Source organism: Triticum aestivum, chromosome 7D, assembly GCF_018294505.1.
Source record: "Triticum aestivum cultivar Chinese Spring chromosome 7D, IWGSC CS RefSeq v2.1, whole genome shotgun sequence".
NCBI lineage: Eukaryota > Viridiplantae > Streptophyta > Magnoliopsida > Poales > Poaceae > Triticum > Triticum aestivum.
In genome coordinates this window covers 211,267,553-211,339,641 of record NC_057814.1, presented here as the reverse complement: position 1 = coordinate 211,339,641, position 72,089 = coordinate 211,267,553, and positions in this window count along the sequence as shown.

Below are 72,089 nucleotides of genomic sequence, written 5' to 3'. Positions count from 1 at the left end.
CCGGCGCCATGAACAACGGCGGGGGTGAATCGGCTCCGGTACGGTTCACGCGGCCGTCGTCGAGGCAGCCTCGGCAGCACGGATTAAGAGGCACACGGCCCAGTGCATGACGACAAATGGACAGCGTCTCCGGGATTAGAGAGGAGGGCGGCTGTGAATTTGGTGCAGTGGGGGGCGCCATGGAGGAGGGGCTGAGTTTTCGCGGCTCGGGAGAAGGGAGCTTCTGAGGAGAAGGTGATTTGGCGCCCACGAGGTATGAATGGGGAATTGGGAGGGGGAACCATGTCTTACAGACGCATTTGTCTGAAATGTGGGGGGAAGTTACAGTTCTAGCCCTGCCTTTAAGCTTCTCGGCTTGGGTCTGTGTACTGAGGGTTGGGGATAGTAGAGTAACTTTGCTTCTCCCAAATAGTGGGCGCGAGCGATTTCGGGCGAGGAGGGCGTGTTTTGAAATATACTGGGCGCGAGCGATTTCAGGCGAGGAGGGCGTGTTTTGAAATATAGTGGGCGCGAGCGATTTTGGGCGAGGAGGTTGTGTTTTGAAATATAGTGGGCGCGAGCGATTTCGGGCGAGGAGAGCGTGTTTTGAAATAGTGGGCGCGAGCTATTTCGGGCGAGGAGAGGGTGTTTTGCCGACCATGGTTTATGAATTATTCGGCACATGTCATGTCGGCCGAGGAGCAGACGCGCTTGGATGAAGTTATGAACCTACCCTTGATGTATAACGGGCCAATTGATGCGTGTCCCACATAGGTCGGTAATTTCGCGTCTCCCATTTATTTGCTCAGTGAATTCCACCGAGCAGAGGGTGTTTAATGGTTCATTCAAATTTTGGGAGAACGAGCATCCGCGTCTACCTTACCAAGTCGATTCGAATCAAATTTTGAAATATTAGCTTGCCACTTCTTTTTTAGATGGAGAGATGATGCTCACGAGTAATGTGTTTTTACATGCTCGTTGCTAGCGATTTACTATATGACAAATAGTTGACCCACTCAAAAACGGGAATCAAACCCAAAATGAAATATCTCGATTCAATGAAATAGCTCGTTCACCAGGTCAAAATAGTGAACTAAATCCAAAATTTAACACCTGAATCGAGTAGGATGTTGTACAGTATTATAGTACTCCATGAAGATGTTGAGAGTCAAATTAATGAACTTGTTTTATATACGCATATCTCCGTTCATGTGTGGATTGCAGACAACATGTTCTCCAATTTAAATATTTGAATGCAAGTTTATATCGAAACATGGTTTATATCAGTCTTTGATGCATAAAACGCGACCTCCCCCTCTCCCGAACTCCTGCTCTCTCTCTCTCTCTCTCACCAACAATCTTCAATTCTGTCGCACGCATCCAACACACAAACCTTGTTGGTCCCTCTCCCTCTCTCCCCGTCTCTCTCTCTCTATCTCTCTCTCTCTTTGTGTGTGTGTGTGTGTGGGGGGATCTTTCTACTTCGCATGCATATATATATACTCCATCTATAGGTCTCTCTCGCACACTATGTATGATTCTCTAGTCCAAGCTAAATATCTTGGGTGCACTCATCGTACGCACACAAATTCCTTGGCTTGTTGCCCGTTACTCTCTCATGCACCAGTCTGTCGTCTCGGAGCTCTTCCCTCTCTCTCTCAGACTCTCCATCTACCTGGGGGACACATACACATGCATATCTCACTCGCACTCGATAGACCCATCTAAAAATTTATCTCTCTCCCTTGTTCTCTCTCCATCTCACACGCACACACACACAATCTCATGCCTAGCGAAGTAGGATGGTCTCTCACTCAAATGTAGGCACACGCAGTCCCCCCTATATGTATATGAATAGCTAATCTTAGTCTCCATCACAAACATGTGTATGGTCTATCTCGATTTCTCTCGGGGCATCTTTCTATCTCGCACGCACCTCCCTCGATCTCCCACCCATATAGTACCCTCACGATCTTGAGGGGATCTCTCTATCACAAACACACCCTCTCTCCCTCCCCATGCGTCCATGTTCTCCATGTGTCCCTCTCGACCTTCGTTCCTTGTTGGCCAGACCTATATTGGACATGTGTTATAGGGGTGTCTCTCTCCATTGCAAACAATCATGCACTAGCTATCTTCGTGTATCTCCTCACCTCGCTTTTCTATCTCGGAGATGCATGTGTGATATGTTTGCATAAGAAACGGAAAAACACACACACTCTCTAATTTATCGTTTGTTGTCCCTTTCTCTTTCACACACATACTCTTTTTGCACACTCACTCATTCTCCTTCACATGCACTTGATCTCTCTCGACTTAGGCGCACTCTTCGGTCCATAGCATATAGATTTATTGAAAAGTCAAACATCACAAAGTTTCACCATGTACGTGGAGAAAAACATTTACATCTAGAACGACAAATATATACCATTAGATTCATCATGAGATGTAGTTTTGTATGATGTATCTTTGGTATTGTAGATATAAGTAACATTTGCGTAAACCTGATCAAAGTTTCCAAAGTTCGACTTCTAAAAAATTTACATGCACTGCATTCTCGAGCGGATGGAATATCTCTTTCCCCCTCTCAGCTATCTGATGCACCACTCAGCCTTATTGGGGCTCCTCTATCTCTCTCAAACTTTATATCACCCTTGTTCACACATACACATGTCTCGCTCGTGCTACATATAGACCCATCCAACACTCTCTGCCCTTGTTTTCTCTCTATGTGGAACGCACCCCCCTAAGTACTGTAATCCCTCACTCCATTATAGGTGCACGCACTCCCCCCTAAGTATGATTACCTCTCACTAGCCATCAGGAACACACGTATTGTCTCCTTCCATCCATACGTCTATCTCGATATCTCTCGGGGTATCTTCTATCGCGCACACACCTTGTCACTCGATCTCCCACCCATGTAGTCCCATCACGATCTCCAGGGGATCTCTCTATGTCAAACATACACTCTCTCCTCCCCATGTCTGCATTTTCTCCGTATGTCTCTCTCGGCCTCTCTCCCTTGTTTGTCAGACCCCTCTTGGCCACGTGCTAGGGGTCTTTCTCTCTCGGTTGCAAACAACCACACACTATCTCCTCACCTTGCTTCTGTTGTCGAAGATGCATGTGTGATATGTTTGCATAAGACACACACACGCCTTTTCTCTAATTTTATCGTGTGTTGTCCATGTCTCTTTCACACACGCACACACACTTTTTTCACTCACTCTTTCTATTTCACTCTCTCTCTCTCTCTCTCGCTCTCTCTCTCTCTAGTTAGGGACTCTCTCGCGTCCATAAGCATATGGATGTTTTGAAAAGTCAAACCTCAGAAAAGTTTAACCAGGTATATGTGGAGAAAAACATTTACATCCGGAATGATCATTAGATTCATCACAACATGTACTTACTTCATACTATCATTTATCTTTGGTATTGTAGATATAAGTAATTTCTTTATAAACTTGGTCAAAGTTTCAAAAGTTTGACTTAAAAAAAATGTTGGCACTACATTATCGAACGGAGGGAGTAGCTCTTTCTCTCTCTCTGCTATCTCTCACGGGCCTCCCTCTCACTCGAACTCTCTATACCGACGGATTATACGCTCACTATGTCAGCGTATAGCTATAGCTCCGTATATTGTTTAGTTGACCAGTCAACCAGTCCACATGCTGCCTTGTCAGCTCGTGTTCTCTATCTTTGTGTGCTGGCCCATGTGGCAGTGGGTGAAAATAAGTAAACTAGAGGCCCATCTGACACGCGGTGAAGTAAACAAAGTTGAAACCACTCGGGGTAGCACCCCGCACGCTAGTAAATTGAGGGCGCATTGACGACACACTTCTTCCGCGTGAAGGACGCACTCGCGCACAATTCACCACTGCGCGGTGGCATGCACAGAAGGACGCACTCGCGCACACCCAGCAGGCCAACACACAACACAGACCAGCACACATGTACACCGGCGTCACCGCTGGTTGAGATGGACGGCGAGGCAGCCAACAAGCGGAGGCGGCTCGAGCCAAAACCGCATCCGGCGAGCCTGGACTTCATCAGCAGCCTCCCCGACGACATGCTGCTCGTCATCATCGGCCTCCTCCCCACCAAATCTGCCGTGCGGACCGCCCTGCTCTCCCGGCGGTGGTGCCCCCTCTGGCGTCGCGTCCCCCTCAACCTCACCGTCGACAGCTGCCTCTGCGGCGGGGATTGCAAACGCATGGCCGCAGTCTCCAAGATCATTTCATCGCACTCTAGGCCAGCCAGATGCCTTGACATCTGCATGTTCAGTACCAACTGCAAGGTCCAAGCCAAGTTTGACGAGTGGTTCTTATCCCCCACCCTAGATCAGCTCGAGGAGCTCAGCTTTCAAGCTGGACGATGTTGCTCTCTGCCACCGTCCGTGCTCTGCCTCACGCCAACGCTGCGCCGCGCCAGCTTCAGCTGCTGCTATCTTCCCCAGATTAATGCCGCGCCCGCCCTTCTTGTCCCTCAACTCAAGCAGCTCGACCTCTTCGACGTTGGCATCTCGAAGCAGGCAATGGAGCACCTGCTCTGCAGCTATAGTGGGCTCGAGTACCTTCGTCTTGAGCAGATCCACGGGTTCATTAGCCTCCACATCGCCTCGATGAATCTCCGATGGATTTTTGTGTCTTGCTGGCCCCGCAACAAGACATCAATTGGGATGAGATCACTCCAACTGTGCCACGTTATGGTCATTGAGAATGCGCCTTTCCTTGAGAGATTGCTTGTATCTGATCTAGAAGGTCCAACAAAAATCAGGGTCATTGACGCGCCGAAATTGACAGCGTTGGCGTACTCGTCTGCCAAATTCTCTGAACTCTTTATTGGATCCGTAATCGTTCAGGTACAGCACTCATCTTCTTCCCCGTCTTCTTGAAATTCACATTTTTAAATTTCTTCTTGATGTATTAACGACCGTCTTCCAGAAAATGATTCCCACAAGCTTGACCCAGTCTATGCGCACAGTGAAGATCTTGGCAATAAAATCTATCAGCCCCAATCTGGATCAAGTTGTTGGATTCCTTACATGCTTTCCGTGCACGGAGAAGCTACTCATCGAGGTGAAACTTCTTTCCTATTAGTAAATGGTAATCACAACGTAGCTCAATTTTTTCGTAATTTTCCCAAATTACAATGACAAGTGTAGTGTTCAAAACTGCATCTACGCACTGCACTGAAAGAAATGTTTTTAGTATTTTTTCTCACGTCATCACCTACATTGTTTTTTTGTTGTACTACTATAGTAGCCTAGGATAGTCACATTGGAAAGTAACTTAGACTAGTAACTCTATGGTTACCCTAAGAGCAAGTACTACCTCCGTCCTGGTTTACTCTTCCTATTTTGTAGTATCAAAATTTGACCATAGATTTAACTGACAAAATGTTAATGCATGTCACTAAAATTATATCGTTGGATTCGTATTTGAACATAATTTCAAATGGTATAATTTTTGGTGACATGCATTGGCATTTTCTTAGGTAAATCTATGGTCAAAATTTTACACTAAATACGAGGTAGTACAAAAGTGGGCTATAACGGCCCTCCACTATGTAGGCCAAAACACGTGCGAAAATTCACTTGTGATGCATTTGGCATCGATGCCCCTCCATTGCTCACCTGGTGCCCCAATCTTGATCACCTACTTTGCTCCGGTGCCAAATTAACTCACGCAATGAAAAAACACTTGCGTGGGAGAGAGAGAGAGGACTGAGGCAATAAAAAACACTTGTTTGGGAGAGTGAGAGGCTGCTGTAGTTGGTTTGATTTATTTGTTTATACATGTGGGTCTGTGTGCACAACGGTGCCAACTCTCTCACATCGCGAGAGCGGTGCCAAAATCTTTTGATTCGACATCGATGCGTATTATGTGGCATACTTTTGAGAAATATGGCATCGGCCACATAGTGGAAGGCAACAAATGCCCAAGCTCTTCAAGTGCTCCTAGGTAAATGAGAGGAAAGAGAAAGAGAGAGAGAGAGTGAAAAAATATCACTAGCCAGCCAACCCTATCGTATGAGCGAATGATATTGGTAAATGAGAGGAAAGAGAAAGAGAGAGAGAGAGAGAGAGAGAGAGAGAGAGTGAAAAAATATCACTAGCCAGCCAACCCTATCGTATGAGCGAATGATATTGGTACCTCTTGATGACACGACAATCTTATACAGCCAGCTGCTCTTATATGTTCTCTTCTTTTGCGGATAAAAAAGACCCGAAAGTGAAAAATGTGCTGCACTATAACAATCTCATCGAATGCCTTGATCTCCATCTTACAGAAATTGATTTGATCGACTACCGAGGCAGCACATCTGAGAATAAATTGGCCAGGTTCTTTGTTCTGGAGGCAAGTGTGCTCAAGGTAATGAGGTTTGGCGTTCTCTGGCGCAACAATGAATGGCGTGCTGATCACTGCAAGCGTCTAAGCCTAAATGACAAAGTCTCCGCAGAAGATGAATTTGTTTTTGAAACATCAAGTGGCCAGAGACTCGAAAATTTATTTGCCCATTAGTGACTTGTCAGGGTGGTGGATTTTAGTTTGTATGATAATGCTGCATCCACCTAAAGTAAAGAAAATTCTTACGTAAACTTCCTAGATTCCCTCTTCGTAGGTGCAGCATTACTCCTAACATTTGTAATATCAGTTTGAAACTTGTAATATTGCCGTGTCCTATTCCTGCATTTTCAAAATCCTGCGAATCAAAGAGGTCCTAGGTTGGTGATGATGTTGTGCCTGTCATCTTATAGCAATAGCCATCGGATCTAGATCTGACGCATACAAACCAAACTTCTCCAGTTTTGCAAATAGATGCCTGCACTTGTTCCCTATTTACAAACAACTCCTTGTCTCTCACAATAAGCCTTATCTCCTCGCCACCATATCTAGAAGGCCATGGAAAAATCTGGCGCGATGGCCGCTGCCGGCGCCATCCATCCCCAATCTTGGTGTTCCGTGCAATGCACGGGCATCTACGCACGGGAAATTATGTCCAACACGGCTAGTTGTAAGCAGGCTAGCTCTACACCCATGATGATAGTGACTGCAGACGGTGAGACTGACTATGTTATGCCAAACACGGCGCCTATACTCAGGTGTCATCTCCGGCGCAGGGTCTTGTCACTTCACTACGACGAGCAACACGTAATAATTTGACAAACGGGTAGTACAGTGCTACTACATTGGTAGTACTACTACTAGTACTAGCACCACCGTCTGGATTTAGTAGTACTACCACGTCCATCTGGATTTAGTATTTGACTAGCAATATCTAGTAATGCATGTCACAAAAAGGGTCTGTCTAGGACACATCTAGATGTGACATAGTTATGTCACATCTAACCTGATGTCCACTATGTTTGTGGCCTGGTTTTTTCTTTTCTCAGCTTTTTTTGTTCCTTGTTGCTACGTTATTTGTGGGAGATTAGATGTGACATCCTTGGAAAACATCTAGATGTGAGTTAGAAAAACTGCACAAAAAATGTACTACTCCCTGTGTAAATAAATACATGGTGTATTGTTTTATTCCTTCCGGTAGATGGCTCAAATCTGAAGTCTCATCAATCAAAGACTACTATTGTACTCCCTCGGTACTGGTGCTTAGTCACGTTACGAAAACCAAATAGTAATCCCAAAACTTTTAGGTACGGTGCATTAACTACCCATCCCGTTCCCTGTTTTTTGCCACGAAAAAAGAAATCACCCAATACGAGACGTGGGCGCGTATGCATCCAATGACTTGAGACTACGCCCTCCGTCTAGGTGTATGACTAGCCACAATGAAGAGTAACATACACTAGTATCATACACATATCCCTAAACTATGTTACTACCTTTCATAGTGGGTAGTAACATAAGTATGGTAACATGCAAAGCCTCATTTATTATGTTATAGACTCATACTGCATTGGGACATGTGATGTTACAGTAACTAGCTAAGTTACTCAAACTACCTCTCTCCTCATTAACTCATTGCCAGATAAGCAAATTTGTTGAGTTGGACTCGATGTTACTGCTGAAGTTACTCCCACTGTGGCTAGTCTAAGTCATCTTAGAGCAAGTGAAAAAGAGGAGTGGGCTCTCATGCAAGAGCCACTATATGCGGATTCCTAGGCCGATATACAATAAATATGAAGAAAGAGAGAGAGAGAGAAGATGAGAAAAAGGAGTACTTTTATAGCCAGCCTTATAGCTAACCTTATTGTATGAGTGGTTACAAGTGATTGCTCTATATGACATGGCAACATCATATAGCCAGCAGCTGGCTATACTATTAACCATGCTCTTTTTGCTAATTAATTGGATTACATGCAATGAACTAACCACTACATGTCATGTTTGGTAGTCTCAAGTCAGTGAAAGCATGCACGACCAACATCTCTCATTGGTTGATATGTCACGAAATAAGAAACGAGGAGGGAGTTAATGTACCGTGCCTAAGTGTTTTGGGACGGAGGGGGACCCAGCTTCATTGACTTACTACACCTGCGTTTGGGTGAATGACACGTGGGCCCAACAGGTGGCTGGCCCACCTGTCATACAGCCAAAGGCAGGTGCAGTAGAGGGCCGAGGATTAGATGGCCAACACACACGTGAATGCAACGCAGTTTGCCCATATAAAGGCTCCCTGCCAGTCCAATCTATGAAATCCTACGCACCCTAACTAGGGGCAAGAGTGATCACTCCAATCGCAAGATCAGTTGACTAGAAGCTAGACCCATGGAGGTGATGAGCGCGAGCATCAACCGACTGTGTCAGATGGTCCACGACGCCGGCCTGTGGCCCGGCACCGAGGAACGTCTCCAGGTCGTGCTTGAGGCCGCCAGGGCGAGAGGCCGCTTGGACGGCAGCTTTGTATCCTTGTTCAACGAGGTCCTCGTCAGCTTCCTCGACAAGTTCACCGTCGTCAAGAAGCTCGCGGACGACCTTGACGTACGCCTCCAGCCCACGCGCCCAGGCTCTGCGATGCCCGCCACCCTCAACGGCCTCTATGGTGACAACCTCTTCGACGCACTGGTGGCCCTGCGACTGCCCGCTATCGTGCCGGAGAATGTCCACCTCGAGGTCGCGCTCGCCGCGCAGCGCCTGGCGCAGCAAGACGCCGTCGACAAAATCACCCACGTCTACGCGCAAATCGTCCACAAGGACTTCTACGTGCTAGAGGAGGATGATAGGTCGCTGGCCTTCCTGACCCATAGAGCAACCTTGGACGACATTGTTCAGAAGCATGTTGAGCTCGCCGCCAACGCCGCTACTCCTCACATGTCGGTTGGTTACGCGACGCACTAGGGTGTGAGGATGTCATTGATGGATCCGTATGTATCTTTATCTTTCCATCAAATCCATGTAGTAGTATATGGTACAACTAGTAATTATCTTACCTTTCGCATAAACTTCATAATTTTCGTACGTACTCCATGCATGAACCGTGCCAGAACCAAACTTCTCATTAGTCTAGGGAAAATCGTTATTTCTATCTATCGGTCGTGCCATGGAGCAGAACCAAATTTTACAAGTTACAAGTTCAAAAGGAAAAGCCTGCCGTGTTCGCGTCGCACCCCCACATGGTTGGTCTGGCACGCCGCTAAGGGGGAATGCGTGTTGTGTTGCATTTTCACTTACAAGTGGGACCACAGTTGAGAAAACCGACTATCGGCAAACCCCCACCCCTCCCACCGCGTGATGGCTGAGAAAACAGGAGGGAGAAGAGATGGCTGTAGCATGGACTCCAAGAAAATTGGTGTCGGATGGGACTCGTGTGGGTGTGATACGTCTCCAACGTATCTATAATTTTTGATTGTTCCATGCTATTATATATATTCTATTTTGGATGTTTAATGGGCTTATTTATACACTTTTATATTATTTTTGGGACTAACCTATTAACCGGAGGCCCAGCCCAAATTGCTGTTTTTTTTGCCTATTTCAGTGTTAAAAGAATCTCAAACGTAGTCCAAACGGAATGAAACCTTCAGGAACGTGATTTTTGGAACAAACGTGATCCAGAGGACTTGGAGTGGACGTCAAGCAACCGACGAGGAGGCCACGAGGTAGGGGGCGCGCCTACCCCTCTGGGCGTGCCCTCCACCCTCATGGGCCCCTCGTGGCTCCACCGACCTACTTCTTCCTCCTATATATACCTACGTACCCCCAAACCATCGAGGAGCACCACGAAAACCTAGTTCCACCGCCGCAACCATCTGTATCCATGAGATCCCATCTTGGGGCCTTTTCCGGCGTCCTGCCGGAGGGGGCATCGATCACGGAGGGCTTCTACATCAACACCATAGCCTCTCCGATGATGTGTGAGTAGTTTACCTCAGACCTTCGGGTCCATAGTTATTAGCTAGATGGCTTCTTCTCTCTCTTTGGATCTCAATACAAAGTTCTCCTCGATTCTCTCGGAGATCTTTTCGATGTAATCTTGTTTTGTAGTGTGTTTGTCGAGATCCGATGAATTGTGGGTTTATGATCAAGATTATCTATGAACAATATTTGAATCTTCTCTGAATTCTTTTATGTATGATTGGTTATCTTTGCAAGTCTCTTCGAATTATCAGTTTGGTTTGGCCTACTAGATTGATCTTTCTTGCAATGGGAGAAGTGCTTAGCTTTGGGTTCAATCTTGCGGTGCTCGATCCCAGTGACAGTAGGGGAAACGACACGTATTGTATTGTTGCCATCGAGGATACAAAGATAGGGTTTATATCATATTGCATGAGTTTATCCCTCTAAATCATGTCATCTTGCTTAAAGTGTTACTCCGTTCTTATGAACTTAATATTCTAGATGCATGCTGGATAGCGGTCGATGTGTGGAGTAATAGTAGTAGATGCAGGCAGGAGTCGGTCTACTTGTCACGGACGTGATGCCTATATACATGATCATACCTAGATATTCTCATAACTAAGCTCATTTCTATCAATTGCTCAATAGTAATTTGTTCACCCACCATAATACTTATGCTCATGAGAGAAGTCACTAGTGAAACCGATGGCCCCCGGGTCTATCTTCCATCATATTAATCTCCCGACAACTAGCTATTTCTGGCGCCGTTTATTTTGCTTTCTTTACTTTTAGTCTTTATCATAAAAATACCAAAAATATTATCTTATCATCTCTATCAGATCTCACTTTTGCAAGTGGCCGTGAAGGGATTGACAACCCCTTTATCGCGTTGGTTGCAAGGTTCTTATTTTTGTGTGTAGGTGCGTGGGACTTGAGCGTGGCCTCCTACTGGATTGATACCTTGGTTCTCAAAAACTGAGGGAAATACTTACGCTACTTTACGGCATCACCCTTTCCTCTTCAAGGGAAAACGAACGCAGTGCTCAAGAGGTAGCAAGAAGGATTTCTGGCGCCGTTGCCGGGGAGTCTACGCACAAGTCAAGACATACCAAGTACCCATCACAAACTCTTATCCCTCTCCTTACATTATTTGCCATTTGCCTCTCGTTTTCCTCTCCCCCACTTCGCCTTTGTCGTTTTCTTCGCCCTCCTTCCGTTCGATCTTGTGTTACTGTCGGTGTTCTGGGAACGGGGGTCCCCAGACTTGCCTGCCTGCGGCCCACGGCGTGGCTATGCTGCAGGCCCGTACGACCCAACTTCATCAACGAGAAATTCAAGACCCTCGCGAGGGGCCAAGCCTCACGGTGCGGACGACGCAAGACTTCCTCAGGAGTGGCCACGCTTGGTAGGCTCGCGAGGAATGGAGATATCAAGGCAGGGCAAACCTCGCGAGGCTCTCGTGACGTGAGCAATGACGCTCGATACCAGGCGGGCGCCAGCGCGCGCAACGTCCTTGTTTCCTCTTTGGTGCTAAGGAGGGAGGCGCAGGCGCAGAGTACCGAGGCATCAAGCTAAGGTTTCCACATCGATGCAACGAGACCGAAGACCAGCAAGACGGCAAGATGGAGGTCACCATGGAGCCCAAGACGGCGTCACCACCAGAGCCTTTTGCAGGCGAAGACCACTTTTGTCAGGATAGCTTGTACTAGTTGTCCCCTTTCAAAATTGCCCGCCGTTGTTGGCTCCCTTCCCGCTCAATATTTGGGGAGAGGACCAGGGCTTATATAAGTAGAGCTAGACACCACAGCAAGGGGCATCGAGTCCTCACCCACACAAGTTCGACAAGCACAAGAACACCTCAACCTCAGGAGGCTGTTCTTCCTTTTGTACTGTTCTTCACCAGCCCAAGAGGCAATCCACCACCACCACACTGGAGTAGGGTATTACACCAAAACGGTGGCCCGAACTAGTATAAATCTCGTGTCTTTCTGTGTTGCGAGTTCGTCGAGTCCGTCCGCAAGATCTTAGCGAGCTACGGCGTAGATCGGTAAGAGGGAAAGAACTTCGCGCGCACCCCAGAGTTCGAACCTTAAGGGTTTTGCCGGAACCCCAGATCCGACATTTGGCGCGCCAGGTTGGGGTGCGCCAGAGCCTCTTCCCTGCCGATCGATCCACCGATGCTCCGCGCCCCGATGTCCGTTAATTCAAGGCCACACTCCAACCGCTGGGAAGCATGGCCAGCCCGAGCGGTATCACCTGCCCATGAAGACCTCGACTCCGCGCTCCAGGCGGCGCGAGTGCCGTCCAACGCTGCGGGGCACGGCCCGCGCGGCCAGGCGTCGTCCACCCTCACTCCGCGGCAGGTGCAAGCCGCTGCAAGGGCAGCAAGCCACGCCGCAGCAACGGCGCCGCACTCACGGCGGGAGCAGGCGAACATGCGGGCAGCACTCACGGTGGCGCGAGAGCTGCTGCGGTGCCGGCTGATGGAGAGCGGCCGGGATGCACTGCTAGAACGCGTCGCCGAGCTGCTGGATGCGGCGGCATTGGGAGTGCCGCCCTTCTGCTATCAGCTTCCTTCTCAGGCCACTACGGGGTCTCACGGCGGGACTTGCCGCAACCACGCGCCATCGGGTGTGCCTCGGGGCTTCGTCAACACCAGCACGGCCGGCGGCACCGGGGGCTCCACCGCCCCCATGCCACCCGCGACAAGCTTGGGCACATGCGTCGCCTCCCATGGTCCCAGTGAGATGCCGCGCTACCATCCTCAGTACGCCACGCTGGGCCGGGCAACATGGAGTGTGGGGCACTACGGCGAGGTGTTCGGGGTAACGGCCCTGGAAGCCTACGTGCCCCGCATGATGGACCAGGAGTACGCGCCGAAGGACGACCCTGGCTCATTCCTTGGAGAAGATTGGGAAGAAGGAACGCTGGAAGTCGAAGCCTTCCAGGAACTGACAGAGAACCGCAACCATCACGCCAACAACAACAACTACAGGGTACCATTAATCTCTGAGGAGCAGGCTTACACTAACTGTGGGCTGCAAGTGAATCAGGTCACAGCGTCAGTCGACGACCCCGGCGCGGTAGCATCCCTTCCGCCGGGGGAAGCACGCTGGGGGCCATGTGGAGGGAGCCAGGAGCAAGGCCCCTCCCCACTTTGCATGAAGCCAGGCAACGCCCGGAGGTAGGCCCTCTGCCGGGGTGGTGCCGGTGAGCCTTCCCCCAACAGAGGACCCGTGGTCGCCGAGGGCACAGTTGGCGTCCCCTTTCCCCCCTTTGTGTCGTCCAGGTTGCCGGTCGGCTCAAAGGTGGTCGAGGGTGGCGCAAGGCGGGGCCCTCGTCTGGCGATATGAAGCAAGGCCGGTTCCTGTGAAGAAGGCCCAGTGCCTGTGAAGCTCGCCGCCCATGACACTCTCACGTAATAATGAGTGGGGTTGCACACGCCCCGGAGTCTCAGGGGTGCCGGCCTCAGGCCCTGGGGCTCCCTTCCACGCCTAGTGGCAGCACTTAGCTCCGCGCTGGTGAGAAGACTCGAAGACCAGAAGACTAGACTAGGCGATGGACGCGGCCATTTGCTTTGGATCTCTTCTTCTATGGACTTGCTTTCTGGTTTTGGATTTAAGTTGAAGTCGAACTTTTGTCGATGCATGCGGGGGGTGTATTTTCTCGTTCAAGCGATTTCTTGCCATCTGGTTCTTGCCTTGTTCTGGAGCTCACGCTCGCCGCCTCCCTCTCGCGGGCCCCTCGCGAGCGGGGCTGGGCACAGCATGCGCGCCACACGCGCCGATCGGCGCAGGAACCTCGCGAGGCTTGGCCGCTCTCTCTGGCGGGTCAGCAGACCCTTCAGGAGCCCCGTGGCGACTCTCGACCTTACAACCCGATTTAGGGCCCGCTCCAGCTAAGGTAAGCCGCGACGGCAAAACTTGCCATCAGACTCATGACCGACCAAAACGCACCCTCGATTCGGCATAAAGGAGTAGAAATCATGATTTGCTTACATGAGGGGCTCCCCCTCCCAAAATGCTCTCACAATCTTTAGGGGCCACGCCCAAGTTTTTGCATATAGGGTGAAGCAGTAAGGGGACCAGGAATTAGCCAGATATGTCACTTGCCGCGTCTTCCGCGTCGTCTTCGGACGCGCCGCTCCCGTCGCTGTCACCATCGTCTGCGCCGCCACCACCTTCGCCAGCGCCAACGCCCCCATCATCGACCACGTCACCTCCATCTGCGGCGACCACCACCGCGTCGTCCTCTAAAGTGAAGGCCCTGACCAACGCGTCCACATTGTCCTCTACCCACCGCGCCAGGTCGTCCCGGACGACCATAGGTACGGGAGCGATGGCGGTGTCGAAATCAAAGTCGGGGTTGGCGTTCAGGAGATGGCTGAAGACACGGGAGAAAGCGCGCTCGAGCAGGTCGTGAGCTTGGTCAGATCAGGCCTCCAGGCGTGTCACCACGTCGGTGAAGAAGCGGAGGTGACCGGCATAGTCATTCACCTAAGGATGGGGGCGTTCGCGTCACAAACATGGCCCAGGTGTGGCACCCCTGCTCAGAGCGACCGGTTTACCATGCATTGCCAGCCCAGAGACCATGTCTTCTGGCAACACACAACATCTTGGTACAGAAAACAACCGCTTTATTGATGCTAGCGGAACAGAGTTTATATTACAACAGCTGTCGAGGCCAAGCAGCACACCCGGTGCGACTGAACAATATGTACATTATTTAGTGAACATAAAGGGGCCTCAATCAGAACAACTACATGGCAGCGGAATAACATCGTAATGGAAGCTCCATATCACAGGGACACCGATGTGGACACGATCTGGACTTGAGCAGCGCTCCTCTCCAACGAGACTTTCCTGAAATCTGGCATGACACGCCAGGTCAGTACATTGAATGCACTTGCAAGCTCACAACAGGCATAATCATAATGGCAAACAATATCATGATACTTAACCAATTATTAATAATGCAACACTATATGTCAAACATGTTGTGATCATGCTCGAACGTCCCTCGGGACAACTTACCCACCGTGATCATTCTCGGATCACAAACAAGCCAGCAACGTGGTCTTAACAAGAGTAACTCGTGATCCTTACGGCGATCACAACCACGACCAATATCTGGTCCGGAATATCTCGATGGCCTTTCTGCCATCCTCAACAATGCAAAGTTCATAGCTTAGTGTGCACATTTTATTAAATGTTGACTCATGGTGGGACCTACTACGAGGTGTCCGTGGCCGTGGACTCGGCTACCGATAGATTATACACTCTGCAGAGGTAGCACACTGTACCCACACCACGGAACCCATGGCCTCGCACTCCCATTCGGGTGGACCAACGGCATTCCGACGAAACCCTTCCATTGCCATGACACTCTCCCGGCCACTCCGACCCAATCCCCAACGGGCTAGTCCTGGGTGGCCCCGTGTCTACCAAAGACACACCAAGCACCGTCATGGCTAAAACGATCCCACTCGGGGACCCGGTACCATAATCTCAACAACGGGCACACAAGGTTATGCCTGCTTACCGGGCCAGGGTAAGCACGACATAACCTTCCCTAGTTGGAGGCACCGACCAGAGGCAATGTCAATGGACCAAATCAAGGCCTTCCCACAAAGGCAAATGTGGTTGCACTGGGAAAAACTCGATTCAGCGGCACCATGACCCACTCAACGATATATTCAAGTTGAGTTATATTCAGGTTCAACTTAAAATGAAAATGACCGGTGTCATAGCATGCCATGAAATGCAAAACTACACATGCATCACTTAATAACAAAAATGACCGATGTCATCCATATTCACACTAAGCATAAACATCAACAACTCATATTACTTTGCTGGTCAAGATAACTCACATATTAACCAAAATATTTTGCAGCAAGTTTTATTATTTTCTCATGCAAGAACGTAACTCCGATTAATTTCTCATATGAATAACAAAGATTTTACCACACACAAATCCTAATTTCTTTACCAACCAAGTGAGGTTCAAACATTCTGTAAGTCAAGTAAAATGACTAAACAAGTACTTAATAGAATATTTCCTAGCAAATTTTTATCATTTTATTTATGCAAGAACATAACTTTAAATAATTAATAACATGCATAACAAAATTTATTTCTATCATCACCACAAATAGATCCTGGTTTGCTTCACCAACTAAGCTAGTTTCCACATTCTGTAAATCAAGCATATTACTAGCAAACACTTAACAGAATATAAATAACACAATAGTTATTTAAATGCATGGATTACTCATTTCATTCAAGTAAGAAAATCATAAATATTGAAATGACACCATGAAAATGTTGTTGTGGCTTGCCTTAGTGCAGATGAGGTTCACAAGCCTTCTGGTGATCCTCAAGACAAGCCTCACCCTCTGAAAATAATTTTAAACATAAAAAGAAAATATCAAGAACACTTCTGAAAATCACCAGAAATTCTAAACACCTCAGAACAATCTCATCTTTGGTGAGCTGCTAGATTTCTTTGCAAAGAACAAGATGCAAAAAGAATCAATTCATTTGGACTTATGGTTGAGGATTTATGGCTGTTTGAAGTGTTTTGTAAATTCAAATGAATTTGAATAAAAATAAGCAGGCTGGGGGGTGTGACGTCGAAGGCGTAAAGCCCAGGGGCGCCACCACTCGTACCGCTTCGCGCGCGTACAGAGTGGCTGACTAGCGGGCCCCGCTAGTCAGGTTAGGAGGAGGGGGAGAAGGAAACAGAGGTAGTCGCAGCTCCGCCGGAGCTCTCGCCGGCGACGAGGACTCCTTGGCCAAAAACGAGAGGGAGGGATGGCAAGAGGGGGTTGAGGCGCACCTGCCCGTACCCGTAGCGTAGCTAGGGGCGGTCGGACGGCGTCGGAATCAACCTCGCAAGCGGAGGCAGAACACGGTGGTCGCCGGAGAAGAAGAAGACGGCAAGCCGAGGCAACTCCAGGGGCTCTAGAGGGGCGGAACGGCTTCACCGGAGAGGGGCGGAGGCCTTGGAAGGGTCGCCCTGGCCTGGGAGGGGCTGGAGCTACCGCGGCGACCTGAGGGGATCTCCGGCAAGCTCGAGCTCGGGGACGGCGGCCCGAGGCCTGCCCGGCCGGGCTACGGCTTCCTACTCGCTTGTGGGGTGTGTGGGAGTGCTGGATGGTGCTCGAGGAGGCTGGGGGCGGCTCAATTTATAGGCGAGCGGCGAGGGGGTTTCGGGCTCCGCCGGTGCACACCTGTCCACGGCGCCCGGCGACGAGCGGCGTCAGTGAGAGGGGAAGAAGGCGACGCAGCTCACGCGGCAACTGTTGGCGGACGAAGACGAGGACACGAACGAGCAGAAGGCGACGAGCACAGTGCGCACCGCACTGTTGGGTTGGCCGGACCGTGCCCGTGCTCGCTGCGGCGAGCTCCGGCGTCGGCGAGCGCCAGAGGGGAGTTAAGGGAGTTGAGACGAAGATGGTGGCGAAGTTTGGCGCGCTACGGCAGTCGGGGAAGCGAGCACGCGTGAAACAGAGCGCTCGGCGGCACTCAGAGCGCGTCGACACGCATGCCAGCACCCCTGGACGAACGCGGTCACCGAGTGGACTATGACATCAGGCCGAGCTAAGCCTAAACTTCATGCCTGGCATGTTGTTCGTGGTAGTTTGAGATGTTACCACGCTTTGATTTGGATCCAGGTGCAGTAGAGAAGTTTTTACACGCCAGGTAAGTTTCTGGTCAGTAACTTCGAGAGGTTACTGAGGTCAAATGGCTGGGAGTTAGAGGCGGTGCTTTGGAGGTTAGCCAAGAGTTACTAAGGTGAAAATGCACAAGAAAACCCAGGCACAATGGAGCAAGTAAAATGGTAGTTGCTGTAGAAACCACCATTTTTGTCCATAACAGAAAATATTTTCTGTAGCAAAAATATTCCAAAAAGTGATGAAATATTTTTGCTCAGGAAGGTGCCCTAGGGTTCAAAGAATATTTGTGAATTATCTCAGATTTTTCTGGGCCATAAAAATTAGGGTTGCTTTGGAGCATACTGATCTGGCTAGGGTTTTTGAGAGAAAATGAATTTTTTTTCTTTTAAGAAAAATATTCCAAAGATTATTTTGGGATGGATCAGAAGGGGAATGATGATCAGAGAGGGAAATGGAGCACTTGGGTGAAAGCCAAGAGTACCCAAGTGTTTAAGTCCATATGAAAAGATTCAAAAACTCCAAGTTTCAAATTTAATCCAAATAAAAATCAAGCAAATGAGAGAGGGCAAAAAACAGGCTATCACACCAGGGCAGTGTTGGCCCTGTTCCGAAGATCCTGAAGCATGGGAGCGTGAACGCGCTCCAGCGTCCGCCTCTCCAGCACCTCCTCCTGACTCTTCTGCGCGACGGACTCGGCGTCATCAACCCACCTCCGGAGGGAGAGCAATTCGGCGCGGGCGGAGGCCAGCTCCGCCTGCGTCACGGCCACGGCGACTGCCGTGGCCTCCGCGTGCCTCTCTGCATCAGCAAGCCTGGGCCTGAGGGCAGCGGCCCTGCCCGCATCCTCCATTCCCGCGAGCTTCAACTTCAAGTCATACCTACCTCCAGATCTGCGCGAGCTTCAGCCACACGACGGTCAACCTCCTCCCGAGCCTTGGCCTCGCGTGCGCCGACGACATCTTCCGCTTGGGCAACTTGGCGCTCCCTCGTCTCCAGCTGCTCAAGCTCAAGGCTGCGCTCCACGGCCACCAGAGCCAACGCCTCGTCGCTCTTCCGGACCTCTTCTTCCTCGGCGGGCGTCCCCCTCAGCGATGCAAGGGCGGCTCTGCGTGGCTCCACCTGCTGCTCGAGGGACACACTCTAGGCCTGGAGCTCCCACGCGTGCTTCTCCGCACCCTCGCGACGGCGGTCAGCCTCGTGAGCCTCCTCCAAGGCTCGGGAGCAAGCTTCGCGGGAAACCTTGAGGAACGCCTCGGCCTTCGCATTGTCAAGATCATGCTGGTAGCGGCCCAGATTGACAGCCACCCTCAGCTTACGCCACTCCTCCGCCAGCCGAAGACCTTCAGCCTCAAGACGCGAGTCGACACCCGCAAGCTCCTCGCCCAGCCGACTCATCGCGCCCATCACCTCCTGGAAGAGCTCACGACGAACGACACTCCGCCCGCGCTCGGACTCCAGCGCACGCCCCACCTCGTCCTCCGCCAATGAGGCTGCGGGCGGGGCGTGCGGTGGTGCCGCCCTCTTGGCAGGGGGCTGGGGGCTGGTGCTGCTCCACGTACCGGCCCGACCTCACGAGGGGCCCTGGCTGAACGGGGCCCGCTGCTTGAGGAGGAGCTGAAGGCCCAAGCCAACCATTCGTTGTCCGTAACCAGAAAAGGAGACCGGGGAACGCCCGCCAGGCTCCAAGCCAGACCGTGTAGGAAGGGCAACGAAGCCACAGATTCGAGGCACCAAGAAGGCGAGCGCACCCCTTCGGCCGGCCTCGCTCCGGGCACGACGTGCAAGCTCGGGGTGGTCAAGGCCGACGGGGGTGCCGAGGAAGGCGGGGATTGCCTCACGAGGGACCCAGCGGCCCTGACAGAAGGGGTCCTGAAGAGCTAGCGTTAGGAAGGAAAGCAGCAACAAGAAATCGCAAGGTGCAGTACTTACTCGTCGATAGTGAAGTACTTTCGTCGCTTCAATGGCCCGAAGATGCTGTTGCCGCTCGGGGATCCTTTCCTCTTACGAAGCTCCTCGAAGTCCACGCAAAGCCTACTGAAGCGCTGGACATGGCGGCCAGCGCGGGGCGAGGCCGAGGAAGAGCTTGTAGGGACAACTTCAGGGGTGCCCGGCTGCGGTGAACAGTTAGGCTCCATCTCGCCACGACCTCCTGAGGCTTCCGGGGCTATGACCTCGGGAACCGCATGTTGCGTCGCCTCATTAACCGACGCCCCAGGGAAGGGATCGCGAGCTCCCGAGGACGACGCCCCAGGAGCCCCAGACGGCGTTCGCACATCAGCACTCGAGCCGCCAGCATCTTGCTGCGCTCACCCCCCGGCACCAGCGTTCGGGCTGAGCTCGGCGCCGGCAGTGACAAAGGGAACCACGCAGACGGGGTTCTCATGGGGCCCCACTAGGCCGTTCGGACGCAGCCCCCACTCGTCAAAGGGAGGCATGCTCCCTGCAAATTCATCCTTGTTCTTGCAGCGATACAGCAGACAGTTCTTCCCAGGCAAGTCATCCGGCAAAGGGACACCCGTCAAGACCTTGAGCACTGTTTGCTGCGTCCCGAGAGGGAGCCCGGACTCCTAAAACCTCATATGGTCCTGACTGCTGAGCAAGGTCCACATCGGGCAAGAGTGGCGCTGAAGCGGAGCGATCCGGCGCTTGACGAATTCCTTCACCACCATAGGCGCAGTCACGCTGCGGTCCTTCAACCTCCTCAACCTGAACCAGATGGGAGCAAGACGGGGGCTCGCGAGCCTCTCGTGGCTCATGCCGGAGTGGGAAACGGCAGGCGCAGACGGGGCGTCGAGCAGGGGGCTGAGCTCACCGGCGTCGACAAACACCCACCGTGTCTGAAACTCGCTCGTGGATGGAGGAAGCTCGAAGTCGATCCCCGTGCCCGCTGTCGCGGCCACGGCCTGGAAGCTCACGCACCCCAAGCTTTTCCAGGGAGCAATCAGATGCAATGAGAAGAAATGGCGGAGGAGGGCCAGAGAAGGGGCAATGCCAACCATGGCTTCACACACATAGGCAAAGACGGCCAGGAGAGTCACGAATTGAGGGTCGAGATGCAGCATATGGATCTGATAATGCTCGAGCACCGCATTGAAGAAGGCGGAGAAGGGAGGAAGCATGCCAGCCCAAAGGGCATCGATAAAGATTAGGACCTTGGTGGCTGCCCGGACAGTGCGAGCGCGAGACGCAGGCCAAGCCGCCGTCTCCCCCCACTCGTTGAAGCTGGAAGCGAGCATTGGACACACCATGTCGATGGCCTCGTCGTTAAGCACCAAGGATCGACCGACCGCAGGCTCGACGGCCGGAGGCGCACTCGGCGAGGACAGGGGCTTCTTCCCCTTGTTTGCTTTGTTTCGGCGCCATGGCGATGGAGCGGGCAGGAGGCAGGTCAGATTGGAGAGGGGAAGCAGAGTCTCGAGGAAGCAGAGAGATTGGGGAAGCAAGGCGTAGGCGACGGAGGAATAACTGTGTAAGTTGCAGGGGCCACGCAGCCAGGCGGATTCTAAGGCAGCGTGGGGAAGCGGAGACGCCCACGTCCAATCAACCGTCACGCGGCAACCGAGGCCGCAGGCTTTGGGGCCCGCGGCGCTCCGTACTTGACCTTTGGCTTCGCCGCAAAGCCAAGCCCGAGCGCACCTGGGGCCCGGGGGCTACTGTCGGCGTTCTGGGAACGGGGGTCCCTAGACTTGCCTCCCTGCGGCCCACGGCGTGGCTGTGCTGCACGCCCGTACGGCCCAACTTCATCAACGAGACATTCAAGACCCTCGCGAGGGGCCAAGCCTCATGGGGCGGATGACGCAAGACTTCCTCAGGAGCGGCCACGCTCGGTAGGCTCGCGAGGAGCAGAGATATCAAGGCGGGGCAAACCTCGCGAGGCTCTCGTGACATGAGCAATGACGATCGATACCAGGCAGGCGCCAGCGCATGCAGCGTCCTTGTTTCCTATTTGGTGCTAAGGAGGCAGGCGCAGGCGTAGAGTACTGAGGCATCAAGTAAAGGTTTCCACATCGGTGCAACGAGACCGAAGACCAGCAAGACGGCAAGACGGAGGTCACCATGGATCCCAAGACGGCGTCACCACCAGAGCCTTTTGCAGGCGAAGACCACTTTTGTCAGGATAGCTTGTACTAGTTGTCCCTTTTCAAAATTGCCCGCCGTTGTTGGCCCCCTTGCCGCTCAATATTTGGGGAGAGGACCAGGGCTTGTATAAGTAGAGCTAGCCACCACAGCAAGGGGCATCGAGTCCTCACCCACACAAGTTCGACAAGCACAAGAACACCTCAACCTCAGGAGGCTGTTCTTCCCCTTGTACTGTTCTTCACCAGCCCAAGAGGCAATCCACCACCACCACACTGGAGTAGGGTATTACACCACAACGGTGGCCCGAACCAGTATAAATCTCGTGTCTTTCTATGTTGCGAGTTCGTCGAGTCCGTCCGCGAGATCTTAGCGAGCTAGGGCGTAGATCGGTAGGAGGGAAAGAACTTCGCGCGCACCCGAGAGTTCGAACCTTAAGGGTTTTGCCGGAACCCCAGATCCGACAGTTACCATGTGCTTTCTTTTTGCTTACATCTTTGCTTGCTAAAAGCTTATGGATCCTCATCCCCTTGCTAATCATTTTAAGAGATCCAATTATGATGAACCAATTGCTAGTGAGTTTTGTGCACTAGATTATCTTTATGAAGTTTTGCTCGAAATTCGTGAATCTAAAAATTGTGATGAAGTACTTTATGGAGTGATTCACGATGGATCTTTGAATAAAAAGCATGATTGCAATGATGATAGTATAAATTCTATTAATGTCAATTGTGCTTATAATATGCAAAACCCTAAGCTTGGGGATGCTATTTTTGCTATGACTACTATTTGTTGCAATGATCATGATTGGGGTGATTCTTCTTATGATCTTGAAAATTTATTTAAGCCCCATGATGAATATGAGATTGATAATAGTGTTTGCAATAATATTGAAAGTGGGTTTGGAAGAGTGTCAACTTTAGATCCCACATATTTGGAGAATGTTCAATCTTATGGTATTTTTGATAAAAGTGGGTTTGGAGAGGTCATGACTTTAGCTAATGTTAATCCCACTATTTTGGAAGAGTGTCAACTTTGCATACATGTGGATCGTGTTAAGCATATGTTTTGTGATTGCTATATTGTTGAATTTGCTTACTATCCTACATGTAATTATTATGAGATAGGAAAATATGGTTGTAGAAATTTTCATGTTACAAAAATACCTCTCGTTATGTTGACATTGCTTTTGTTTCTTTGCGCTTCCTTGCATATGCTAGTTTTTGCTTGCCTTGATAAATTGTTTTCCTATAAGATGCCTATGCATAGGAAGTATGTTAGACTTAGATGTGTTTTTCACGTGTTTTATGATGCTCTCTTTGTGCTTCAATTCTTGTCTTTCTTGTGAGCATCATTGAAATCTCAATGCCTAGCTAAAAAGGGCTTTAAAGAAAAGCGCTTGTTGGGAGACAACCCAATATTTTTACTTGCTGTTATTCAATAAATCTTTGATCTAGCCTCTGGTTAGATGTGTTTTTGTGTTTTAATTAGTGTTTGTGCCAAGTTAAACCTGTAGGATCTTCTCGGATGATAGTTATTTGATCTTGCTGAAAATTCCTGAAACTTTCTGTTCACGAAAACAATTGTTCAAAATCACCAGAACGTGATAAAATACTGATTCCAATTGAAGTAGATCAATAAAAAAAAATTTAGGTCTTCCTATTTTGGTAGATTTTTCTGAGTTCCAAAAGTTTGCATTAGTTACAGATTACTACAGAATGTTCTGTTTTTGACAGATTCTGTTTTTCGCGTGTTGTTTGCTTATTTTGATGAATCTATGGCTAGTAAAAGAGCTTATAAACCATAGAGAAGTTGGAATTCAGTAGGTTTAACACCAATATAAGTAAATAATGAGTACATTACAGTACCTTGAAGTGGTGTTTTGTTTTCTTTCGCTAACGGAGCTCACGAGATTTTCTGTTAAGTTTTGTGTTGTGAAGTTTTCAAGTTTTGGGTAAAGATTTGATGGATTATGGAACAAGGATTGGCAAGAGCCTAAGCTTGGGGATGCCCAAGGCACCCCAAGGTAAAATCCAAGGACAACCAAAAGCCTAAGCTTGGGGATGCCCCGGAAGGCATCCCCTCTTTCGTCTTCGTCTATCGGTAACTTTACTTGGGGCTATATTTTTATTCACCACATGATATGAGTTTTGCTTGGAGCGTCTTGTATGATTTGTGTCTTTGCTTTTTAGTTTACCACAATCATCCTTGCTGTACACACCTTTCGAGAGAGACACACATGATTTGGAATTTGTTAGAATACTCTATGTGCTTCACTTATATCTTTTGAGCTATATAGTTTTTGCTCTAGTGCCTCACTTATATCTTTTAGAGCACGGCGGTGATTTTATTTTATAGAAATTATTGATCTCTCATGCTTCACTGATATTATTTTGAGAGTCTTTTATAACAGCATGGTAGTTTTCTTTGGTTAAAATTTTAGTCCTAAAGTTATGAGCATCCAAGATGGGTATAATAAAAACTATCATATAGAGTGCATTGAATATTATGAGAAGTTTGATACTTGGTAATTGTTTTGAGATATGAAGATGGTGATATTAGAGTCATGCTAGTTGAGTAGTTGTGAATTTGAGAAATGCTTGTTCTAAAGTTTGTGATTCCCGTAGCATGCACGTATGGTGAACCGTTATGTGATGAAGTCGGAGCATGATTTATTTATTGATTGTCTTCCTTATGAGTGGCGGTCGGGGACGAGCGATGGTCTTTTCCTACCAATCTATCCCCCTAGGAGCATGCGCGTAATACTTTGTTTCGATAACTAATAGATTTTTGCAAAAAGTATGTGAGTTCTTTATGACTAATGTTGAGTCCATGGATTATACGCACTCTCACCCTTCCACCATTGCTAGCCTCTCAAATACCGCGCACCTTTCGCTGGTATCATACACCCACCATTACCTTCCTCAAAATAGCAACCATACCTACCTATCATGGCATTTCTATAGCCATTCCGAGATATATTGCCATGCAACTTACCACCGTTCCGTTTATTATGACACGCTCCATCATTGTCATATTGCTTTGCAGGATCATGTAGTTGACATCGTATTTGTGGCAAAGCCACCTTCATAATTCTTTCATACATGTCACTCTTGATTCATCGCATATCCCGGTATACCACTGGAGGCATTCACATAGAGTCATATTTTGTTCTAAGTATTGGTTTGTAATTCTTGAGTTGTAAGTAAATAAAAGTGTGATGATTATCATTATTAGAGCATTGTCCCAAGTGAGGAAAGGATGATGGAGACTATGATTCCCCCACAAGTCGGGATGAGACTCCGGACAAAAAATAGAAAAAAAGGGAAAAAAAAGAAAAAAAAAGAGGCCATAAAAAAAGAGAAAAGGCCCAAATAAAAAAATTGATAGAAAAAGAGAGAAGGGACAATGTTACTATCCTTTTACCACACTTGTGCTTCAAAGTAGCACCATGATCTTCATTGATAGAGAGTCTCCTATGTTGTCACTTTCATATGCTAGTGGGAATTTTACATTATAGAACTTGGCTTGTATATTCCAATGATGGGCTTCCTCAAATTGCCCTAGGTCTTCGTGAGCAAGCAAGTTGGATGCACACCCACTTAGTTTCTTTCGTTGTGCTTTCGTACACTTATAGCTCTAGTGCATCCGTTGCATGGCAATCCCTACTCACTCACATAGATATCTCTTAATGGGCGTCTCCATAGCCCGTTGATACGCCTAGTTGATGTGAGACTATCTTCTCCTTTTTGTCTTCTCCACAACCACCATTCTATTCCACCTATAGTGCTATATCCATGGCTCACGCTCATGTATTGCGTGAAGATTGAAAAGTTTGAGAACATCAAAAGTATGAAACAATTGCTTGGCTTGTCATCGGGGTTGTGCATGATTAAATACTTTGTGTGATGAAGATAGAGCATAGCCAGACTATAGTATTTTGTAGGGATAACTTTCTTTGGCCATGTTATTTTGAGAAGACATGATTGCTTTATTAGTATGCTTGAAGTATTATTATTTTCATGTCAATATTAAACTTTTATCTTGAATCCTTCGGATCTGAACATTCATGCCACAATAGAGAAAATTAAATTAAGGAATATGCTAGGTAGCATTCCACATCAAAAATTCTGTTTTTATCATTTACCTACTCGAGGACGAGCAGGAATTAAGCTTGGGGATGCTTGATACGCCTCCAATGTATCTATAATTTTTTATTGTTCCGTGCTATTATATATTCTGTTTTGGATGTTTAATGGGCTTATTTACATGATCATACCTAGATATTCTCATAACTATGCTCAATTCTATCAATTGCACGACAGTAATTTGTTCACCCACCGCAATACTTATGCTCATGAGAGAAGTCACTAGTGAAACCTATGGCCCCCGGGTCTATCTTCCATCATATTAATCTCCTGACAACTAGCTATTTCTGGCCCCGTTTATTTTTCTTTCTTTACTTTTAGTCTTTATCATAAAAATAACAAAAATATTATCTTATCATCTCTATCAGATCTCACTTTTGCAAGTGGCCGTGAAGGGATTGACAACCCCTTTATCGCGTTGGTTGCAAGGTTCTTATTTGTTTGTGTAGGTGCGTGGGACTTGAGCGTGGCCTCCTACTGGATTGATACCTTGGTTCTCAAAAACTGAGGGAAATACTTATGCTACTTTACTGCATCACCCTTTCCTCTTCAAGGGAAAACCAACGCAGTGCTCAAGAGGTAGCAAGAAGGATTTCTGGCGCCGTTGCCGGGGAGTCTACGCACAAGTCAAGACATACCAAGTACCCATCACAAACTCTTATCCCTCGCATTACATTATTTGCCATTTGCCTCTCGTTTTCCTCTCCCCCACTTCACCTTTGTCGTTTTCTTCGCCCTCCTTCCGTTCGATCTTGTGTTACTATCGGCATTCTGGGAACGGGGGTCCCCAGACTTGCCTGCCTGCGGACCACGGCGTGCCTGTGCTGCAGGCCCGTATGGCCCAACTTCATCAACAAGACATTCAAGACCCCCGCGAGGGGCCAAGCCTTGCCGGGCGGACGACGCAAGACTTCCTCAGGAGCGGCCACGCTCGGTAGGCTCGCGAGGAGCGGAGATATCAAGGCAGGGCAAACCTCGCGAGGCTCTCGTGACGTGAGCAATGACGATCGATACCAGGCGGGCGCCAGCGCGCAAAGCGTCCTTGTTTCCTCTTTGGTGCTAAGGAGGCAGGCGCAGGCGCAGGCGCAGAGTACCGAGGTATCAAGCAAAGGTTTCCACATCGATGCAACGAGACCGAAGACCAGCAAGACGGCAAGACGGAGGTCACCATGGAGCCCAAGACGACATCACCACCAGAGCCTTTTGCAGGCGAAGACCACTTTTGTCAGGATAGCTTGTACTAGCTGTCCCCTTTCAAAATTGCCCGCCGTTGTTGGCTCCCTTCCCGCTCAATATTTGGGGAGAGGACCAGGGCTTATATAAGTAGAGCTAGCCACCACAGCAAGGGGCATCGAGTCCTCACCCACACAAGTTCGACAAGCACAAGAACACCTCAACCTCAGGAGGCTGTTCTTCCCCTTGTACTGTTCTTCACCAGCCCAAGAGGCAATCCACCACCACCACACTGGACTAGTGTCGGAGTAATGTGCCACGGGTAGCCTAACCCGAGCCCCCGAACCTTTCAAGACATCGGGGCCGGCTGCGCCCCTCAAGACGTCAAGATTGCTCTCCGCCTTCTGACGGCCGGTTGGCCGAATGGCCGACTGTCAGAAGGCGGCCGAGTTCCAGAAGACGGCATCACAACAGGCCAAATCCTAGCAGGCGGCCACCAGAGAGGCCAGCCCCTAGCAGTCGGCCCGTGGCACCCGCGAAGTCTGCGCCCGCATCAAGGAGACAAGACAAGGTATGGCTACAGCGTAGCCCATCCCCCCGAAATCCAGGGCCGGGCATGGCCACAGTGCCCCGTACAGGCGGAGATGTCCGCACGGTGCGGCACTGTTGCCTCTCCCCCTAAATGGCACTCCTGACAGGCGGAGCCCTGTTCCCATGACGGCCTATCGATACGGCTTGCAGACGGCGGGCCCTACCAGGCAGCGAGAGCCCTGAAGACGGAGGAAGCCAGGGCAGCCGGACCTGAGGGAGGCCGGCTTCCAGCAATCGGCTTATCCCTCCCTCGGGCCATGTACGCCATCAACCAGATGAGACGCGGTGTGGCTACAGTGATCGCCCGCCAGGCTGCGGGAATGTAGCCACGCTCTCCCGACCAAGCCTGTGTCATTAGCATCACGACTACAGTGATCAGTAGCCGGCAAGACCCGCGAGCGGCGGGAGCGGCCTGTCGGCTCCGTACCAGACCAGTCGGCGGGGCCCACTGGGCGGCAGGCCCCAGCAGTCGGGGGAGAAGCCGGCGACCAGAGAGACTGACAGCCAGGCCCTACACCCAGCTGGATTACCATTGTACCCTTGGGGGGTAGGCCTATATAAACCCCCCAGGGCACCCATGCAAAGGGTTGGAACCTGTTAGGACTAGACCCACACCTAGAGGAGGAGAGAGCATGCCTGCCTTCTTCCACCTCTAGCAAACAGCTCAAGGAGCACCATTGTACCACTAGTGCCTTAGTGATCATGCGGAGACCCTGCAGAGCAGGACTAGGGGTGTTATCTCCACGGAGAGCCCCGAACCTGGGTAAAGTTCGCCGGCCTACGTGTCTACGCCTCATCCCGCTTCCAGGCACCGGCGATGTTCTACTCGCTCCCACCATGATAAGCCATCCTTTGGCATATGTCGCACCCAACCCCCGACATTTGGCGCCCACCATGGGGCGAGGTGCACCGTCTCCCGGAGACCTGCTCTAGACGGGAACCTTGTTCCTTCGTGGCGAGCGCAGCCAGCCCGGCATGCCAGATGGCATCTGCACCGATGCGCTGCGCGGCACGGAGGTCGCCTGCGTGGCAAGCCACCTCGCCGATCTTGTTGGCGATATTCGCCTCTCTGACGAGCCCGTGTCTGATGCGGGCACCGATGGCCATGAGAGCCGCCTCGCGAGCCTCCTCAATCAGCTCCACGTCGCCAGCGAGCCTGCTGCTGATTTGGAGTCGGTTGGCTGCACCGACCCGATGTTGGTCGACTCCGACACGGCGTCGCTCGACGCGTTCCCCACCAACGTGGTGGTATACTACGAGCCGCTTCCTCGCGCGGAGAGCGGCGGCAGCACCGTCACTGAGGTGCTCGTCATCAGCCACGGCGAGCACTCTGGCGGAGGTGGCCAGGACCCATTGCAGACGGCAATGCAAGACCTGGCTGCGCCTATCCCGGAAGACGCTGACGCCGAGACATTGGAAGCGCGCCGCGTCCAGCTCGTCGAGAGCGCCAACCGGCTGGCCAGCATGAGACGCCTTTCGGAGGCCTACCAGCGGGAAATGCATGTGCCGTCGGCGGCACGCCGGCTCCTGGTGGGCCTAGCCGCATTGGCTTGGTCCGGCAGCGTGGCGCGACCATCGCCAGCATGTTCGGGACAGATCGTCCCGTCTACGCCACACCTGCGGAGAACATACGAGCTGCCCAGGCGGCAGCAGACGAGTTAGACAAGCTCGAGGGCGACGAGCGTCGCCACATGACGGAGCGAGTTCAGCAGCTCCTCGACGCGACTGCTGAGCAGCAAGATGCCGGGTGCTGGACTGAAGCGCCCAATCGACGAAACGATGATCCGCCTCCTTGACGAGACCAAGGCGCGACATCCCGGACGCCGACTGGTGGCGCCCGCGACAAAAGAGACAAGGAGCCGGCTGCCAGCCGCAGCCGGACTCGCATCACCATCGAGGACGACCAAGACGGCTGCCCAAGAGAAGTGCAGCGACGAGACGACTGTCCGCCTCCTCCTCCCCGCAGGGAGAGGTGCATTTCCCCGCCGCCTGTTGATCACCCGTCGCTCGGCGACCGCCTTGGCCGCCGAGAAGGAATCGGGGAAAACGACGCCCGCCACCGGATCGATCGCCTCAATCAATCCTTGGCGCTAGAAGAAGAAAATGAGCTGGGTCCGCCTTGCTTCGGCCCCTGCATCCGAGACGAACCTTTCCCCAAAGGGTTCACGCTCCCGAGAGATACGCCCAAGTACACCGACTCCGTGAAGCCGGAGGACTGGCTGGTCGACTACTCCACAGCCGTCAGCATCACGAACGGCAACAAGCGCGTTGCCGTGAAATACGTTCCGCTCATGCTCCAGGGCACGGCCCGGACATGGCTGAACAGCCTGAAGCCCCGCAGCATCAACAGCTAGGTTGATTTCACTGAAGCATTCATCTGCAACTTCACCAGCACGTACAAGCGGCCGCCCAAGCCTCGCCAACTCTCCTTGTGAGTCCAAGGCCCCAACGAGTCGACTCGCGACTACCTCATGCGTTGGGCCGAACTACGCAATTCTTGTGAGGGTGTGCACGAGGTGCATGCGATCGAGTATTTCACTGCCGGGTGCCGAGAGGGCACCCTCCTCAAGCACAAGCTCCTCTGCGACGAGCCGGCGACTCTTGATGAACTGCTGATCATGGCCGACAAGTACGCCACGGTCGACTCCTCCATGAAGACGGAGATCCAAGTCAATGTGTCGGGCAAGGTGGCCCCTCAAGCTCCTCGGACCCCTGCTGGTGACACCAGTCAGAGACAGCAACCAAAGGACAACAAGCGCAAGGCCATGCAGCCGGCTTCCTCGAGCCGGCAGGTGGCAATAATCGAAGACCAGCAGCCGGAAGGGCAGCCACCCCCGAAGCGCCAGAAGGGCGGCAAGCCCAACTGGTTGCCCGCCTTCTCATACGAGCAGACCCTTGATGCATCCTGCAAATTCCACAGCGGCACGAAGCCGTCCAACCATACAACTCAGAACTGCCACTGGCTCACCAGGATCGCCAAGGGTGACGGACTCCAGCCCACTCCGCCTGCCGGCCCGCCGCCTCCTCCTCCTCAGCAGCCGGCGGCCCGGCCAGTGGGTGCCATACAAGATGAATACCCTGAAGAGCATGGAGCCTATGTTGTGTTCACCAGCGTGGCCGACGACAGGCACAACAGACGGCAGCAACAACAAGAAGTGAATGCGGTAGCATCAGAGGCCCCTGAATTCATGCACTGGTCTGAGAAGCCCATCAGCTGGATCAGAGCCGACCACCCAGAGGTGATGCCAAATCCTGGCTCTTATGCCTTGGTGTTGGATGCCACCTTTGCCACTGAAAGGCGAGCCACTCGTTTTTCCCGAGTTCTGATAGATGGTGGCAGCAGCATCAACATCCTGTACAAAGATACCATGGAGAAGTTGGGAATCAAGCAGAGACATCTTCAGCCCAGCCGGACTGTTTTCCATCGCATAGTTCTTGGCCTTTCCTGCTCACCAATCGGCAAGACTCAGATAGATGTCCTCTTCGGGGACAAAAATCATTTCCGCCGAGAGCCAGTCTGGTTTGAGGTGGTGGACCTTGAGAGCCCCTATCATGCACTGCTTGGCCGGCCCGCTCTGGCCAAGTTCATGGCGGTCCCCCACTATGCCTATCTCAAAATGAAGATGCCGAGCTCCAAGGGAATCCTGAATATAGCAGGAGACTACCAGAAGTCGTCCGGTTGCGCAGCAGAGAGCAGCCGGTTGGCCGAGTCCCTCGTGATCGCGGCTGAAAAGCGGATCCTTGACCGAGTTGTGGCGATGGCAGGCAAGCAGCCGGAAATGTCAACCAACCCCAAGGAGTCGGAAGCCGAAGGTTCGTTCAAGCCTGCAAAAGAGACAAAGAAGATACCCTTGGACCCGGAGAACCCGGAGAGGCATGCTGTCATAGGTGCAAACCTTGACAGCAAATAGGAAAGCGAGCTCGTCGATTTCCTCCGTGAGGATGGGGACATCTTTGCATGGTCACCCAAAGACATGCCGGGTGTTCCGACGGATTTCGCCGAGCACAAGCTACATGTCCGGTCTGATGCCAAGCCAGTCAGGCAGCCCTTGCGCCGTCTGTCAGAAGAGAAGAGTTGTTGGAGAAGAGATAGCCCGGCTTCTAGCAGCCGGCTTCATCATTGAAGTGTTCTTTCCAGAGTGGTTAGCCAACCCGGTCCTGGTGCTGAAGAAGAACAAACAGTGGCGCATGTGTATTGATTATACCAGCCTCAACAAAGCATGCCCCAAAGACCCGTTCGCTTTGCCAAGAATTAACCAAGTGATTGACTCCACAGCCGGATGCAAGCTGTTGAGTTTTTTGGATGCGTACTCAGGATACCACCAGATCAAGCTGAACCCGGCCGACAGGCTGAAGACCGCCTTCATCACGCCATTTCTAGCCTTCTGTTACCTGACCATGACGTTCGGCCTAAGGAATGTCGGCGCCACATTTCAGCGTTGCTTGCAGAAGTGTCTCCTGAAGCAACTCGGCAGAAATGCCCACGTCTACGTGGATGATGTGGTGGTGAAGACAGAGAAGCGTGGAACGCTGCTAGAAGACCTCAAGGAGACCTTTGAGAACTTGCGCCGATTTCAAATCAAGCTCAACCGAGAGAAATGCATCTTTAGAGTGCCAGCCGGCCAGCTTCTTGGCTTTCTGGTCTCAGAGCGCGGCATAGAGTGCAACCCTGTGAAGATCAAAGCCATCAAGAGGATGGAAGTGCCCACCCGACTGCTGGATGTGCAAAAATTCACCGGCTGTTTGGCATCCTTCAGTCGTTTCATCAGTCGGCTGGGCGAGAAGGCTCTTCCCCTGTACCAGCTCATGAAGAAGACCACTTTTTTCGAGTGGAACGACAAGGTGGATGAAGCTTTTCTCCAACTCAAGAAGACGTTGACCACTCCGCCTGTTCTGGCGGCTCCGACTCCTAAGGAGCCCATGCTCCTCTACATCGCCGCTACCAGCCGGGTGGTCAGCACAGTCATGGTGGTGGAACGCAAGGAAGACGACAAAGCACTACCAGTCCAGAGGCCGGTGTATTACCTTAGTGAAGTGCTGTCCGCCTCCAAGCAAAACTACCCCCACTACCAGAAGATGTGCTATGGCGTGCAATTTGCCACCAAGAAATTGAAGCCATACTTCCAAGAGCACCCAATCACTATGGTGTGCACAGCTCCGCTTGCTGAGATCATCGGAAGCCGAGATGCCTTAGGCAGAGTGGCTAAATGGGCCATAGACATAGCCCCCTACACCATCTACTACCAGCCTCGCACCACCATTAAGTCACAAGCGCTGGCCGACTTCCTTGTCGACTAGGCCGAGACCCAGTACCTGCCACCAGCGCCAGACTCCACCCATTGGCGAATGCACTTCGATGGTTCCAAGATGCGCACCGGCCTGGGAGCCGGCTGTTGGAAATATGCCCTAGAGGCAATAATAAAATGGTTATTATTGTATTTCCTTGTTCATGATAATTGTCTATTGTTCATGCTATAATTGTATTTACTGGAAATCGTAATACATGTGTGAATACATAGACCACAACATGTCCCTAGTAAGCCTCTAGTTGACTAGCTCGTTGATCAATAAATGGTTATGGTTTCCTGACCATGGACATTGGATGTCATTGATAATGGGATCACATCATTAGGAGAATGATGTGATGGACAAAACCCAATCCTAAGCATAGCACAAGATCATGTAGTTCGTTTGCTAAGAGCTTTTCTAATGTCAAGTATCATTTCCTTAGAACATGAGATTGTGCAACTCCCGGATACCGTAGGAATGCTTTGGGTGTACCAAACGTCACAACGTAACTGGGTGGCTATAAAGGTACACTACAGGTATCTCCGAAAGTGTCTGTTGGGTTGGTACGAATCGAGACTAGGATTTGTCACTCCGTATGACGGAGAGGTATCTCTGGGCCCACTCGGTAATGCATCATCATAATGAGCTCAACGTGACTAAGTAGTTAGTCACGGGATCATGCATTACGGAACGAGTAAAGTGACTTGCCGGTAACGAGATTGAACGAGGTATTGGGATACCGGCGATCGAATCTCGGGCAAGTAACATACCGATTGACAAAGGGAATTGTATACGAGATTGATTGAATCCCCGACATCATGGTTCATCCGATGAGATCATCGTGGAACATGTGGGAGCCAACATGGGTATCCAAATCCCGCTATTGGTTATTGGCCGGAGAACGTCTCGGTCATGTCTGCATGGTTCCCGAACCCGTAGGGTCTACACACTTAAGGTTCGATGACGCTAGGGTTATAGGGAATAGATATACGTGGTTATAGAATGTTTTTCGGAGTCCCGGATGAGATCCCGGACGTCACGAGGAGTTCCAGAATGGTCCGGAGGTAAAGAATAATATATCGGAAGTGAGGTTTTGGCCACCTGAAGAGTTTCGGGCGTCACCGGTAATGTACTGGGACCACCGGAGGGTTCCGGGGGTCCACCGGGATGGGCCACCAGCCCCGGAGGCTTTCATGGGCCAAGACTGGGAAGGGACCAGACCCTGAGTGGGCTGGTGCGCCTCCCACTAGGGCCCAAGGCGCAGCTTGGAAGGGAAAGGGGGAAACCCTAGGCGCAGATGGGCCTAAGGCCCACCCTAGGGCGCGCCCCCCTCTCTCCCCCTCTTGGCCGCCCCTGCATCCAATCTAGGGCTGGCCGCCACCCCTAGGGGTGGGAACCCTAGAAGGGGGCGCACCCTCCTCCCCTTCTCCTATAAATAGTGGGGGTTTTTGTGGCTGCAGAAGACACGAGTCTCCCTCTCTCTTGGCGCAGCCCTACCCCTCTCCCTCCTCGTCTCTCGCAGTGCTTGGTGAGTGACACGCTCCTCCACCACCACCACGCGGTCGTGCTGCTGCTGGACGGAGTCTTCCTCAACCTCTCCCTCTCCCTTGCTGGATCAAGGCGCAGGAGACGTCACCGGGCTGCATGTGTGTTGAACGCGGAGGCACCGTTGTTCGGTGCTGAGATCGGATTCGGCCGCGATCTGAATCGCTTCGTGTACGACTCCACCGACCGTGTTCTTGCAATGCTTCCGCATTGCGATCTTCAAGGGTATGAAGATGCACTCCCCTCTCTCTCGTTGCTAGTTAATCCATAGATTGATCTTGGTGATGCGTAGAAAATTTTGAATTTCTGCTACGTTCCCCAACAGTGGCATCATGAGCTAGGTCTATGCGTAGATTCTATGCACGAGTAGAACACAAAGTAGTTGTGGGCGATGATTTGTTCAATTTTCTTGCCGTTACTAGTCTTATCTTGATTCGGCGGCATTGTGGGATGAAGCGGCCCGGACTGACCTTACATGTACTCTTACGTGAGACAGGTTCCACCGACTGACATGCACTTGATGCATAAGGTGGCTAGCGGGTGTCTGTCTCTCCCACTTTAGTCGGATCGGATTCGAGGAAGAGGGTCCTTATGAAGGGTAAATAGCAATTGGCATATCACCTTTGTGGCTTTTGCGTAGGTAAGAAACGTTCTTGCTAGAAACCCATAGCAGCCACGTAAAACATGCAACAACAATTAGAGGACGTCTAACTTGTTTTTGCAGGGTATGCTATGTGATGTGATACGGCCAAAAGGATGTGATGAATTATATATATGTGATGTATGAGATTGATCATGTTCTTGTAATAGGAATCACGACTTGCATGTGGATTAGTATGACAACCGGCAGGAGCCATAGGAGTTGTCTTAATTTATTGTATGACCTGCGTGTCAATGAAAAATGCCATGTAATTACTTTACTTTATTGCTAACCGTTAGCCATAGTAGTAGAAGTAATAGTTGGCGAGACAACTTCATGAAGACACGATGATGGAGATCATGGTGTCATGCCGGTGACGAAGGTGATCATGCCGCGCCTCGAAGATGGAGATCAAAAGGCGCAAGATGATATTGGCCATATCATGTCACTTTATGATTTGCATGTGATGTTTGTCATGTTTACATCTTATTTGCTTAGAACGACGGTAGCATAAATAAGATGACCCCTCACTAAAATTTCAAGAGATGTGTTCCCCCTAACTGTGCACCGTTGTGAAGGTTCGTTGTTTCGAAGCACCACGTGATGATCGGGTGTGATAGATTCTAACATTCGCATACAATGGGTGTAAGCCAGATTTACACATGCGAAACACTTAGGTTGACTTGACGTGCCTAGCATGTACAGACATGGCCTCGGAACACAGGAGACCGAAAGGTCGAACATGAGTCGTATAGTAGATACGATCAACATGGAGATGTTCACCGTTGATGACTAGTCCGTCTCACGTGATGATCGGACACGGTCTAGTCGATTCGGATCATGTATCACTTAGATGACTAGAGGGATGTCTATCTAAGTGGGAGTTCATTAAATAATCAGATGAACTTAATTGTCATGAACATAGTCAAAAGGTTTTTGCAAATTATGTCATAGCTTACGCTTTAGTTCTACGTTTAAGATATGTTCCTAGAGAAAATTTAGTTGAGAGTTGACAGTAGCAATTATGCGGACTGGGTCCGTACACTGAGGATTGCCCTCATTGTTGCGCAGAAGGCTTATGTCCTTAATGCACCGCTCGGTGTGCCGAACCTCGAGCGTCGTCTGTGGATGTTGCGAACATCTGACATACACATTTTGATGACTATGTGATAGTTCAGTGCGTAATGTTAAACGGTTTATAATTAAGGCACCGAAGACATTTTGAAACGTCACGGAATATATGAGATGTTCCAAGAGCTGAAATTGGGATTTTAGGCTCGTGCCCACGTCAAGAGGTGTGAGACCTCCGACAAGTTTCTTAAGCCTGCAAACTAAGGGAGAAAAGCTCAATCGTTGAGCATCTGCTCAGATTGTCTGAATACTACAATCGCTTGAATCGAGTGGGAGTTAATCTTCCAGATGAGATAGTGATGGTTCTCCAAAGTCACTGCCGCTAAGCTACTAGAGCTTCGTGATGAACTATAACATATCAGGGATAGATATGATGATCCTTGAGCTATTCGCGATGTTTGACACCGCGAAAGTAGAAATCAAATAGGAGCATCAATTGTTGATGGTTAGTAAAACCACTAGTTTCAAGAAGGGCAAGGGCAAGAAGGGATACTTCATGAAACGGCAAATCAGTTGCTGCTCTAGTGAAGAAACCCAAGGTAGAACCCAAACCCGAGACTAAGTGCTTCTGTAATGAGGGGAACGGTCACTGAAGCAGAACTACCCTAGATACTTAGTAGATGAGAATTCAGGCAAGGTCGACAGAAGTATATTGGATATACATTAATGTGTACTTTACTAGTACTCCTAGTAGCACCAGGGTATTAGATACCGGTTCGGTTGCTAAGTGTTGGTAACTCGAAATAAAAGCTACGGAATAAATGGAGACTAACTAAAGGTGTGATGACGATATGTGTTGGAAGTGTTTCCAAGGTTGATGTGATCAAACATCGTACGCTCCCTCTACCATCGAGATTGGTGTTAAACCTAAATAATTGTTATTTGGTGTTTGCGTTGAGCATAGACATGATTGGATTATGTTTATCGCAATACGGTAATTCATTTAAGGAGAATAATGGTTACTCTGTTTATTTGAATAATACCTTCAATGGTCTTGCACCTAAAATGAATCTCGATCGTAGTGATACACATGTTCGTGCCAAAAGATATAAAATAGTAATGATAGTACCACATACTTGTGGCACTACCATTTGAGTCATATTGGTATAAAACGCATGAAGAAGCTCCATGTAAATGGATCTTTGGACTCACTCGTTTTTGAAAAGATTGAGACATGCGAACCATGTCTATTGGTATATATGCATGAAGAAACTCCATGCAGATGGATCATTTGGACTCACTTGATTTTGAATCACTTGAGACATGCAAATCATACCACATGGGCAAGATGACTGAAAGGCCTCGTTTTCAGTAAGATGGAACAAGAAAGCAATTTGTTGGAAGTAATACATTTTGATATTTGCAGTCCAATGAGTGCTGAGGCATGCAGTGGATATCGTTATGTTCTTACTTTACAGATGATTTGAGTAGATGCTGAGTGTATTTACTTGATGAAACACAAGTCTGAATTATTGAAAGGTTCAAGTGATTTCAGAGTGAAGTTGAAGATCGTCGTGACAAGAGGATAAAATGTTTATGATATGATCATAGAGATGAATATCTGAGTTACGAGTTTGGCACACAATTAAGACATTGTGGAAATTGTTTCACAATTAATACCGCCTGGAACACCATAGTGTGATGGTGTGTCCGAACATCATAACTGCGCCCTATTGGATATGGTGCATACCATGATGTCTCTTATCGAATTACCACTATCGTTTATGGGTTAGGCATTAGAGACAACCGCATTCACTTTAAATAGGGCACCACGTGATTCCGTTGAGATGACACCGTATGAACTATGGTTTAGAGAAACCTAATCTGTCGCTTCTTAAAAGTTTGGGGCTGCGACGCTTATGTGGAAAAGTTTCAGGCTGATAAGCTCGAACCCAAAGCGGATAAATGCATCTTCATAGAATACCCAAAACAGTTGGGTATACCTCCTATTTCAGATCCGAAAGCAAAGTGATTTTTCCTAAGAAACATGTCCTTTCTCGAGGAAAAGTTTCTCTCGCAAGAATTGAGTGGGAGGATGGTGGAGACTTGATGAGGTTATTGAACCGTCACTTCAACTAGTGTGTAGCAGGGCACAAGAAGTTGTTCCTGTGGCACCTACACCAATTGAAGTGGAAGGTTATGAGAGTGATCATGAAACTTCGGATCAAGTCACTACCAAACATCGTAGGTCGACAAGGATGCGTACTACTTCAGAGTGGTATGTAATCCTGTCTTGGAAGTCTTGTTGCTAGACAACAATGAACCTACGAGCTACGGAGAAGCGATGGTGGGCCCAGATTCCGATGAATGGCTCGAGGCCATAAAATCCGAGAGAGGATCCATGTATAACAAAGTATAGACTTTGGAAGAACTACTTGATGGTCGTAAGGCTGTTGGGTACAGATGGATTTTAAAGGGAAAACGGACAATGATGGTAAGTATCACCATTAAGAAAGCTCGACTTGTCGTTAAGATGTTTTCTGACAAGTTCAAGGAGTTGACTATGATGAGACTTTCTCACTCGTAGCGATGCTAAGAGTCTGTTGGAATTATATTAGCAATTACTGCATTATTTATGAAATCTTGCAGATAGGATGTCAAAACATTGTTTCCTCGACGATTTTCTTGAGGAAAGGTTGTATGTGATACAACCAGAAGGTTTTGTCAATCCTGAAAGATGCTAACAAGTATGCAAAGATCCAGCAATCCTTCTAAGGACTGGAGTAAGCATCTCGGAGTTGGAATGTACGCTTTGATGAGATGATCAAAGATTTTGGGTTTTTACAAAGTTTATGAGAAACTTGTATTTCCAAAGAAGTGAGTGGGAGCACTATAGAATTTTTGATGAGTATATGTTGTTAACATATTGTTGATCAGAAATGATGTAGAATTTCTGGAAAGCATACAAGGTTATTTGAAAAGTGTTTTTCAATGGAAAACCTGGATTAAGCTACTTGAACATTGAGCATCAAGATCTATAAGGATAGATAAAAAACGCTTAATAGTACTTTCAAATGAATACATACCGTGAGAAGATTTTGAAGGAGTTCAAAATAGATCAGCGAAGAAGGAGTTCTTGGCTGTGTTACAAGGTGTGAGTATTGAGTAAGACTCAAGACCTGACCACGACAGAAGAGAGAGGAAGGACGAAGGTCGTCCCCTATGCTTTAGACGTAGGCTCTACAGTATGCTATGCTGTGTACCGCACCTGAAGTGTGCCTTGCCATGAGTCAGTCAAGGGGTACAAGAGTGATCCAGGAATGGATCACATGACAGTGGTCGAACTTATCCTTAGTAACTAGTGGACTAAGGAATTTTCTCGATGATGGAGGTGGTAAAAGAGTTCGTCGTAAAGGGTTACGTCGATGCAAACTTTGACACTAATCCGGATGACTCTGAGTAGTAAACCGGATTCGTATAGTAGAGCAGTTATTTGGAATAGCTCCAAGTAGCGCGTGGTAGCTGCATCTACAAGATGACATAGAGATTTGTAAAGCACACACAGATCTGGAAGGTTCAGACCCGTTGACTAAAAACCTCTCTCACAAGCGAGATATGAACAAACCCCATGGGTGTTGGATTCATTACAATCACATAGTGATGTGAACTAGATTATTGACTCTAGTGCAAGTGCGAGACTGTTGGAAATATGCCCTAGAGGCAATAATAAAATGGTTATTACTGTATTTCCTTGTTCATGATAATTGTCTATTGTTCATGCTATAATTGTATTAACTGGAAACCGTAATACATGTGTGAATACATAGACCACAACATGTCCCTAGTAAGCCTCTAGTTGACTAGCTCGTTGATCAATATATGGTTATGGTTTCCTGACCATGGACATTGGATGTCATTGATAACGGGATCACATCATTAGGAGAATGATGTGATGGACAAGACCCAATCCTAAGCATAGCACAAGATCGTGTAGTTCGTTTGCTGAGAGCTTTTCTAATGTCAAGTATCATTTCCTTAGACCATGAGATTGTGCAACTCCCAGATACCGTAGGAATGCTTTGGGTGTACCAAACGTCACAACATAACTGGGTGGCTATAAAGGTACACTACAGGTATCTCCGAAAGTGTCTGTTGGGTTGGTACGAATCGAGACTGGGATTTGTCACTCCGTATGCCGGAGAGGTATCTCTGGGCCCACTCGGTAATGCATCATCATAATGAGCTCAATGTTACTAAGTAGTTAGTCACGGGATCATGCATTACGGAATGAGTAAATACTTGCCGGTAACGAGATTGAACGAGGTATTGGGATACCGGCGATCGAATCTCGGGCAAGTAACATACCGATTGACAAAGGGAATTGTATATGGGATTGATTGAATCCCCGACATCGTGGTTCATCCGATGAGATCATCGTGGAACATGTGGGAGCCAACATGGGTATCCAGTTCCCGCTGTTGGTTATTGGCCGGAGAACATCTCGGTCATGTCTGCATGGTTCCCTAACCCGTAGGGTCTACACACTTAAGGTTCGATGACGCTAGGGTTATAGGGAATAGATATATGTGGTTACCGAATGTTGTTCAGAGTCCCGGATGAGATCCCGGACATCACGAGGAGTTCCAGAATGGTCCGAAGGTAAAGAATAATATATAGGAAGTGAGGTTTTGGCCACCGGAAGAGTTTTGGGCGTCACCGATAATGTACCGGGACCACCGGAGGGTTCCGGGGGTCCACCGGGAGGTGCCACCAGCCCCGGAGGCTTGCATGGGCCAAGACTGGGAAGGGACCAGCCCCTGAGTGGTCCGGTGCGCCTCCCACTAGGGCCCAAGGCGCAGCTTGGAAGGGAAAGGGGGAAACCCTAGGCGCAGATGGGCCTAAGGCCCACCCTAGGGCGCACCCCCTCTCTCCCCCTCTTGGCCGCCCCCTCCATCCAATCTAGGGCTGGCCGCCACCCCTAGGGGTGGGAACCCTAGAAGGGGGCGCACCCTCCTCCCCTCCTCTTATAAATAGTGGGGTTTTTTGGGGCTGCAGAAGACACGAGTCTCCCTCTCTCTTGGCGCAGCCCTACCCCTCTCCCTCCTCGTCTCTCACAGTGCTTTGTGAAGCCCTGCTAGAGTGCCACGCTCCTCCACCACCACCACGCTGTCGTGCTGCTGCTTTACGGAGTCTTCCCCAACCTCTCCCTCTCCCTTGCTGGATCAAGGCGCGAGAGACGTCACCGGGCTACATGTGTGTTGAACGCGGAGGCACCGTTGTTCGGTGCTTAGATCGGATTCGGCCGCGATCTGAATCGCTTCGTGTACGACTCCACCGACCGCGTTCTTGCAACGCTTCCGCATCACGATCTTCAAGGGTATGAGGATGCACTCCCCTCTCTCTCGTTGCTAGTTAATCCATAGATTGATCTTGGTGATGCGTAGAAAATTTTGAATTTCTGCTACGTTCCCCAACACCGGCATCGTCCTCACCTCTCCCAGAGGCGACAAGCTCAGATATGTGTTGCAGATCCATTTCACCACCTCCAACAACGTCGCTGAATATGAAGCACCCATTCACGGGCTCCGGCATGCCAAGGAACTCGGCATTCGCCAGATCCTGTGCTATGGTGATTCTGACTTGGTGGTTCAGAAGTCGTCAGGCGACTGGGACGCCAAGGATGCAAATATGGCGAGTTACCGTTTCCTCGTGCAGCAACTCAGTGGATACTTTGAAGGGTGCGAGTTTTTCCATGTGCCAAGGAATGACAATGAGCAAGCAGATGCCTTGGCACGAATCGGCTCCACCCGGCAAGCAATACCAACCGGCGTCGCCCTACAACGCCTCCTCAAGCCGTTTGTCAAGCCATTGCCAGAGTCAGATTCCATCTTTGTGCCGGCTCCTCCTGAGTAGTCGGATCCGACTTGAGGACCCCAACAGCCAGCACGAGGAATTCGGCAGGTGACCAGGGGACTGCAGCAGCCGCACCCGGCCCGGGGACTGCAGCAGTCGGCCCGGGGACTTCATCGACTCAGCAAGCGGCAGCCGACTCCAACCCGCCCTCCCCCGGCCCAACCGCCCTCGTGCAAGTAGCAGTCTTAGCAGTCGAAGAAATTGCAGCACCTTCATGGGCCGAGCCCATCCTCAACTTCCTGGTGAACAAAGAGCTGCCGACTGATGAGATCTCGGCCCGGCAAGTGCAACGCCGGGCAGCAGCATACACCATAGTCAACAGAGAACTTGTGAGGCGCAGTGTCGCAGCACCTTCATGGGCCCAGCCCATCCTCAACTTCCTGGTGAACAAAGAGCTGCCGACTGATGAGATCTCGGCCCGGCAAGTGCAACACCGGGTAGCAGCATACACCATAGTCAACAGAGAACTTGTGAGGCGCAGTGTCTCTGGTGTTTACCAGCGCTATGTAGAGCCGGAGCAAGGCCAAGCAATCCTCAAAGATATCCATCAAGGCGAGTGCGGTCACCACGCAGTTTCAAGAGCACTCGTGGCCAAAGCTTTCTGCCATGGTTTGTTCTGGCCGACTACCCTAGAAGGCGCCAAAGACTTGGTCCAGAAATGCAAAGGGTGCCAGAAGTTCCGCTCCAAGCCACATCAGCCGGCTTCTGCACTCAAGACTATCCCCATTGCCTGGCCCTTTGCCGTCTGGGGCCTAGAATGGTGGGACAATTCAAGATGGCGCGCGGCGGCATGACTCACCTACTTGTCGCGGTAGATAAGTTCACCAAGTGGATAGAAGCAAAGCCAATTAAGAAATTGAATGGTCCGACTGTTGTGACTTTCATCTCCGACATCACCATCCGGTATGGCATACCACACAGCATCATCACCGACAACGGCACAAACTTTGCCAAAGGCGCCTTGGCCCGTTTCTGCGCGACGCAGGGCATCCGACTGGACTTAGCGTCTGTTGCCCATCCGCAGTCAAACGGCCAAGTGGAACAAGCAAACGGCCTCATTTTGTCCGGCATCAAGCCCTGACTGGTCGAGCCTCTGGAGCGTTCAGCCGGCTGTTGGCTCGATGAGCTGCCAGCCGTCCTCTAGAGCCTGCGCACAACTCCGAAGAAGTCAACCGGCTTCACGCCTTTCTTCCTCGTCTACGGTGCCGAAGCCATCATCCCAACGGACATAGAATTCGACTCCCCTCTAGTCACCATGTACACTGAAGAGGAGGCAGAAGAAGCACGACAAGACAGCGTCGAGATCTGCTGGAAGAGGGCCGGCTGTTGGCACTCAGCCGGTCCACCATCTACCAGCAGAGCCTGCGCCGATACTACAACCGGAAGGTCAAGCCAAGATCCTTCCAAGAGGGAGACCTTGTGCTCCGACTGATCCAGCGGACAGCCGGCCAGCACAAGCTTTCAGCACCTTGGGAAGGCCCCTTCATCATCAGCAAGGTGTTGGGCAACGACTCCTACTACCTCATCGACGCTCAGAAGCCTTGAGCACACAAAAGAGATTACTCTGGCAAGGAGACGGAGCGACCATGGAATGCAAACCTCCTTCGAAGGTTTTACAGTTGATACAGTATGTACCACGCCAACTTTTGTATTAAGTACGAAGGCTCCAGGTCCCCCGAGAAGAGCTCGGGGACTACCCTCTTTTATCTATATGATAAGTATTACACATGTCATTTGTGTCATCCCATTAGACCGTCTGGCACCGGGTTCAACCAGTCGACCCGGGGACTTGCCGCTTTGTACTATGAAATGCTTCCTGCAGCCGGACAAGTAATGTGTTGGCACCTTAGCTTTCTTCTGCCAGAGGCCGCAGCTCGCAGAGCGACTGTTCGGTCGGCAGGAGCTAAGGCGAAAAGGGTGTCTGCATGAAAAATGGCTAAGGACCTAAAGCATACACATAGTCCAAGCCGGTTTCTCGCCTCACCGACCGGCTACCGAGGAGCTGGCCGGCCGGCTTCTACTTAACTTGCCAGAAAACTCTAGTCGGCTAAGTACTTGCCTTCCCGAAAGTGGTTAAGTACTTGACCCAGCCACAGTCCGCAGAGCAGCTGTTCGGCTGGCAAGACAGCAACCAAGGGAAGGCGGCAAAGGAAAAAAGCCAAAGAGCAGAAGTAAGGAAAGATAGAACTCGGCTAAATTTTTTTACGTCAAAAGGCCCTTGGCCGACATCCAACAAGAGTTTGAAATACACCCCGCGGGTGGAATTGTGCAAAGTTAACAAGTTCGTTGAGACTGATAAGCAGGTAAAACAAAAGATAAACTGGCAGCCTAGGGAGCAGCAGACGGGTTCGGTAGAACGGAGGAGTCGGTGGCGCTGGTTGGTGGAGCGGCCGGCTGGTCAGTCCCCACTTGGTCGCCTTCAGTAGCAGCCGGCTCGCTCGGGCGTGGCTCGTTGCTGGAGGCGCGTGATACGTCTCCAACGTATCTATAATTTTTTATTGTTCCACGCTATTACATTATCCATCTTGGATGTTTTATGGGCTTTACTATGAACTTTTATATTATTTTTGGGACTAACCTATTGACCTAGAGCCCAGTGCCAGTTCCTGTTTTTTCCCTTGTTTCAGTGTTCCGAAGAAAAGGAATATCAAACGGAGTCGAAACGGAATGAAACCTTTATATGTCAGGAAAGAAACGAGGGAGCCACGAGGTAGGGGGTGCGCCCTCCACCCTCGTGGGCCCCTCATGGCTCCCCTGACATACTTCTTCCGCCTATATATGTCCATATACCCTAAAAACTTCGGGGAACAGAATAGATCGGGAGTTCCGCCGCCGCAAGCCTCTGTAGCCACCAAAAACCCAATTGGGACCCTGTTCCGGCACCCTGCCGGAGGGGGGATCCCTCACCGGTGGTCATCTTCATCATCCCGGCGCTCCCCATGACGAGGAGGGAGTAGTTCACCCTCGGGGCTGAGGGTATGTACCATTAGCTATGTGTTTGATCTCTCTCTCTCGTGTTCTTGATTTGGCACGATCTTGATGTATCACGAGCTTTGCTATTATCGTTGGATCTTATGTTGCTTGTCCCCCTCTACTCTCTTGTAATGGATTGAGTTTTCCCTTTGAAGTAATCTTATCGGATTGAGTCTTTAATGATTTGAGAACACTTGATGTATGTCTTGCCATGCGTATCTGTGGTGACAATGGGATATCACGTGATTCACTTGATGTATGTTTTGGTGATCAACTTGCGGGTTCCGCCCATGAACCTATGCATAGGGGTTGGCACACATTTTCGTCTTGATTCTCCGGTAGAAACTTTGGGGCACTCTTTGAGGTTCTTTGTGTTGGTTGAATAGATGAATCTGAGATTTTGTGATGCATGTCGTATAATCATACCCACGGCTACTTGAGGTGACGTTGGAGTATCTAGGTGACATTAGGGTTTTGGTTGACGTGTGTCTTAAGGTGTTATTTTACTACGAACTCTAGGGCTGTTTGTGACACTTATAGGAATGGCCCAATGGATTGATCGGAAAGAATAACTTTGAGGTGGTTTCGTACCCTACCATAATCTCTTCGTTTGTTCTCCGCTATTAGTGACTTTGGAGTGACTCTTTGTTGCATGTTGAGGGATAGTTATATGATCCAATTATGTTATTATTGTTGAGAGAACTAGCACTAGTGAAAGTATGAACCCTAGGCCTTGTTTCCTAGCATTGCAATACCGTTTATGCTCACTTTTATCGCTTGCAACCTTGCTGTTTTTTATATTTTCAGATTACAAAAACCTATATCTACCATCCATATTGCACTTGTATCACCATCTCTTCGCCGAACTAGTGCACCTCTACAATTTACCATTGTATCGGGTGTGTTGGGGACACAAGAGACTTTTTGTTATTTGATTGCAGGGTTGTTTGAGAGACACCATCTTCAACCTACGCCTCCCACGGATTGATAAACCTTAGGTCATCCACTTGAGGGAAATTTGCTACTGTCCTACAAACCTCTGCACTTGAAGGCCCAACAACGTCTACAAGGAGAAGGTTGCGTAGTAGACACCAAGCTCTTTTCTGGCGCCGTTGCCGGGGAGGTGAGTGCTTGAAGGTATATCTTTAGATCTTGGAATCGAATATTTTTGTTTCTTGTTTTAGCACTAGTTTAGTTTATAAAAGAAAACTACAAAAAAATGGAATTAAGTTTGCCACATACGCTTCATCTTTTTAATATCTTTCATGAGTATGATGGAAAGGAAAATTGTGCCAAAGTGTTAGAAGAAGAATGTATTAAAATGTTTGGCACTATATCTTCGAATTATGAGCATGATTGCAATGTTGTTAGTATGAACTCCTTGAATATCCATGGTACTAATGATGATTGCACTAGTTATGAAGAAAATGTCTCCTATAAACATGTCAATTTTTGTGGAGTGCATTGGGTTTGCAAGTATACACCAAATAGGGAAGATAGATATTGCAAGAGGCATAAGTATTTAGAAACTAAATTGTTGCAAGAAAGTCTTGATGTTTGTGCTGAAAAATTCAATATTTTTCGCGCCCCTTGTGAACTTTGCAATGAACATGCTCATTTAAATCTCCAATGCAAATTGTTTCATGACCGAATCGTATCCAAAAATTGTGATAATTTGATTACCCTTGAGCATCATAAAGAGCTTAGTCTTCTTTTGGGGTATGAGGAAATGAAACGTATAACTGAGGGTATTCCCAAGTTTAATCTTGATAGATTTCTTGGCTTTGATCTAGAGAAGATTTATATGTATTGTGCGGTGAATTGCATTGAAAATCCTTGTATTGCCAATTACATAAAGAAAAGAAAACAAATAGAAGATGGAGAGAATGCTAATGAAAGGGAAGAGACTTCCCAATATCCTCCTATTATTTCTTATGATGAATTAGGTAACGAGGAGGAGCTTTCTATTCAACCAATCTCATCAATACGGAGCTCAAAAAAGAGGATTGAACCCACACATGAGGTGAAGAAGAAGAAAAGAAAAAGGAAGAGAGGTAAAAATATATCTCTCCCAAATAATGTTGCTCCTATTATTGTTGTGCCCCATGAAAATGAATCAAAAATAATTGTGGAAGATGATGCACTTGATGATGATCCCGTTATGCCTGTTGCTTGCTGTGATGATTATGATTGGGAAGATAATGATACTTCTTATGATCTTGAAAATCTTTTTAGCACTTGCTTGGAATATGACAATTGCTATACTATCGGTGCTATCCATATTATTAATGATGAGAGTGATTATGCTTATGATACGAAAAGGCCCAAGCTTGGGGATGCTATGTTTGATGAAGATGATGTTTTTGAGAATATATTTGCTGCAATTAATGTTTGTCCCAAGCTTGGGGAGGCTACGTTCAATGAAGATGATATTTTTAGTCTCCCAAGTTTTGATATGCAAAATTGTTATAATGATAGCATGCCTTCTACCTATGATGAGTATATTGATGAAAGTGGGTTTGGAAGAGTGTAAACTTTAGGAAGTAATGATCCCACTATTTTGGAGGATGTTGAATGTTATAATATTTATGAAAGTGGATTTGGAGAGGTCATGACTTTATTTAGTGATGTATCCACTATTTCGGAAGAGGTTTCAATCGATTATGATGAGAACAAAGTTGCTACTTATGATGATTATTGTGATGAAACTTATGCTATAAAAAGTAGTAATGATTATATTTATAAAACTTGTCATGATTATGATTACCCTTTTTCTGGACATTACTCTTTTAATGTGGAAACAATTTATAGTATTCAAGTCTCTTATGAAACTCCCACTATTCCGAATGAAAAGAATTTTGCTTATGTGGAGAGTAATAAAATTTCTATGCTTGTAGATCATGAAAAGAATGCTTTAGGTGCTGGTTATATTATTGAATTCATTCATGATGCTACTGAAATTTTTTATGAGGGAGGAATATATGCTTGTAGGAAATGCAATAATATCAAGTTTCCTCTCTATGTGCTTAAAATCTTGAAGTTATGCTTGTTTTACCTTCCTATGCAAGTTGATTCTTGTTCCCATAAGTTTTTTGATCACAAAATCCCTATGCATAGGAAGTGGGTTAGACTTAAATGTGCTAGTCATATTCTTCATGATGCTCTATTTATGTTTCAATTCTTATCTTTTATGTGAGCATCATTGAAATCATCATGCCTAGCTAGGGGCGTTAAACGATAGCGCTTGTTGGGAGGCAACCCAATTTTATTTTAGTTTATTTCTTTTTGGTTCTGTTTAGTAATAAATAATCCATCTAGCTTCTGTTTAGATGTGGTTTTGTGTTTTAATTAGTGTTTGTGCCAAGTAGAACCTTTGGGAAGACTTGGGTGAAGTCTTTATGATCATGCTGTAAAAAACAGAAACTTTAGCGCTCACGAGATTAGCTGCAACGTTTTACTGCAGAGTGCTATTTAGTTGATTCTTTTTGCAGATGATTACTATAAAAATTCCTTAGGTCCACCAATTTAGTTTAGAATTTTTGGAGTTCCATAAGTTTGTGTTAGTTACAGATTACTACAGACTGTTCTGTTTTTGACAGATTCTGTTTTTCGTGTGTTGTTTGCTTATTTTGATGACTCCATGGCTAGTAAAATAGTTTATAAACCATAGAGAAGTTGGAATTCAGTAGTTTTAACACCAAGATAAATAAAGAATGAGTTCATTACAGTACCTTTAAGTGGTGTTTTCTTTTCTTTCGCTAACGGAGCTCACGAGATTTTCTGTTAAGTTTTGTGTTGTGAAGTTTTCAAGTTTTGGGTAAAGATTCGATGGACTATGGAATAAGGAGTGGCAAGAGCCTAAGCTTGGGGATGCCCAAGGCACCCCAAGGTAATATTCAAGGATAACCAAGAGCCTAAGCTTGGGGATGCCCCGGAAGGCATCCCCTCTTTCGTCTTCGTTAATCGGTAACTTTACTTGGAGCTATATTTTTATTCACCACATGATATGTGTTTTGCTTGGAGCGTCATTTTATTTTCTTTTGTTTTGCTTGATGTTTGAATAAAATACCAAGATCTGAAATTATTAAATGGGAGAGTCTTCACATAGTTGCATAATTATCCGACTACTCATTGATCTTCACTTATATCTTTCGGAGTAGTTTGTCGTTTGCTCTAGTGCTTCACTTATATCTTTTAGAGCACAATGGTGGTTTTATTTTGAAGAAATAGATGAACTCTCATGCTTCACTTAGATTATTTTGAGAGTCCCACAAAACAGCATGGTAGTTTGCTTTAACAATAATAGGCATACAAGATTAGTAAAAGAAAAATTCTTATGAGTGTGTTGAATACTATGAGAAGTTTGATGCTTGATAATTGTTTTGAGATATGAAGATGGTGATATTAGAGTCATGATAGTTGAGTGGTTATGAATTTGAGAAATACTTGTGTTAAAGTTTGTGATTCTTGTAGCATGCACGTATGGTGAACCGTTATGTGATGAAGTCGGAGCATGATTTATTTATTGATTGTCTTCCTTATGAGTGGCGGTCGGGGACGAGCGATGGTCTTTTCCTACCAATCTATCCCCCTAGGAGCATGCACGTAATACTTTGCTACGATAACTTGTAGATTTTTGCAATAAGTATATGAGCTCTTTATGACTAATGTTGAGTCCATGGATTATACGCACCCTTCTTCCTTCCACCATTGCTAGCCTCTCTAATACCGCGCACTTTTCGCCGGTATCATACACCCACCATATACCTTCCTCAAAACAGCCACCATACCTACCTATCATGGCATTTCCATAGCCATTCCGAGATATATTGCCATGCAACATACCACCTTTTCGTTTATTATTACACGCTTCATCATTGTCATATTGCTTTGCATGATCATGTAGTTGACATTGTATTTGTGGCAAAGCCACCGTTCATAATTCTTTCATACATGTCACTCTTGATTCATTGCATATCCCGGTACACCGCCGGAGGCATTCATATAGATTCATATTTTGTTCTAAGTATCGAGTTGTAACTGTTGAGTTGTAAGAATATAAAAGTGTGATGATCATCATTTTTAGAGCATTCCCAAGTGAGGAAAGGATGATGGAGACTATGATTCCCCCACAAGTCGGGATGAGACTCCGGACAAAAAAAAGAGAAAAGAAAAGAGGCCATAAAAAAGAGACAAAAGGCCCAAATAAAAAATGAGAGAAAAAGAGAGAAGGGACAATGTTACTATCCTTTTACCACACTTGTGCTTCAAAGTAGCACCATGATCTTCATGATAGAGAGTCTCCTATGATATCACTTTCATATACTAGTGGGAATTTTTCATTATAGAACTTGGCTTGTATATTCCAATGATGGGCTTCCTCAAAACGCCCTAGGTCTTCATGAGCAAGCGAGTTGGATGCACACCCACTTAGTTTCTTTTGTTGAGCTTTCATATACTTATAGCTCTAGTGCATCTATTGCATGGCAATCCCTACGCACTCACATTGATATCTATTGATGGGCATCTCCATAGCCTGTTGATACGCCTAGTTGATGTGAGACTGTCTTCTCCTTTTTGTCTTCTCCACAACCACCATTCTATTCCACATATAGTGCTATGTCCATGGCTCACGCTCATGTATTGCGTGAAGATTCAAAAAGTTTGAGAACATCAAAAGTATGAAACAATTGCTTGGCTTGGCATCGGGGTTGTGCATGATTTAAATATTTTGTGTGATGAAGATAGAGCATAGCCAGACTATATGATTTTGTAGGGATAACTTTCTTTGGCCATGTTATTTTGAGAACACATGATTGCTTTGTTAGTATGCTTGAAGTATTATTATTTTCATGTCAATATTAAACTTTTATCTTGAATCTTTCGGATCTGAATATTCATACCACAATTAAGAAGAATTACATTGAAATTATGCCAAGTAGCATTCCACATCAAAAATTCTGTTTTTATCATTTACCTACTCGAGGACGAGCAGGAATTAAGCTTGGGGATGCTGATACGTCTCCAACGTATCTACAATTTTTGATTGTTCCATGCTATTATATTATCCATCTTGGATGTTTTATGGGCTTTACTATGCACTTTTATATTATTTTTGGGACTAACCTATTGACCCAGAGCCGAGTGCCAGTTCCTGTTTTTTCCCATGTTTCAGTGTTTCGAAGAAAAGGAATATCAAACGGAGTCGAAACGGAATGAAACCTTCTAGAGAAGTTATTTTTGGAAGCAAAGCAACCTGATAGACTTGGAGTGCACGTCAGGAAAGAAACGAGGGAGCCATGAGGTAGGGGGGCGCCCTCCACCCTCGTGGGCCTCTCATGGCTCCCCTGACGTACTTCTTCCACCTATATATGTCCATGTACCCTAAAAACTTCGGGGAACAGAATAGATCGAGAGTTCCGCCGCCGCAAGCCTCTATAGCCACCAAAAACCCAATCGGGACCCTGTTCCGGCACCCTGCCGGAGGGGGGATCCCTCACCAGTGGCCATCTTCATCATCCTGGCGCTCTCCATGACGAGGAGGGAGACCATCTTCAACCTACACCTCCCATGGATTGATAAACCTTAGGTCATCCACTTGAGGGAAGTTTGCTACTGTCCTACAAACCTCTGCACTTGGAGGCCCAACAATGTCTACAAGGAGAAGGTTGCGTAGTAGACATCAGCGCGGTCGAGCTGAGGTTGGCCGTCCGCTCTGACCTCTGGCTCCTCCTCTTCACCTTCCTCCTCGTCATCGTCTTCTTCCTCGCCGCTGGAGTCGATCACCTAGGCCGAGTCCTCGCCGTCCTCCGGGTTCAGCCCGAATCACTCCAGTGGCGCCTCGGCGCTGTTCTCGGGCCGCTCCGGGATGAAGACGGTGGTGTTGGTGTACCCGGCGATTGCTGCCGCCCGCTTGACGAGATCATCCTCCACCGCCACCAGCTCCTCCTGGGCCTCCTCCCGAAACATGGTCAACTGGGCTAGATTTAGCCCAGGGTACCACGCCTTGACAAACTCCAAGGCCCGGTGCGCTCCAGCCCGGGCCGAGGAGCCCTTCCAGGCTTCAAGACGGCCGGCCGCCACCTCTAGCCAGTCGGTGGTCCGGCTGGGAATGCGTGGGGCCGACATGTCTGGCCACAGGGTGGCGATCGCCTGAGCGCCAACACGCTGAAGTCGGCGCAACATCCGATGAGCCGGCCGAAGGCGGGCCTGGATGCTGAGAAACTGCTCGCTAAGGGTCCGGGGGGCGTCAGCAGCGATTTCCATGCCTGCTGCCCTCCACCCTTCGCGATCATCCTCAATAGCCTGATTGGCAGCACTAGAGTGAACGGGGAAGAAGTCTGCTCAAACAGAAAGGCCAAAGCCAAAGTTAGAAACAAGAAACCGGCCTGATCAGAAGACGGCGGCTCGAAGAAAGAGTAAAGAGGGAAGCTCACCGTCAACCATGTCTTCGATCTCGCCGAAGCCGGCAGTCAGCATTGCCTCCTTGTCAGTCCAGGCGGAGCGCTCGGTCTCGAACTCAGCCAGAAGACTGGAATCCTTGTCCTCCGCCTCCTTCTGGGCCTTCTTGAGAAGCTCCGCCTGCTCCGCCAGCTGCGTGACCAGCCGGTTGCGCTCTTGGGCCAGCTTGCTGCATTCCGCTTCCTTGCCATGCAGCACGGTGTTGGCTTCACCCAGCTGCTGCTGCAGGGTGGCGTTGGCCTCTGAAAGAAAGGGGAGAAAGAAAAGAGGCGTCAGCAGCCAACAGAGAAGAAGAACAGTTGCCGGGGAGATCTGGCCCGACTGCTCGGTAGTCGGCACGAATCTCGGGGACTACAGCCCGCGGGTGCACCAGCGCGTCCCCGCGAAGAAGGAAAAATACTTACTCCGGCTTTCTGACAAGTCGGCGGTCCGTTGATTCAGCTCCAGGACCTTGCAGTTAAAGCCGGTCGCGCGAAGGTTATGGTAATCCTGCAGAAATGATGTCAAAAAGTGTTAGTGCGTAGAGCTCGCCAATTAAATTAAAGTTCCGAGCCGCCTGCTCAGCAGCCAACCTGAAACTTGGGGACTACACCCAGTGGGTGCGCTGCCGCGCCCCCACGAGAAAGTATAAGACACACAAGAGTCAAAGATGAGGAAGCATACCCGGACGGCTGCTCGCGTCTCCAGAAACACGTTGTTGCAATGCTTGAGAGCATCAGCTTCAGCGCGGAGCTTGGCCTGGACGTCCATGATTGCTTGGTTCAAAGGGCCCGTCCCTCCTCCCCGCACCCAACCAGTGGGCGCGGCACTGGTCGCCTCGGCATCCGGGATCGACAAGCTCGTGGTGCCGGCTTCCAACGGACGTGGCGTGGAGGCCGCCTTCGCAAGACGGCGTCATGATGGGGTGCGGACCTTAGGAGTTGGGCCCATCACCATCTCGCTTCCGGTTGGTGGCACCGGCAGATCAGCCGGCTGTTTGTCTCGCGCTTCCTCAGATGGTGGCGGCGGAGGCACGATCACGTCTGGCATGGCGACGTCGCCGCCCTCCCTCTCCATGATCGGGTGCTCATCGCTGGCCCCCCAGTCGGCGCCACGAACTCTGGCGGTGGCGGTGCGGAGTTCAGGGGGACGACAAATAGCGCCGACTGCCGGCGCGCGGCCTCTTCGGCCTGCTCCTTCACCGCGTTGGCAGCCTCGGCCTCCGCCAGCCTCTTCATGGTGGCAGCCTCCGCCTTCTCCACTTCCGCCTTCTCCAGGCGGGCGGCCTCCTGCTCCTCGCGCGCCTCCCGCTGTTGGAGATATGCCCTAGAGGCAGTAATATCAGTTATTTTGTATCTCCTGGTTTGTAATGAAGGTTTATGTTCCATGCTATAAGTGCAATGATTCTCGAGTCTGCAAATAAAACGAGGCTTGGAGGGAAACTCATGTGTGCGTGTGGGATAATAAACGGTAAAATGTATTCCTAGTCAAGCCTCTATGACTGGCTCAAGTATTGCATGATGATCCTGTTTTCCTGATCATGGGCATGACTATGCCGGCAATTTTGAGGGCACAATTATTAGTAGAACACTTGTGTTGAATCGACCCATTTTGATGTTATGCTATGAGATACATTCGTCACAAGTTAATGGTTAATAACACAGAGAAGTCAATGTTTGCATAATTCCTTAGACCATGAGAGTATCGAGTTCCTTCATACTTGCTTCATGAACTTTGGGGTTTGTTAAACGTCATCCGTAACTGGGTGGCTATTACGGCGCCTTACGGGTTCACCGAAAAGTATGGCAAGTAACGAGATAGCTCAAGATTGGGATTTGCTCCTCCGACGATGGAGAGATATACTCGGGCCCTCTCGGTGTAACGGTATCCATCATCGTCTGGCCAGACACATTGTGATTTGATCACTGGGATGTCGGAACACGGAAACGAGAAAAGAGAACAAAACCGGTAACGAGGTAACTTGCATGGTGGACAAATTGTTGATCCACAGGAATGCAATAAATCTCACCTCGGGTGTTTGTGACATATCGCGAAGCAACAGGTATAGCTCACGGCAACTGGAGGTTCACTCGAATATTCATTCGTGTGGGTATAGGGGTCAATATGGGTGTCCACGGCTCCGATGTTGATCATTGATCGAAAGAGGTTCCAGGTCATGTCTATACTTCACCGAACCTATAGGGTCACACGCTTAAGGGTCATCTATCTGCTGAATACTAGACAGGGAGTCTGAGAGAAAATCACTGAAAAAGTTTCGGACACCGTAAAAGTTTCGGACATCGGAAAAGCTCTGCAGACAGAGGTCATCGGATGATTTTTGATGAAGCCGAAAAGTTGTTTCGGGATATACTATTAAGTCAAATTGGTTTCGGCACATGCCTGATAATTCTTGGAAGGTGCCAGAATCCTTCTGGAAACTTTTTGGAATTTTTGGGGATAAAAACAGGAAATGTTCCGGAGCTGCCGAAGCCACTTCAGATGCGTTTCGCAGATGAAAATCACTAAACCGGAATTGTTTCGGAACGCATTGAAAATTATTTTAGTGGGTACTGGAAATGTTCTAAGCCCACATAAATATTTTTAGTTCGAACGGACGCTGAAAAATGTTGTCGTGAATAGTGAAAGTGCTTTTTGGGATATTTTTGGAGAGCCACCTGTTTCGACTTGGTCAAAGTTCTAGAAGGAAGTGGCTTACAAGGGAAGGAACCCCATTTGGGGGGCCCCCTAGGGGTGGCCAGCCATGGGTGGTGGAGCTCCTTGGAGCTCCACATGGCATCCCATTTTGTCCTTAACACCCTCATGCGTGACATAATGCATGGGGGTTTTTGGTAATTTGTGGAGGCACACTACCCCTTGGTTTTCCTATAAATAGAGGAGGTGAGGGCTGCCATCTCTTCATCCCTTGCTCTCATACACATGCCATGCATTATCTGGCTTCTTCTCTCCCTCCCATGAAAAGAGTTTCGTAGAGCCGTAAGGCTGTCTGGGTTCCAGCGGGAACTAGTTCTGGACGGCGAAGCCCTGCCGGATAGCTGACACCGTATGTGTGCAACCCCGTAGAGAGGTCGTAGTTTAGGTCTTGCCCGAGGGGCTGTTCGAGTGTCCTCCCAAAGGGCTGTCCGAGTCTTCGTTCAAGTTTCGGGGGTCCTCCCGAACGGCTGTCCGCGACATCATCCGGGGGACTGTCCGACCGCCTCCCGAAGGGCTGTCCGGCGAGGGAGTACATCCTCGCGGTTGGGAGGTTGTAAACCTAGCTGCGGAGATCTGCACCAACGATCTCCACCGACTCTTCTTCCGCTGCGCTTCGAGTCGGTACGGAACAGATCAAACCCTGTATGCAGTCTCCATAGTGGTCCTGGGCGTGCTCGCTATACCGAAAATTTTCATTTTCTGTCGGGTTCCCCAACACCCGCGCATTTCGCTTCGTCGCGTCACGGAGGTCGGCGGCCGGATCGACTCGCCGGGTGGTGGTAGAGGTCTCCGCCGACCCAACGATGGAAGTGGCGGCCGACTTCTCAAGAGAGAGCGGAGCCCTAAAATCAAGAAAATAAAGCAAGGAAATTCAAAAGGAATCAATGAGAAAGAAGAACACAAGGAAAGGATACTTACGCCGACACCATAGGAGGTGCCTTTGGGAGCTTCTGGTACTTGGCCGCCTTCGCTGCGGCCTCCCTCCGTCTGGTCGCGGTGGCCGGATTCTTGGCCTTCTTCGGCACGCTGCCGAACAAGACGGTGCCTTGCTTGCGCTTCCGCGTACCGCCTCGAGCAGTCGACTTGGCGGAGGGGCCCGCGTCCGCCTTGCCCGTGCCTCGAGAAGGGCGCGGCTTGTCTACCTCATCGTCGTCATCGGGCCAGGTCTCGATGCCGCCTTCCTCGGAGCCACCGGCTCCATAGACGCTGCCTGTTGCGGTGTCCTCCAAGGCGGCCGCCCCCAAGTCAGGGTCGTCCACGTCGCTTACGGCCCGGTCCGGCGCATAGTCGCTACCCGGCCCCACGACCGCGGCCGTCGCCGGAGACATGTATATCTTCATTCCAAGTCCGATTGCTCAAAGGTCACCAGACGGAATAAAGATGAAGTATTAAAGAAAGGAGAGACTGAAAAGACTTACGGCGGGTGGCGGGTCCGTGCGAGAGTACGGCGGTTTGCCGAACTGCCAGGACTCCTCCAGCTTGAAGCCGGAGATTTCGTTCACCAAGGTGGCCACCTCGGCAGCCGGCATCTCCTTGGTGCTTAGCCGGCATGGGTCGCGATGGCCACTCATCCGGCTGATCAGGTGAGGCCGGCCTTGCAGCGGGAGAACCCGGCGCACGACAAAGGCAACCAGCAAGTCAGTTGCCTTGAGGCCCTCGGTGTCGGTCAACTCCCGGAGTCGTTGGATGGCGGCGGCGCCATCTGCCGATACCGGCTTCGGCTTGTAGCCCCAGCTGGCCCGAGGCTCGGCCGGCGGGCCGGCTACGTAAGCCGGCAGGTTGAGGAAGTTGACAGCTGGGTCGACGTTCTCCACGTAAAAATAAGACTGCTGCCACATCTTGACCAACTGTGGTAGCTTGACGGTGGGGAAGGCGTTCTTCGGATGGCCGGCGCACCGTGATGAAGGCACCGCACTGGGCAACCACCTCTCGGACGGAGGTGCCCAGCTTGGTGTAGAAGTAGGCTCCCCACAGCTCAATGGTGGGGAGGATGCCAAGGTAGCCTTCGCACAGCGTGACGAAGGCGGCCAGGAGCATCACCGTGTTGGGCGTAAGGTGACGAGGCTGAAGATGGTAGAACTCGAGGAATGAGCGGAGGAAGCCGCTCGCCGGCAGGCCGAAGCCGCGGATAAAGTGCTAGCGGAAGACGACCCGCTCGCCCTCCCCCGGCGCCAGCGAGATTTCTCCCTCCGGCGGCACACGCGCCTTCACGTATCCCGCATCGGGGAGACGCCGTGTGTCGTGGAGGAATGCGATGTGGTCCTCATGGACATTCGACCCATCCCAGTCCCCTCCATGCTCGCTTGCCATGGAGAGCTCGACGAAAGGAACGGCGCGGCGAGAGAACTGAGACTGGGGCGAGCCCAGAGGGCTCGGGAAGGAAAAGCTCGACGGAGACGAGTGGCGGCAGCACTCCGGCGGAGCTCGGGGGCACTGCGGTGAGAGGAAGAAGAAGGAGGGAAAGTGGGGTGGAGGGGCGCGCGCGCTTTACCGCTCCTTCTCCTCCCCCCACTTATAGCCTGTGGGCTATGAAGCCGAGGGGGCGGGCGTGGGATCTTGGGATTAACTGTGCCCACAACCCCACGTTCCCACCTTTACTGCGTGAGTTACTGCGTGCAGTAACTCTGCGGGGACACCGAACCGTCTGCCTCGGCCGCAGCAGATCCGCTCGTGTGCCGAGGCCTGGTACTGGTGGGCCCAGCCTGCAGCCGCGTCCCATCACACACGTGGGCTGGCAGGCTGGCCCGGCTGGCTGGCACCATGTGGTACGCCCACAATGGGCGGCGGGCCGAGAAGCTTAGCAAGCACGCCACCTGGTTCCCGCCGATGCATTCGAAATTCCAAAAGGATCTGACTAGATGCACCCGACCCCTGCCGACCGGCTCCCCAGAAGTCGGATGGAGCTTCCTTCGGAGCACCCGGAGGAGGAAACTATTGATGCTCCCCGACTCCTCAACCATGGCCCCTCACCAGCTTCGGGGACTACTGTCGGCGAATGGGCCACGGGTAGCCTAACTCGAGCCCCGAACCTTTCAAGACATTGGGGCCGGCTGCGCCCCTCAAGACGTCAAGATAGCTCTCTGCCTTCTGACGGCCGGTTGGCCGAACGGCCGACTATCAGAAGGCGGCCGAGTTCCAGAAGACGGCATCACAACAGGCCGACTCCTAGCGGGCGGCCTCCAGAGAGGCCGGCCCCTAGCAATCGGCCCGTGGCGCCCTCAAAGTCTGCGCCCTCATCAAGGAGACAAGACAAGGTATGGCTACAGCATAGCCCATCCCCCGGAAATCCAGGGCCGGGCATGGACACAGTGCCCCGTATAGGCGGAGATCTCCGCACGGCGCAGCACTGTTGCCTCTGCCTCCTAAACGTCACTCTTGACAGGCGGAGCCCTGCTCCCACGATGGCCTGTCGGTATAGCTTGCAGACGGCGGGCCCTACCAGGCAGCGAGAGCCCTGGAGACGGAGGAAGCAAGGGCTGCCGCACCTGAGGGAGGCCGGCTTCCAGTAAGCGGCTTATCCCTCCCTCGGGCCCCATACGCCATCAACCAGATGAGACGCGGTGTGGCTACAGTGATCGCCCGCTAGGCGGCGGGACTGTAGCCACGCTCCCCCGACCAATCCTGCGTCATTAGCATCACGGCTACAGTGATTAGCAGCCGGCAAGACTCGCGAGCGGCGGGAGCGGCCTGTCGGCTCCGTACCAGACCAGTCGGCGAGGCCCACCGGGCGGCGGGCCCCAGCAGCCGGCGGAGAAGCCGGCGACCAGAGAGACTGACAGCCGGGCCCTACACCCAGCTGGATTACCATTGTACCCCTGGGGGGTAGGCCTATATAAACCCCCCAGGGCACCCATGCAAAGGGTTGTAACCTGTTAGGACTAGACCCACACCTAGAGGAGGAGAGAGCGTGCCTGCCTTCTTCCACCTCTAGCAAACAGCTCAAGGAGCACCATTGTACCACTAGTGCCTTAGTGATCATGCGGAGAGCCCACAGAGCAGGACTAGGGGTGTTATCTCCATGGAGAGCCACGAACCTGGGTAAAGTTCGCCGGCATACGTGTCTACGCCTCATCCCGCTTCCAGGCACCGGCGACGTTCTACTCGCTCCCACCATGATAAGCCATCCTTTGGCATATGTCGCACCCAACCCTCGACAAGTAGGGTATTACACCACAACGGTGGCCCGAACCAGTATAAATCTCGTGTCTTTCTGTTTTGTGAGTTCGTCGAGTCCGTCCGTGAGATCTTAGCGAGCTAGGGCGTGGATCTGTAGGAGGGAAAGAACTTCGCGCGCACGCCAGAGTTCGAACCTTAAGGGTTTTGCCGGAACCCCAGATCCGACATTTGGCGCGCCAGGTAGGGGCGCGCCGGAGCCTCTTCCCCGCCGATCGATCCACCGACGCTCCGCGCCCCGATGTCCGGCAATTCAAGGCCAGACTCCAACCACTGGGCAGCTTGGCCAGCCCGAGCAGTGTCACCTGCCCATGAAGACCCCGACCCCGCGCTCCAGGCGGCGTGAGCGTCGCCCAACGCTGTGGGGCACGGGCGGCGCGGCCAGGCATCGTCCACCCTCACTCCGCGGCAGGTGCGAGCCGCTGCAAGGGCAGCAAGCCACGCCGCAGCAATGGCACCGCACTCACGGCGGGAGCAGGCGAACATGCATGCAGCACTCACGGTGGCACGAGAGCTGCTGCGGTGCCGGCTGATGGAGAGCGGCCGGGATGCACTGCTAGAACGCGTCGCCGAGCTGCTGCATGCGGCGGCATCGGGAGCACCGCCCTTCTGCTATCAGCTTCCTTCTCAGGCCACTACGGTGTCTCACGGCGGGCCTCGCCGCAACCACGCGCCATCGGGTGTGCCTGGGGGCTTTTTCAACACCAGCACGGCCGGCGGCACCGGGGGCTCCACCGCCCCCATGCCGCCCGCGACAAGCATGGGCACAAGCATCGCCTCCCATGGTCCCAGTGAGATGCCGTGCTACCATCCTCAAGACGCCACGCTGGGCGGGGCAACATGGAGTGTGGGGCACTACAGCGAGGTGTTCGGGGTAACGGCCCCGGAAGCCTACGTGCCCTACATGATGGACCAGGAGTACGCGCCGGAGGACGACCCTGGCTTGTTCTTCGGAGAAGATTGGGAAGAAGGAACGCTGGAAGTCGAAGCCTTCCAGGAACCGACGGAGAACCGTAACGATCGCGCCAGCAACAACAACTACAGGGTACCATTAATCTCTCAGGAGCAGGCTTATGCTAACCGTGGGCTGCAAGTGAATCAGGTCATAGCGTCGGTCGACGACCCCAGCGCAGCAGCATCCCTTCCGCCGGGGGAAGCACGCTCGGGGCCACGCGGAGGGAGCCAGGAGCAAGGCCCCTCCCCACTTTGCGCGAAGCCAGGCAACGCCCGGAGGTAGGCCCTCTACCGGGGAGGTGCCAGCGAGCCTTCCCCCGACAGAGGACCCGTGGTCGCCGAGGGCACCGCTGGCGTCCCCTTTCCCCCCTTTGTGTCATCCAGGTTGCCGGTCGGCTCAAAGGTGGTCGAGGGTGGCGCAAGGCGGGCCCCTCGTCTGGCGATATGAAACAAGGCCGGTTCCTGTGAAGAAGGCCCAGTGCCTATGAAGCTTGCCGCCCGTGACACTCTCTCGTAATAATGAGTGGGGCTGTACACGCCCCGGAGTCTCAGGGGTGCCGGCCTTAGGCCCTGGGGCTCCCTCCCATGCCTAGTGGTAGCACTTAGCTCCGCGCTGGTGAGAAGACTCGAAGACCAGAAGACTGGACTAGGCACCGGATGCGGCCATTTGCTTTGGATCTCTTATTATGTGGCCTTGCTTTCTGGATTTGGATTTAAGTTGAAGTCGAACTTTTGTCGATGCGTGCGGGGGGTGTATTTTCTCGTTCAAGCGATTTCTTGCCATCTGGTTCTTGCCTTGTTCTGGAGCTCACGCTCGCCGCCTCCCTCTCGCGGGTCCCTCGTGAGCGGGCTGGGCACAGCACGCGCGCCACGCGCGCCGATCGGCGCAGGAACCTCACGAGGCTTGGCACCTCTCTCGGGCGGGTCAGCAGACACTTCAGGAGCCCCGTGGCGACTCTCGACCTTACAACCCGATTCAGGGCCAACTCCAGCTAAGGTAAGCCGCGGCGGCAAAACTTGCCGTCAGACTCATGACCGACCAAAACGCACCCTCGATTCGGCATAAAGGAGTAGAAATCATGATTTGCTTACATGAGGGGCTCCCCCACCCAAAATGCTCTCACAATCTTTAGGGGCCACGCCCGAGTTTTTGCATACAGGGTGAAGCAGTAAGGGGACCAGGAATTAGCCAGATATGTCGCTCGCCGCGTCTTCCGCGTCGTCTTTGGATGCGCCGCTCGTGTTGCTGTCACCATCGTCTGCGCCGCCGCCACCTTCGCCAGCGCCAACGCCCCCATCATCGACCACGTCACCTCCGTCTGCAGCGACCACCACCGCGTTGTCCTCTGAAGTGAAGGACCTGACCAACGCGTCCACGTAGTCCTCTACCCACCGCGCCAGGTCGTCCCGGACGACCATAGGTACGGGAGCGATGGCGGCGTCGAAATCGAAGTCGGGGTTGGCGTTCAGGAGATGGCTGAAGACACGAGAGAAAGCGCGCTCGAGCAGGTCACGACTCCTATCTTCCACGAGCTTGCGAGCTTCGTCAGATCGGGCCTCCAGGCCTGTCACCACGTCTGTGAAGAAGCGGAGGTGACCGGTGTAGTCATTCACCTGAGGATGGGGGGCGTTCGCGTCACAGACATGGCCCACGACAGTGTTGGCCCTGTTCCGAAGATCCTGAAGCATGGGAGCGTGAACGCGCTCCAGCGTCCGCCTCTCCAGCACTTCCTCCCGACTCTGCCGCGCGACAGACTCGGCATCATCAAACCGCCTTCGGAGGGAGAGAAATTCGGCGCGGGAGGAGGCCAGCTCCGCCTGCGTCGCGGCCAGAGCGACGGTCGTGGCCTCCGCGCGCCTCTCTGCATCAGCAAGCCTGGGCCTGAGGGCAGCGGCCCTGCCCGCATCCTCCATTCCCGCGAGCTTCAACTTCAAGTCATACCTACCCGCCAGATCTGCGCGAGCTTCGGCCACCCCGACGGTCAACCTCCTCCTGAGCCTTGGCCTCGCGTGCGCCGACGGCATCTTCCGCTTGGGCAACTTGGCGCTCCCTCGTCTCCAGCTACTCAAGCTGAAGGCTGCTCTCCACGGCCTATAGAGCCAACGCCTCCTCGCGCTTCCGGACCTCTTCTTCCTCGGCGGGTGTCCCCCTCAGCGACGCAAGGCGGCTTTGCATGCCTCCACCTGCTGCTCGAGGGACGCACTCCAGGCTTGGAGCTCCCACGCGCGCTTCTCCGCAGCCTCGCGACGGCGGTCAGCCTCGCGAGCCTCCTCCAAGGCTCGGGAGCAAGCTTCGCGGGAAACCTTGAGGGACGCCTCGGCCTTCGCATTGTCAAGATCACGCTGGTAGCGGCCCAGGTTGACAGCCACCCTCAGCTTACACCACTCCTCCGCCAGCCGAAGACCTTCAGCCTCAAGACGCGAGTCGACACCCGCAAGCTCCTCGCCCAGCCGACTCATCGCGCCCATCGCCTCCTGGAAGAGCTCATGACGAATGACGCTCCGCCCGCGCTCGGACTCCAGCGCACGCCCCACCTCGTCCTCCACCACTGAGGCTGCGGGCGGGGCATGCGGTGGCGCCCCCCCTCTCGGCAGGGGGCTGGGGGCTGGTGCTGCTCCAGGTACCGGCCCGACCTCACGAGGGGCCCTGGCTGAACGGGGCCCGCTGCTTGAGGAGGAGCTGAAGGCCGAAGCCAACCAGTTGCTGTTTGTAACCAGAGAGGGAGACCGGGGAACACCCGGCAGGCTCCAAGCCAGACCGTGCAGGAAGGGCAACGAAGCCACAGATTCGAGGCTCCAAGAAGGCGAGCACACCCTCTCGGCCGGCCTCGCTCCGGGCGCGACGTACAAGCTCGGGGTGCTCAAGGCCGACGGGGGTGCCGAGGAAGGCGGGGATTGCTTCACGAGGGACCCAACGGCCCTGACAGAAGGGGTCCTGAAGACCTAGCGTCAGGAAGGAAAGCAGCAATCAAGAAATCGCAAGGTGCAGTACTTACTCGTCGACAGCGAAGTACTTTCGTCGCTTCAACGGCCCGAAGATGCTGTTGCCGCTCAGGGATCCTTTCCTCTTATGAAGCTCCTCGAAGTCCACGCAAAGCCTACCGAAGCGCTGGACATGGCGGCCAGCGCGGGGCGAGGGCGAGGAAGAGCTTGGAGGGACAACTTCAGGGGTGCCCGGCTGCGGTGAACAGTCGGGCGCCGTCTCGCCACGACTTCCTGAGGCTTCCAGGGCTATGACCTCGGGAACCGCATGCTGCATCACCTCATTAACCGACGCCGCAAGGGAGGGATCGCGAGCTCCCGAGGACAACGCCCCAGGAGCCCAAGGCGGCGTCCGCACATCAGCACTCGAGCCGCCAGCATCTTGCTGCGCTCGCCCCCCGGCACCAGCATTCGGGGCGAGCTCGGCACCGGCAGTGAGAAAGGGAACCACACGGACGGGGCTCTCGCGGGGCCCCACCATGTCGTCCGGACGCAGCCCCCACTCGTCAAAGGGAGGCATGCTCCCTGCAAATTCATCCTTGTTCATGCAGCGATACAGCAGACAGTTCTTCCCAGGCAAGTCATCCGGCAAAGGGACACCCGTTAAGACCTTGAGTTCCGTTTGCCGCATCCCGAGAGGGAGCCCGGACTCCTGAAACCTCATATGGTCCTGACTGCTGAGCAAGGTCCACATCGGGTGAGAGTGGCGCTGAAGCAGAGCGATCCGACGCTTGACGAATTCCTTCACCACCATAGGCGCAGTCACGCTGCGGTCCTTCAACCTCGTCAACCTGAACCAGATGGGAGCAATACGGGGGCTCGCGAGCCTCTCGTGGCTCCAGCCGGAGTGGGAAATGCCAGGCGCAGACGGGGCATCGAGCAGGGGGCTGAGCTCACCGGTGTCGACAAACACCCACCGTGTCCGAAACTCGCTCGTGGATGGAGGAAGCTCGAAGTCGATCCCCGCGCCCGCTGTCGCGACCACAGTCTGGAAGCTCACGCACCCCGAGCTTTGCCGGGGAGCAATAAGATGCAATGAGAAGAAATGGCGGAGGAGGGCCACAGAAGGGGCAATGCCAACCATGGCTTCACACACATAGGCAAAGACGGCCAGGAGAGTCATGGATTGAGGGTCGAGATGCAGCATATGGATCTGATAATGCTCGAGCACCGCGTTGAAGAAGGCGGAGAAGGGAGGAAGCAGGCCAGTCCAAACGGCGTCGATAAAGATTGGGACCTCGGTGGCTGCCCAGACAGTACGAGCACGAGACGCAGGCCAAGCCGCCGTCTCCCCCCACTCGTTGAAGCTGGAAGCAAGCATTGGACGCACCTTGTCCATGGCCTCGTCGTTAAGCACCAAGGATCGACCGACCGCAGGCTTGACGGCCGGAGGCGCACTCGGCGAGGACAGGGGCTTCTTCCCCTTGTCTACTTGTTTCAGCGCCATGGCGATGGAGCGGGCAGGAGGCAGGTCAGATTGGAGAGGGGAAGCAGAGTCTCGAGGAAGCAGAGAGATTGGGGACGCAAGGCGCAGCGACCGAGGAATAACTATGTAAGTTGCGGGGGCCGCACAGCCAGGCGGATTCGAAGGCAGCGTGGGGAAGCGGAGACGCCCACGTCCAATCAACCGCCACACGGCAACCGAGGCCGCAGGCTTTTGGGGCCCGCGGCACTCCGTACTTGACCTTTGCCTTCGCCGCAAAGCCAAGCCCGAGTGCACCTTGGGCCCGGGGGCTACTGTCTGTGTTCTGGGAACGAGGGTCACCAGACTTGCCTGCCTACGGCCCACGGCGTGGCTGTGCTGCAGGCCCGTACGACCCAACTTCATCAACGAGACATTCAAGACCCTCGCGAGGGGCCAAGCCTCGCGGGGCGGACGACGCAAGACTTCCTCAGGAGTGGCCACGCTTGGTAGGCTCGCGAGGAGCGGAGATATCAAGGCGGGGCAAACCTCGCGAGGCTCTCGTGACATGAGCAATGATGATCGATACTAGGCGGGCGCCAGCACGCGCAGCGTCCTTCTTTCCTCTTTGGTGCTAAGGAGGCAGGCGCAGGCGCAGCGTACCGAGGCATCAAGCAAAGGTTTCCACATCGGTGCAACGAGACCGAAGACCAGCAAGACGGCAAGATGGAGGTCACCATGGAGCCCAAGACGGCGTCACCACCAGAGCCTTTTGCAGGGAAAGACCACTTTTGTCAGGATAGCTTGTACTAGCTGTCCCCTTTCAAAATTGCCCGCCGTTGTTGGCTCCCTTCCCGCTCAATATTTGGGGAGAGGACCAGGGCTTATATAAGTAGAGCTAGCCACCACAGCAAGGGGCATCGAGTCCTCACCCACACAAGTTCGACAAGCACAAGAACACCTCAACCTCAGGAGGCTCTTCTTCCCCTTGTACCGTTCTTCACCAGCCCAAGAGGCAATCCACCACCACCACACTGGAGTAGGGTATTACACCACAACGGTGGCCCGAACCAGTATAAATCTCGTGTCTTTCTATGTTGCGAGTTCGTCGAGTCCGTCCGCGAGATCTTAGCGAGCTAGGGCGTAGATCGGTAGGAGGGAAAGAACTTCGCGCGCACCCCAGAGTTCGAACCTTAAGGGTTTTGCCGGAACCCCAGATCTGGCAGTTACCATGTGCTTTCTTTTTGCTTGCGTCTTCTCTTGCTAAAAGTTTATGGATCCTCATCCCCTTGCTAATCTTTTTAAGAGATCCAATTATGATGAACCAATTGCTAGTGAGTTTTGTGCACTAGATTATCTTTTATGAAGTTTCGCTTGAAATTCGTGAATCTGAAAATTGTGATGAAGTACTTTATGGAGTGATTCACGATGGATCTTTGAAGAAAAAGCATGATTGCAATGATGATAGTATAAATTCTATTAATGTCAATTGTGCTTATAATATGCAAAACCCTAAGCTTGGGGATGCTAGTTTGGCTATGACTACTATTTGTTGCAATGATCATGATTGGGGTGATTCTTCTTATGATCTTGAAAATTTATTTAAGCCCCATGATGAATATGAGATTGATAATAGTGTTTGCAATAATATTGAAAGTGGGTTTGGAAGAGTGTCAACTTTAGATCCCACATATTTGGAGAACGTTCAATCTTATGGTATTTTTGATAAAAGTGGGTTTGGAGAGGTCATGACTTTAGCTAATGTTAATCCCACTATTTTGGAAGAGTGTCAACTTTGCATACATGTGGATCGTGTTAAGCATATGCTTTGTGATTGATATATTGTTGAATTTGCTTATGGTCCTACATGTAATTATTATGAGATAGGAAAATATGGTGTAGAAATTTTTATGTTACTAAATTACCTCTCGTTATGTTGAGATTGCTTTTGGTTCTTTCCGTTTCCTTGCATATGCTAGTTTTTGCTTGCCTTGATAATTTTTTTGCCTATAAGATGCCTATGCATAGGAAGTATGTTAGACTTAGATGTGTTTGTCACATGTTTTATGATGCTCTCTTTGTGCTTCAATTCTTGTCTTTCCTGTGAGCATCATTGAAATCTCAATGCCTAGCTAAAAAGGCCTTTAAAGAAAAGCGCTTGTTGGGAGACAACCCAATATTTTTACTTGCTGTTATTCAATAAATCTTTGATCTATCCTTTGGCTAGATGTGTTTTTATGTTTTAATTAGTGTTTGTGCCAAGTTAAACCTATAGGATCTTCTCGGATGATAGTTATTTGATCTTGCTGAAAATTCCAGAAACTTTCTGTTCACGAAAACAATTGTTAAAAATCACCAGAACGTGATAAAATACTGATTACAATTGCAGTATATCAACAAACAACTTATCTAGGTCTTCCTATTTTGGTAGATTTTTCTGAGTTTTGAAGTTTGTGTTAGTTACAGATTACTACAGACTGTTCTGTTTTTGACAGATTCTGTTTTTCGCGTGTTGTTTGCTTATTTTGATGAATCTATGGCTAGTAAAAGAGCTTATAAACCATAGAGAAGTTGGAATACAGTAGGTTTAACACCAATATAAATAAAGAATGAGTTCATTACAGTACTTGAAGTGGCGTTTTGTTTTCTTTCGCTAACGGAGCTCACGAGATTTTCTTTTAAGTTTTGTGTTGTGAAGTTTTCAAGTTTTGGGTAAAGATTTGATGGATTATGGAACAAGGATTGGCAAGTGCCTAAGCTTGGGGATGCCCAAGGCACCCCAAGGTAAAATCCAAGGACAACCAAAAGCCTAAGCTTGGGTATGCCCCGGAAGGCATCCCCTCTTTCGTCTTCGTCTATCGGTAACTTTACTTGGGGCTATATTTTTATTCACCACATGATATGAGTTTTGCTTGGAGCGTCTTGTCTGATTTGAGTCTTTGCTTTTTAGTTTACGACAATCATCCTTGCTGTACACACCTTTTGAGAGAGACACACATGATTCGGAATTTGTTAGAATACAATATGTGCTTCACTTATATCTTTTGAGCTATATAGTTTTTGCTCTAGTGCTTCACTTATATCTTTTAGAGCACGGCGGTGGTTTTATTTTATAGAAATTATTGATCTCTCATGCTTCACTTATATTATTTTGAGAGTCTTTTAGAACAGCATGGTAGTTTTCTTTGGTTAAAAGTTTAGTCCTAAATTTATGAGCATCCAAGATGGGTATAATAAAAACTATCATATAGAGTGCATTGAATATTATGAGAAGTTTGATACTTGGTAATTGTTTTGAGATATGAAGATGGTGATATTAGAGTCATGCTAGCTGAGTAGTTGTGAATTTGAGAAATGCTTGTTCTAAAGTTTGTGATTCCCGTAGCATGCACGTATGGTGAACCGTTATGTGATGAAGTCGGAGCATGATTATTTATTGATTGTATTCCTTATGAGTGGCGGTCGGGGACGAGCGATGGTCTTTTACTATCAATCTATCCCCCTAGGAGCATGCGCGTAATACTTCGTTTTGATAACTAATAGATTTTTGCAAAAAGTATGTGAGTTCTTTATGACTAATGTTGAGTCCATGGATTATATGCACTCTCACCCTTCCACCATTGCTAGCCTCTCTAATACCGTGCACCTTTCACCGGTATCATACACCCACCATTAACTTCCTCAAAACAGCCACCATACCTACCTATCATGGCATTTCCATAGCCATTCCAAGATATATTGCCATGCAACTAACCACCGTTCCATTTATTATGACATGCTCCATCATTGTCATATTGCTTTGCATGATCATGTAGTTGAAATCGTATTTGTGGCAAAGCCACCTTCATAATTCTTTCATACATGTCACTCTTGATTCATCGCATATCCCGGTATACTGCCGGAGGCATTCACATAGAGTCATATTTTATTCTAAGTATTGAGTTGTAAGTAAATAAAAGTGTCATGATTATCATTATTAGAGCATTGTCCCAAGTGAGGAAAGGATGATGGAGACTATGATTCCCCCACAAGTCGGGATGAGACTTCGGACGAAAAACAGAAAAAAGGGAAAAAAAGTAAAGAAAAAAAAAGAGGCCATAAAAAAGAGAAAAGGCCCAAATAAAAAAATGAGAGAAAAAGAGAGAAGGGACAATGTTACTATCCTTTTACCACACATGTGCTTCAAAGTAGCACCATGATCTTCATTGATAGAGAGTCTCCTATGTTGTCACTTTCATATGCTAGTGGGAATTTTACATTATAGAACTTGGCTTGTATATTCCAATGATGGGCTTCCTCAAATTGCCCTAGGTCTTCGTGAGCAAGCAAGTTGGATGCACACCCACTTAGTTTCTTTCGTTGTGCTTTCGTACACTTATAGCTCTAGTGCATCCGTTGCATGGCAATCCCTACTCACTCACATAGATATCTATTAATGGGCATCTCCATAGCCCGTTGATACGCCTAGTTGATGTGGGACTATCTTCTCCTTTTTGTCTTCTCCACAACCACCATTCTATTCCACCTATAGTGCTATATCCATGGCTCACGCTCATGTATTGCGTGAAGATTGAAAATTTTGAGAACATCAAAGGTATGAAACAATTGCTTGTCTTGTCATCGGGGTTGTGCATGATTAAATACTTTGTGTGATGAAGATAGAGCATAGCCAGACTATATGATTTTGTAGGTATAACTTTCTTTGGCCATGTTATTTTGAGAAGACATGATTGCTTTATTAGTATGCTTGAAGTATTATTATTTTCATGTCAATATTAAACTTTTATCTTGAATCCTTCGGATCTGAACATTCATGCCACAATAGAGAAAATTAAATTAAGGAATATGCTAGGTAGCATTCCACATCAAAAATTCTGTTTTTATCATTTACCTACTCGAGGACGAGCAGGAATTAAGATTGGGGATGCTTGATACGTCTTCAACGTATCTATAATTTTTTATTGTTCCATGCTATTATATATTCTGTTTTCGATGTTTAATGGGCTCATCTATACACTTCTATATTATTTTTGGGACTAACCTATTAACCAGAGGCCCAGCCCAAATTGTTGTTTTTTTGCCTATTTCAGTGTTTCACAAAAAAAGAATATCAAACGGAGTCCAAACGGAATGAAACCTTCGGGAACGTGATTTTTGGAACAAACGTGATCTAGAGGACTTGGAGTGGACATCAAGAAATGGACGAGGAGGCCATGAGGCAGGGGGCACGCCTACCCCCTGGGCGCGCCCTCCACCCTTGTGGGCCCCTCGTGCCTCCACCGACCTACTTCTTCCTCCTATATATACCTACGTACCCCCAAACCATCGGGGAGCACCACGAAAACCTAGTTCCACCACCGCAACCTTCTGTACCTGTGAGATCCCATCTTGGGGCCTTTTCCGGCGTCCTGCCGGAGGGGGCATCGATCACGAAGGGCTTCTACATCAACACCATAGCCTCTCCGATGATGTGTGAGTAGTTTACCTCAGACCTTCGGGTCCATAGTTACTAGCTAGATGGCTTCTTCTCTCTCTCTTTGGATCTCAATACAAAGTTCTCCTCGATTCTCTTGGAGATCTATTCGATGTAATCTTCTTTTGCGGTGTGTTTGTCGAGATCCGATGAATTGTGGGTTTATGATCAAGATTATTTATGAACAATATTTGAATCTTCTCTGAATTCTTTTATGTATGATTGGTTATCTTTGCAAGTCTCTTTGAATTATGGAATTTGTTTGGCCTACTAGATTAATCTTTCTTGCAATGGGAGAAGTGATTAGCTTTGGGTTCAATCTTGCGGTGCTCGATCCCAGTGACAGTAGGGGAACGCCACGTATTGTATTGTTGCCATCGAGGATAAAAGGACGGGGTTTATATCATATTGCATGAGTTTATCCCTCTACATCATGTCATCTTGCTAAAAGCGTTACTCCGTTCTTATGAACTTAATACTCTAGATGCATGTTGGATAGCGGTCAATGTGTGGAGTAATAGTAGTAGATGCAGGCTGGAGTCGGTCTACTTGTCACGGACGTGATGCCTATATACATGATCATACCTATAAATTCTCATAACTATGCTCAATTCTATCAATTGCTCGACAGTAATTTGTTCACCCACCGTAATACTTATGCTCATGAGAGAAGCCACTAGTGAAACTTATGGCCCCCGGGTCTATCTTCCATCATATTAATCTCCCGACAACTAGCTATTTCTGGCGCCGTTTAGTTTGATTTTTTTACTTTTAGTCTTTATCATAAAAATACCAAAAATATTATCTTATCATCTCTATCAGATCTCACTTTTGCAAGTGGTCATGAAGGGATTGACAACCCCTTTATCGCGTTGGTTGCAAGGTTCTTATTTGTTTGTGTAGGTGCGTGGGACTTGAGCGTGGCCTCCTACTGGATTGATACCTTGGTTCTCAAAAACTGAGGGAAATACTTACACTACTTTACTGCATCACCCTTTCCTCTTCAAGGGAAAACCAACGCAGTGCTCAAGAGGTAGCAGGGTGGCATGTGCCATACTGCTAGTCATGAATGCCAGTTATGGCCCATGCCACCCCACTATATCGAGGTGCTGGTTACGTACAACAAATTTCCTGGAGTCCGTGCTCAGCCTTCCTCTATCTCTCTTCTCAGCCAGCCAGTAGACGCGCGGAGCCCATCGTCTATTTGCTCACATCCGGTCCCATATGTCAGTGAAAAGGCAAGAGGACCCACTCAACCTGCACATCTTTCACCTCGACATGCTGGTGATGAAAAACAAATCCAATAAATATCTTCGGTGGCTTCTTTTGGAGTTACTCAAGAATAGTAAGATTCTATTTACAGTTTAACCCAAGATGCACATCACGTGGCTTCAACTACCACTCCATTTTCTTGCATGACACGACCTGGATGCTGGATGTCCCATGTGTCGGCAAAAGGAGGAAGAACTCGACCAAATCTTCTCCACATTTAGACCGGAGGAGTAGGAAACACGACAAGCCCTGTGCCTACATCATACTATGTACAAGCCCACCTCACGCAGTCATGCTATC